Source organism: Armigeres subalbatus, chromosome 2 (genome assembly GCF_024139115.2).
Source record: "Armigeres subalbatus isolate Guangzhou_Male chromosome 2, GZ_Asu_2, whole genome shotgun sequence".
Lineage (NCBI taxonomy): Eukaryota > Metazoa > Arthropoda > Insecta > Diptera > Culicidae > Armigeres > Armigeres subalbatus.
This window is the reverse complement of record NC_085140.1, coordinates 161059225-161131313: the sequence shown is the minus strand read 5'-3', so window position 1 is coordinate 161131313 and position 72089 is coordinate 161059225. Positions and strand designations below refer to the sequence as shown.

The window sequence follows — 72089 nt, the reverse complement described above, 5'->3', positions numbered from 1 at the left end:
AAACGCGATGCGGAAAGCGAGGAAGCAACCAATCCGTCCCAAATTCTGCACAGTTGTTCAGGACCCAGAGTGGCTTCGAAAAACTATTGATTTGAAAAAATGACCATGACGCCCCACTCTAATGTATATGTACTAGTCTACGTTGGTTGACGAAATAAAATAAATAAACTAATGGGGGATCAATTGTCCCCATATTGTGGCAATAACTTCAAATCCAAATTTCCTAAAACTTTGATGAAATTTTGACATTTTCATCAGTACAGATCATTAAGCATATTTATGGCTTTGTGCTGTGAAAAAAAGAAAAACATTTCGTCATTGTTATGAAAAGTTCTTCAAATTTTGCGTGGCCAATAAAAAAATCTTTGGGAAAGTCAAAACATACAAACCGGCCTGCAGAATGATTAAGGTTTGTCAATCCAGAAAACAACTCACCACATAAAGGTCATTTGTCTATAGAGGATCTATACTTAAAAATACGCTAGAAGAAAACTACTTTAGTTCTCGCTAAAACAGGGGGTGATCAAGTCTCCCCACCTTCCCCTATTGATTTCACAATCACTTCTCCGCTATGGATGTTTTCGAAATAAAATGTGGAGCTGTGGGATAAACTTCTGGAATTCATAATTTTAGCGGATGTCCCAAATTTCCCGGAGAACCGGAGCCGTTAACAATGTTAATGTTAATGTCTAAAAAATCGAATGTGATTAACTTTTGGTAGGTCACAGAGGACTTTCACTATTTACTCCACATATAATTCACCGTTACTACGTGAATGCTAACAAAAATGCTCAGGTCTGGGATCAAATTTTAGGATTAACCTATTTTACGGATGTTTCGGGTTTCTTGAGGACCGTATTTTGGTCATTTCGGGCCACAATAGAATCAATATTGAATGATTGCATTATCCTTTCGATGATATAAACAGTTTCGAAATTTGCTTTGAGATGAACTTTTGAATTGGCCACTTTTACGAATGTTTCGGATTTCCCGGAGGGCCATTTGTGGTCATCTCAGAAGACTGAAACAGTTTATTGCGTACACAATTTGCCCGTATGGATGGTTACGAATAAAATAGCAATGCTCTGGAATGATTTTGTGGTATCGGCCCATTTCGGGAGCATTTGCGGGTCGCAGAAGACTTGCACAAATGATTGCACAGGAAATTCAGTTATGAATGAATTGAAAAAAGCTCTGAGATGTATTTTTGAAATTGACCACTTTTATGTATGGTTGGATCTTTCGGATGACCGTTTCGGGAGCTTTTTGGATCACTGAAGACTTTCACTACTGATTGCATCCATTATTCGTCAGGATGGATGATTACGAAATAATGCGAATCTCTTACCTTTTGGAATTGATCATTTTCACGGATGTTCCGAAAAAATCGCAAAGCTCTGGGATTAACTTTTAGAATCGGGATGCTCCCGATGTTCTGGAGGACCGTTTCTGGGACATTTTGGGATCACAGAAGACTTGAGCTGTTTGTTGCACCCAAAATTTGCCAGAATGAATGGTTGTCAAAAAATCGCAAAGCTCTGGGATGAACTTTTGGATTTGGCCCTTTTACGGATGTTCCGGATCTTCCGGAGAACCATTTCTGAGGCATTTGGAGGTCACAGAAGATATTTACTATTGATTGCTCCCACAATTTGCCAGAATGAATGGTTAGGAAAAAAACGCGGAGCTCTGGGATTAACTTTTAGAATTGGCCACTTTTATGGATGTTTCGGATCTTCCAGAGGACCGTTTCTGGGACATTTGTAGGTCACAGAAGACTTTACCTTTTGATTGCACCCACAATTTGCCAAAATGAATGGTTTTGAAAACATCGCGAAGCTCTAGGATGAACTTTTAGAATTGGCCATTTTACGAATGTTCCGGATCTTCCGGAGGACCATTTCTGGGACATTTGTAAGTCACAGAAGGTTTTAACTATTGATTGCCCCCACAATTTGCCAGAATGAATGGTTTTGAAAAAAAGCGAAGTTCTGGGATGAACTTTTAGAATTGGCCACTTTTACGGATATTCCGGATCTTCCGGAGGACCGTTTCTGGAATATTTATAGGTCACAGAAGGCTTTAACTATTGATTGCACCCACAATTTGCTAGAACGAATGGTTACCAAAAAATCGCAGAGCTCTAGGATAAACTTTTAGAATTGGCTGTTTTACGGATGTTCCGGATCTTCCGGAGGATCATTTCTGAGACATTTGTAGGTCACAGAAGGCTTTAACTATTGATTGCCCCCACAATTTGCCCAAATGAATGGTTACGAAAAAATCGCGAAGCTCTGGGATGAACTTTTAGAATTGGCCAATTTTACGGATGTTCCGGATCTTCCAGAGGGCTTTCCGATGACCGCTCGATTTTGCCCAGAAATGGCATATACAATATAGCAAATACAGTTAGAATCATCAGAGCACATATTTGCAAGCAATTTTATGTTTCATAACACGCAACTCGAAAATTTGGTGCCAAATTGAGAAGCTCAAACAGTACCTCTTTAGCACAGGTTCCCCGGGGACTAGAGTGGTCAATTTGAATAAATCACCCCGTGGGCTTGTTATTGGAACCTACAGCTTTCGTTTGGTGCCTAAAGATCGAAAATCGGTTGAAATCTGAGTTTTTGTGATCGTGATGAAATCTTGGGTCCAAATGGACCCCAATGCACAATGTGTAACTTTTTTCTAATGCATTAGGAAGGTTAACGTCCATGTTTCAATGTTTCATGGCCGTATAAAGCCACCGGAAGACTCAGAGTAGTATACAACGCGAATTTTGTCTTCGTTTGCAGACTACGAGACTTATGCTGGTTACGAAGTCCGTAATAAGCCCTATTTGCAGCTGCAATACGCCTTTTCACCTCGCGGGTAACGCACGTCACTACTGTTCCAAGATACACAAATTCTTCTACCACTTCAAATTTTTCACCATCCAGCACCATTTCACTACCACCACCACTAATGAACCCACGTTGATTGCCAGCGACCATATACTTCGTTTTACTGGTATTGATCGTGAGTCCAATCCTCGCTGTCTCCCTCTTAAAAGGCACAAAAGCCTCTTCCACGGCCCGATAATATCGATATCGTCCACAAATCCCAGGAGCATATGCGATTTTGAGATAATGGTACCGCTTCTTTGGACACCAGGTCTCCTAATCGCTCCCTCGAGCGCTATATTTATCAGTAGGTAACAAATGACGTCGATATTTCATTCGCAACCCTTACACTTGATTTCGATCCGTCCAACGTTATACGAATCAGCCGTATCAGTATCATGTACCATGTTCAAGCATAATTTACCATAATTCATTCCGTTTCCCTGAATCGTACTATCGTACTCCGCTTTGAAATCAATAAACAGAGGATGAGTCTGCAAGTTGTACTCCCGGAATTTATCAAGGATTTGTCTCAGGGTAAACATTTGATTCGTCGTTGATCGTCCCTCATGAAAACCTGCTTGATATTCGCCGACGAAGGACTCTTCAAGCGCCGAATTGAGGAGGGTTATTCCTCGATACGTGGCACACTCCAGTACTTCTTCTTTGTACTCTTTTTTCTTCCTGCGGTGGGTTCATGTTTCGGCTGCTCTTGCTTCCTTGTATCGATCTCTATTCGATCGGGCGGAATTTGAGCATGGCCAAATCTGATTTCTTGATTTCGTATCGTTTTGCAAAATTACAAAAAAATTGCTAGAAAAAACTAAATTCTAACGAAATTTGACGGAATTTCAAAACAAATTTAAACTTAAACCATACTTTTTATTAACAAAAATTTTGTCTGCGCCGCTGAACAAAATCATAACGCTGTTTTTAAAACTTAAGGTTATACAAATTTTCCTATTAACGCGTAAGCGTTAATTACTTAACTCCATTCTGAGTCGACAAATACGTATGTGTTAGGGGGGTCCCGTAGCGTAGATGGCTACACGTTCGCCTCACAAGCGGATGGTCATGGGTTCGATTCCAAGCCCCTCCACCAAACCCTCGTCAGTCGCCGGATGCGCAGCCCATGCGGTAGCGTATTGGGGATCGCGTCATACCGTACGGCTGCCTGATGACGACTGACAAATTGATCTTCTCGGAGGCATTCCTCCAACGGACCCGGCTTAATGGCAATCGAACAATGCAACGATCATTGGAAGCACGACATGGACAAACGTACACAATGGACTCACGATGAGATGGATTGGCAACGACAACAATAAAGAGCAATGGAAATCTAAAAATAGATTCTGTGGATTCTTTATGGCAGAAAACCACAGTAGATCTCGGCATAGTAGCGGTTAAGTAACACAGAGTGCCTAACAAATAAAGGAAGGAATAAAAAAAAATACGTATGTAGTTTTCTTCTATAAAACGTCTTCAGTATTTCCAAGATTCAAATTTAAATTGTGATATTTTTTTGACTATTTGCACAATATGAGTACGGAATCGATAGTGTTGCTGCTGGTTATGGGAAAGCAGCTAGTCCGGGAGAACGCATAGTGAAAAAAATATACCCCGCGTAGCAGAAATTTGTTTAACCAGTGTACAATCGACCTTGTTGATGTTGATCACGCCAGCTAGTGTGGGAGAACGTGAAGTGATAAAACTAATGTCTGCATCGAAGAGCACAAAATTATTTAGCGCGGAATCGATAGTGTCGTAGAAACTAAGCATATGCGGTATTTCGAAAAATTTCGTTTCAGGTGGTTCGAAACGAAATTCCGCGGAATTTCTTGTATCGATCTCTATTCGATCGGGTACCCGACCAGGGTTGTAAATTTTCGGCAGCACTGGATGAAGGTGATGTTTTTTTATATCATGTTTTTATTTTCTTCCTACTTTGAAATCAACCTCACATTCCCGGACAGGCAGAAAAGTAAACAACAGAACTCACATCACCCACTGCGCCGCGAACATGAAATTTACCACAGCAAAATGTACACATTCACCCAGCAAATTGAAAAAATTCACCATGCGTTTAAATGGGCCACTCACAGTCATACGGTAAGGCGCGAACTGAGCAGCCTGTCAGAGCGACTTGTAAGTGGCTGAATGTGAAATTGAACTGTCGGTGTTGGAAATGATTTTTCGGCTGCACCCAGTCGCACTCACCACGGCGGAGATGAAGGCGACTGCAGATTATACTGAGATCCATGTTTTTCACTGCATTGACTGTGAAATATTTCTACCCTGTACCCGACACCAACATCCGTCTTCTGGCAACTTTCTTCTCGTCTGTCACTATCTGACACTCCACATCGAACCAACCCTTCCTGGGTCGCCTCTGTGCAGTGCCTACCACTTCTCGTGCTGTTGTGCTCACCGCTCCATGGATCGACTCCCATAGATCGATGATGTTGTCGCTAACGTTGATTGCACTTATCCGTTCGTCGAGCTTCTGGCGGTACTCAGCCGATACTCCTTCCGCCGACAATCGCTGGATATTGTAACGCATCGTTCGCTATGATCTTTCGTTCGATACAGTTGACAACCGTGATCGAATTTTACTGACAACGAGGTATTGATCAGAGTCAATGTTCGGACCTCTGAACATCCGCACATCGATAACAACCGAGAAATGGCGCCCATTCACCAGAACATGGTCTATCTGGTTGCAAGTTTCACCATTTGGTTTCTCCAGGTGTGCTTTCGGTTGTTCTTTCGTGCAAAGTAGGTGCTACTGATGGCCATCCCTCTGGCAGCAGCGCAATTTACTAGCCGTAGGCCGTTGTCATTGGTAGCATTGGAGTGAAGGCTCTCCCTACCGATTATGGCATGGAAAAAGTCCTTTCTACCGACCTGAGCGTTAGCGTCTCCGATAACAATTTACCGGGTCGGTTGCCAAAAATAACGTTCTCTTTTTCTTCTATCTCCATTTTTCGTGGTATTTGAGAGGCTTCAGGTGATTATAGAATGAAGCCAGAAATCGGCCATTTTGTAAACCACGTGCTTTTCCAATATTTTTTTCAAGAGCACTAGATGAAAGAACCATAACGCGTATGGGGCTGAAATAAAGGTAGATCGTTTGCTTAGTTATGCTGAACAATCATAATTTGAGTTTCGGCACTGTACGGAAACTATTACGCCAGATTTGGGGTTTCGGAAATGTATGTAGATAAACGTGTGGTGAATTTGAAATTCACCACGGGCTTTATTCTATAATCACCTTCAGTAAGCTACCTTACTGGGATCGCGTTACCAACATAGTCCTGGTGGGGCTGCTGTTACGAGTCATGCAGAGCAAATATCGCACCAAACGCGAACGTAAACAAGCTTCGTATGAATGATGCCTAAAACACTACTGCATTCCTACACCCCACCATCAGCGTCAAAGAACGCAATCCGCAACGCACTCACAACTGACTCACGGAATGATTTCCGCCACCTGATCGGTGAAGTGGATAGACGATTGTTAGTCTACAGGACAACTCGCACGAGTTCGCACAGTCGCTCGACGACGTTCTGAATTCTCCGGGTGTGCTATTTAGTGAATACCAGCTAAATCTCAGTAGAATTCCAACACTTAGCAAAGTATCTTACACACCCGCGGGAACCGAAAGGCGCTAGAAGATCTCCACACCGCATAGCAAAGCCATCACAGCGAGACCACCCTGCACGCACATACCATACCCTGAAACTGCTGCGCCCAGCCGGATGACACACAGCTATGCTTCTGGCTTCAGCATATAATTCACGTTATTATTTTGCTGTGGGCGTTATTTTCTGATACAATATTGTTACCAAATATTCAAATTTGTTATGCACCGTACTAACCGTGTTGTGTTGAATGACGAATGTATTACAATTAAATTGGAAATCGAACACATTTTTTACAGCACGAAATACGTGATACATAACGATAATAGTAATAAATTCATTCAAATCGCTTAACAACAATAACTCCATCACAGAAAATTAGTCCTGAAATGATGGTTTTGTTTACTAATTTTGAATTGTCAGTGGGGCCCACCACGCGCTAACCCCAGAGATGTTAGCCACCATTTTTCCCCATTGGGGAGATAGGCGATGACAGCAGGGTGGCTGCGCCCACCAACGATTGTAGCAAGCCGTTTTCGTTAGGAAGCAGTCCGGAAGGCACACAGAAACGCTCATCCGCAACATTAGAGCATTGTGTAAGCTACGTCGGCGAAGAGCAACGTGTAAAAAAACACCTGAATACAGACGACACCACACAACGAGGCCTCCAAAGAGAGGCCTCTTTCGCAGGTTTCGATTCGCTTCAAGTGGCCTCCGTGACTGTCCAGGTTGGAAACGAACGGGCATCGATCGCGCCTTCAATAGGCGAGGCAGTCAGGACAAGGACGTATGTGGATGTGCAAAACGTAGGTCGACAAAATAGTGCTAGGAAAGTGAGTGTGTGACATACAGCCAGCAGCGCGACATGCATGTGTCGCATTGAACTCACATTGACCAAGGTGAGAAGTGATCTCTGTGCAACGTCGCATCGAAGTAAAGAGTGCAACATTGAGAATAGTCGCACTGAGTGCATCCAGTGGAGGAGTGCATCTGTGTGCAGTGGCCAGGCAAAATACGTGTGTGAAAGCACATTCCGAAATAGTGCGTTCGAAGCATTATGCATCCCGAGCAAGGCATGGCACCAAGGTGCTACTCGTAGGCTCCCATCCCGTTGGACCCTGAGCAACAACATATCAGCACGGGGCCCCGATCATCGTTCGTGCAGCCGCGGTAGCTTAAGCAACAGTAGTGCGCAGGTACCACTAGTAATAATGTCAGGGAGATTGGGGGAGTTTTAAATCTGTTCAATACAAACATGTAACGTTCACGTTTTGTCTTTATTATTATTTGTGTGCCTCATCGACTGGTCGAAGACCTCAATGACCATTGAAACGCTTTAGCCGGGCAGGACTATAAATGCTACAGGTCTCCGCTCACTCGATGAGTTTCATTGTGCTTTTCTTGTTTTCCCATATTACCCGCCAATGACACAAGCGTCATAGATATTAAGTAAATCTATATGAAATTAGTAATACTGCCACCTTAAGTATAGCTGACGCGATACAGCATTTCGTTAATCAGCCGCTGGGTACCAGGCAGACGCTGTTTGAGCCGCACCTCCTGGTGAACAGACGCTCGAGGCGTACCTTCTCATATTAGCTGATGTCAGAAGGACAACAGTGCCCAGGCTGCACTACTAGTTAAGTACACAACCCTTAGCTGGCGGCCTTTTGTCATCGGGCGACCCGTGGAAGCGTGAGATAGGAACTTGTGGGGACCAGAGCTCTGTTGGGCGCTCCTTCCTTGATGTCAACCCACCATTTTGCAGCCCGATAGGATTATTACAAAACAAATAAAACGCTTGTAAGGACGTGGCCAGGTGTGTGGAGGGTTCGCTTAATTGTAGATTGTGGCAGATTTACAATGACCGTGGATATGTTTATCTTTGCAACTCCATTTACGATACATATTTATTTAGCTTCATCAAATGGCTTGCAACACTCATTTATTTTTTAATTTTTTCCTGATAGGGGGAATGACGGCTTTGGCAAGTTTTTTTCTATTAGTGTCAGGGGTTTTTTTATGACTGATTATACTCAAATTTGGCCTAAACATTCTTTGCATATCAATGAATATTGTGGCCAAGTTTCATAAAATTTGGTCGACAAAAACCCCTGACAATAATAGAACAAAACCTGCCAAAGCCGTCTTTCCCCCTTTTTAATTTATTGTGAAATCAAACATAGGACCAACTATCAAACTCATTAGAATGGTCATTTTTTGTTTTACTCGCATAGTTATTGAATACATTATACATATTGTTATACAATACATATTGTTTTATTGTATTATTATTTAATTTTTTGTTTGTTTTAGTATTGTTTTATATTTCATTTTAGTTACAATACATGTGCTATATTATACAATGTATGTATATATAAAAAATCAAACGATTAACAACTTTGTATGCCCTCAAGGATATTTTTTTCGAAACAGACCTGAGGCTTATTGATAGCGGTATTCTTCAACCGAATCACCACCGTATTACGTTGTGCTTACAGGAAGTAGTTATTTATAACTTGATTGTACGATGAAATTGATATTTCAGACTAAAGTATTGGAGCACAGTAGCTTTCCAGGATTATCTGCTCCTTATTTCCTTTTATAATATTACTGATTTGACTGTAAATATATGAGATGGGGTTGAAAGGGTGCATCAGGGCATCAATAAAGTTACAATTGGACAATGAAGTGGTAGCCAATCGGAGTCAAGGAAGGAAAGTATTAGTCATTCGCGTCTATTACTTTTATCTCCAACAATTGTTAGCCAGTTGACGCGTCCTTTTTCAAACAAACCATCCCGTGGAAAGCTTGACAAGTATTGCACATTTCATTATTGTATTTGTTGGATCATTCTGCTGGAAGGAGATTCTCATTTTCCCGTGGGTTTCGTGTAAGTGTCTCTGCTTACAGATCCACCACCCCCATTTTTGGCCCTTCATACAGCAATTTGTTGAATTCAAAATAATATTAAAATTTAACCTTACTGTTAAGTGGAACCGCATGCAGAGCAAGACTCCAGCCAGGATGGCGGCCAACTACATACATACATACAGACCCATACACGGTGGTGATGGCGTACATTGTAGTTTGTTTTTGCCGTGCTGTGTTAATTAGTATTAATTTCGTGTGAAATTGGTGAAGTGCCGCGGGAAAAGTTGTTTTAACGTGTGCCCATAAGTGGATAATATCAGGATAAGTAGGAGATAAATCATCTCCATAGCTTGTTACTGTTTAATTTGTGTTTTATTTCTCGCCACAGCGGCAATAAACGAAAGCCGAACAGGCTAATTCGTGGACTAGCTGTGGTTGATTTTTTTTATTGTTTTTCGATCGTCTCTCTGTGTGTATTTGCATGCAGCGCGTCCACTGCTGTGTAAAGGCATAAGCAATGGAGTGCTACAAATGCAAAGTGGGGATAGCGATCAACGCGTTTCCCTTGCTCTGCTTCCAATGCGAGCGATATTGCCATGCGCACTGTAGCTCGGTGGATAACAAAGCAGCAGCAAGATTGATCACGGAGAACGTTAATGTGTTTTTCAAGTGTGACGAATGCCTGTCCAGCCTGCATTGCGGCGAGCAGAGTAAGTTGCTTCTGGTAGGAATGGGCGATACCGATACGATATATCGGCAATCGATATTTTCGCTCCGATTAATCGATATTTCGTATCGATTTTTTTAGGTTCGATATTTGACTGTATCGATTTTTTCTTGCGGATATCGGATTTCGATTTTTTGAATTCCAAAAATATAGCACATTAGGCACAATCTGTTAAAAACTGCGAAACAGCGAAACTTTGATGTGCGATTCGATGACCTGAAATGAAAAATCTAAACTAACCCTGTTTTTTTTTTTTTTTTGCTCGTGCTTTTAATTTTTCGGGCGTATCGATATATCGGAATATCGATGTTTTAACGCCGATATTTTTCGGCATCGATTTTTCGACAATAAAAACATCGATTCGGCAGTATCGATATTTTTCCGAAAAACGCCCATTCCTAGCTTCTGGATGCCAACATGATGGAAGAAGGTATGAAGAACATTTCTTCTCTATCTGAATCTATCATTGACATTCGAAATCAACTTACTGCTCAGATTGGCATCGCGTTAAAGAACGGGATGGATGAAATTGTCCAAAATGTAAATGCTTCAATAAAAGGACTTGAATTATTGGTTAATAGTAAAATGGAATCTATGACTAGTTCATTTTTTCAATTTAATGCGGATAAAGGTAAAATAGCTGCAATGAAAAAACGCAGGACTCGTCAAGATTGGTTCAATCGGAATCATCTTCTAGTGCGCGTAAAAACGGAAAATTAGTAATAAGGATGATATTGTAGTTAATTCGAATGACGATGTTTTTGATGACGATGCTCCATTCGTTACGGTTGTCAGAAAAGAAATAAAAAAAGTACTAGTAAAGTGCCTGAAATTGTGAAGCCAAAAGATCGTAAGACTCGTCCTGTCATTGTGGTTAAACCGAAGCAGTCAGATCAGAGTAGTGATGATACTCGAAAGTTTTTGAATAACACCTTAGATCCAAAGGTACACAAAATTAGTAACTTTAGGAACGGGAAAGATGGCTCCATTATTGTTGAGTGTGCAACTGGTTATAATATAGATGAAGTGAAAATGACATGCAAAACGAATTGGGTGAAAACTATACTGCTGTTGTCCCAACATCGGTGCCAAGATTAAAAGTGTTGGGTATGAGCGATAAACATTCCTCCGATGACTTCATTGACTTTCTCAAAAGTCATAATGAAGACATCGCTATTAATGATGTGAGAGTAATTAATGTTTACGAAAATCCTCACTTCAAATACAAGCAGTTCAATGCCGTGATTTAAGTAGATAAGGATACATATAGTTGTTTGTTGACCGCGAGAAAAGTAAATGTAAGGTTGATCGGTGCCTTGTTAAACCCGCGATTAATGTTTTGAGATGCTTCCAATGTGGAGAATTCGGGCACATGAGTACAGAATGTAAAAACCACATTGCGTGCTCTAAGTGCAGCGATAGTCACAAAACTTCTGAGTGCACGTCAACTGTATTGAAATGCGTTAATTGTTTAAAAATGAACCGGGAGCGTAATATGAAGTTGGACGTCAATCATCCAGCATTTAGTACTGAGTGTAAGATCTACAAGAAATTGTTTGATCAAAAGAAAAGCGGCTTGCGTTTCAATGAATAGCAACCAAGTTCCAGTAGTAATGTGAACCAATTAGATGTTTTGTATTAGAATATTGCTGGTTTGTCTACAAACTACGTAGCTCTACGTACGATTGTAGAAGAAAAACGTCCATTTTTGGTATTATTAGCAGAAACACATATTGTAGACTATGAAGCATTCGATCAGTACAGCATTCCGGGATATAAAGTCGCTGCTTGTTTATCACATTCAAGACACACTGGCGGAGTTGCTATTTATGTCAAAGAATCGGTTCACTTCATGCTTCAATTGAACGAGGCTTGTGAAGGAAATTGGTTCTTGGGCATTACAGTTGTACGTGGCATGAAGAATGGTAATTACGGTGTTTTATATCATTCGCCAAGTTCAAGTGACCAGCGTTTTATTGAAATTTTAGAGAACTGGTTTGAAATGTTTGTCGATATAAGTAAACTGAATGTAATAGCTGGTGATTTTAATATCAATTGGTGTGACGACAATTCGAATCATTTGAAGCGTCTGACTGAGTTTTTATAATTTGAAACAGAAGGCTGTCGATTACACGCGAATTTCCCGATACAGTAGAACTATAATTGATCATGTTTATTCTAATGTTGACTCTGTAAACTCAGTTACAGATACTTGTTTGAAAGTAACCGATCATGAAACTTTAGTGATAAATGTAGAAACTATTAATAGACTTGATGATTTTGTTAAATTAAAGTGTTGGAGGAAATATTCGAAACAAGCTGTTTCGAATCTTGTTGCGAGAAACGAGGATTTTCAAGTAATTTCCGGGAACTTAGATCAGAAAGCAGCTGTTCTAACGAACGTTCTGAAATCGAGTACCAATAAGTTAATTGAAGAAAAATTTGTATCTTTGAATAACTCGAACAGCTGGTACAATTTAGACCTGTTGCGTCTCAAACGCAAAAGAGATAAATTGTACAAGAGATTTTTGCGAAGACGTAGTCATAATAATTGGAATAGGTACAAGATCGCGCGGAACACATATTCACAATCGTTGAAAACAACGCGTTGTGAATATATTCAGAGTAAAATTGATCAGCATCAGAATAACAGCAGGGAGTTATGCAAAATTTTAAAATCTTTGTTAAAACCCAATTGTTCCAAGCCGCGATCCATAACTTTCAATGGCACAATAGAACAGTCGGAACAAACAATTGCTTGTAATTTCAATAGATATTTCATCGATAGTGTTTTATCAATCAATCAATCTATTGATTTGGATGATGAACCCGATGAAATTAAACAGCCGGTTAATAGTAGATGTAGGTTCGAGTGTTTTCGCCCAATTATAATTGATGAACTTAAAACATATGCTTTTCATTAGGTAAAACGGCTGGAGTTGATAACGTTAACGCTAGAGTTCTACAAGATTGTTTTCATGTCATTGGACACAAACTGCTGGACCTCATAAATGAATCACTGAGAACCGGGCACGTGCCGCAGGTATGGAAGGAATCTCTTGTGATTCCTATTCAAAAAGTTGCTGGAACGATTAAAGCCGAAGAGTTTCGTCCCATCAACATGTTGCAATATTAGAACTTGTTGTCAAAGGCCAGTTAGTTACATATTTGAATAGTAATAACTTGCTAATACAAGAACAATCGGGATATCGAGAAGGACATTCTTGTGAAACCGCATTGAACTTGGTGTTAGCCAAATGGAAAGAGAACATGGAGCGTAAAGATACTATCATTGCTGTATTTTTGGATCTTAAACGCGCATTTGAGACAATTTCTAGGCCCTTATTGTTGGAAAAAATAAAGCGCTTTGGAATTTCGGGTTCTGCATATGAATGGTTTAGAAGCTATTTGTCTGACAGAACTCAAAAGACTGCTTTTAATGATTGTGTTTCAAATCCTACGGAAAATAATCTTGGTGTTCCACAAGGAAGTGTATTAGGGCCCGTTCTATTTCTATGTCTGAAACTTGATTATGCATATGTACAACATGTGATAGATTTAGTTCGGAAAAGGTATTGGAGGGTAACCGCCCCTTCGGTGGGGTTTGATCCCACGACCCCAGTTCGCATGACAGGTGCTTTCCCTACTAAGCTACGAAGGACCTCAGTCGTCCACCGCAGCTTAGCGGGTACTGATGAAACCAAATTCCCAGCACCAGGTACCAGCCGATCTCTCGCAATACATTTTCAGAACTAACTCTCTCAAATGTATTTTTGTACACATCATGTCAACCAAGTAGGATGAGTATTTAGTATTGTCCGGCTCCTACACAATTGCTTCATCAGCAACGGCGCTCAATGAAGTAGGGTTGTGTGAGGTTGTGCCAGTTTGGTCGTCAGATCCCAACACGACCACACAAGCGAAGAGAGATCGCCACTCGAGATCAGTACATTCAAAGTTAATTGCCTATATGCCGGGTATTAAGCCACCCGGAGTGGAAATTAATTACTATGTCTGAAACTTGATTATGCATATGTACAACATGTGATAGATTTAGTTCGGAAAAGGTATTGGAGGGTAACCGCGCCTTCGGTGGGGTTTGATCCCACGACCCCAGTTCGCATGACAGGTGCTTTCCCTACTAAGCTACGAAGGACCTCCGTCGTCCACCGCAGCTTAGCGGGTACTGATGAAACCAAATTCCCAGCACCAGGTACCAGCCGATCTCTCGCAATACATTTTCAGAACTAACTCTCTCAAATGTATTTTTGTACACATCATGTCAACCAAGTAGGATGAGTATTTAGTATTGTCCGGCTCCTACACACTTGCTTCATCAGCAACGGCGCTCAATGAAGTAGGGTTGTGTGAGGTTGTGCCAGTTTGGTCGTCAGATCCCAACACGTAGGAGCCGGACAATACTAAATACTCATCCTACTTGGTTGACATGATGTGTACAAAAATACATTTGAGAGAGTTAGTTCTGAAAATGTATTGCGAGAGATCGGCTGGTACCTGGTGCTGGGAATTTGGTTTCATCAGTACCCGCTAAGCTGCGGTGGACGACGGAGGTCCTTCGTAGCTTAGTAGGGAAAGCACCTGTCATGCGAACTGGGGTCGTGGGATCAAACCCCACCGAAGGGGCGGTTACCCTCCAATCTTTTCCGAACTAAATCTATCACATGTTGTACATATGCATAATCAAGTTTCAGACATAGTAATTAATTTCCACTCCGGGTGGCTTAATACCCGGCATATAGGCAATTAACTTTGAATGTACCGTTCTATTTATTATGTATAGGGTAAGACGGTATAATGCGCCCCACCTGGCCAAAACGCCCCCCTTTGATTTCTAGAAAACTATAACTAACTAGAGGTCAAATTCAGTTGGTACCTATACATATTTGTAAAACCATCATCCTATGTGAATATGGGAATATTTTTGTATTACTTAATGAAAATATTTGCAAAATACAAAAAGTCACAGTTTTGAAGTAACTTTTAATGTTTGTTTGCTGAACATTCTGGAGCGACTCTGGCATACTGTCCGCAAAACTTGCACTGGAACACTCAGTTGGGCAATAAAATTACTTTTCTCAGTGGTTAATATGATATAAAATTGCTTCCATCTTCAAAAATGTAACGATTTTCGAAAACATATTTTACTGGCCAAAACGCCCCAGTGTAGACAGGACGATATGCCCTTACCAACTGGACACAAGCGCAGCGAGCCTGCAGCAGTTGCTTCCAAATTGTATGGAAAATATTGAAATGTAATTCATACCTGTTTGAATGGGCCTATGTTGGTTTTTTAATGTCAAGCGCATAACGATTTGTAGCCTTTTTATTATAGAATTGATAAAATACTAATGAAGGACTATTAAATGACTTTGGTTGAGGTGGGGCGTATTGCCCAGGCACTTTTTAAAATTCATTTTTTCACGACTTTTTAAAAAAACTTTATTACGTGTTATCTGTAATATTTTTATATGACTACTCACGGCAATGCATTTGCGACTTCCTGGACTACCAAAAAACACAAAGTTTGCATAAATTGCGTTGAAAAGTAAAAAGTTATCAAGGAGTTGCCTTAGGGGGGGCATATTATACCGTCTTACCCTATTAATGACATGGGACGGGTTTTACGATTTTGTAATATTAATCTATTCGCGGATGACACCGTATTATTCATTGCAGCTAGAACTATCGAAGATGCAGTTTCACGCTTGAATACAGATTTGCGTTCTTTAAGTAGATGGTTGAAGTACAAACAGTTGAAATTGAATGTAAGCAAAACTAAATACATGGTAATTTCGCGAAATCGAGTCATTGGTAATGTTTCCGTTCAAATTGATGATGAAACACTTGATCGCGTTCGGGAAATTAAATATCTTGGCGTGATTATTGATGATAAATTGAAATTTGATTCTCATATCAACAATGTCATCAAGAAAATAGCCAAGAAGTATGGAATTTTATGCCGATTAAAAAACGAATTAACTGTTGCGAGTAAAATACAGTTGTACAAGTCAATCATCTCTCCTCACTTGGACTTTTGTGCTTCCATTTTATTTCTAGCTAATGAAACACAAATATCGAGGTTACAGCGTTTGCAGAATAAAGTAATGCGTTTGATTTTAAGATGTAATAGATTCACTTCCTCCTCCTTTTTGTTGGACGCTTTACAATGGTTATCAGTGAAGCAGAGAATTGTTTATTTGACTATGGTGTTCATTTTTTATATAATAAATAGATTGATGCCACGATATTTGTGTAATTGAATTGAAAGAGGAAGTGACATTTATGGATATAATACTAGAAACGCGGAAGAAATAAGAACACCTTATTTTTTGCATGGTGCTTCACAAAATTCATTGTTTTATAAAGAAATAAATGTTTTCAATTCGATGCCTGCACATATCAAGCGAGCAAGTACACTATCACAGTTCAAGAGATTTTGCATTTCACACGTGAAAACTGTTTTTTTAAACAGCTATTTATTTAAGTTTTCATTATTGACTAATTGTGTATCTTGACGAAGTTTGTGATAACGGATATTTTTGTTTGGACGAATGTAAATGATTTGTTATTTCATTAGGGCGCTTATAGACTATATTGTTCGCCTCGAGGATGATGATGGTATTTTATTTGTTGATGTGTTTTAACTTTTATTCTTTATGTGTAGTCTACGAAAGTTTGAGAATCGCGCGCGTAATACAGGTATAAATGACTTTTTGTATTTATCACTACAATTTGAAATATTTGAAACTGTTTGAAAGATACTACAGAAAAGTAGGGAGCTCTCAGATAGAACGCGATTTTCTCGAAACTTTTGGTATCTACGGAGAGGTAACACAAGTTTTGAATGTTGTCGAGCTTTGTACAGTAAATTGATTGGTACTAGCGAGAATGGTTTGAGTACGCGCTTCCTGACGAAACTTTTGGCATCATGCGAGAGGTATCACAAGTTTTGTATTTGTATCGGACTCGCTGTATCACTGATGATGCTTGCGAACATCTGCAGTAGAACTCAACGGTTCTTTTTACTTATTTATATTTTTTGCTGGAAAGCGATGATAATTTGTATTGTTGTTTATATCTGTGAAAATAATCGGATCGTTTATTGTTTTGCAAAATCTGATTAAATTGATCACAATTAAATATCTTAAAGATAAATCGTCTAGCTCAAACCTTTGTAGGGGTATGTGGCGGGACCATCATCATCATCATCATCATCATCATCACCCTCACTTTGCGGAAATTATCGCTCGGTAATGCTTCTTGAACTGAACTGGAATCCGGCAGGACATCGTAGCAGAGGCAGACCCAGAGGCATCGTACGTCTTATGCGGGTGGATCTCTCCTAGTTTGAATGTTTTCACTTTTTCTTTCGAACATTACGATAACTACTCAACAGTTGTGAACACTTGCCAATCATATCATCCATGTGTGATTTTGTATGCTATCAAATATATACCGACACGTTAAATGTATGTTTCAAATATTTATTCAATTAATTTTATAGCCTTTCCGAACATAACAAATCAGAATCAAAATGAAATAAGAACCTAGATTATTAGATTCAACGAAGGCATGCCCACATACATGCATGTATCAACGTAGCTTATCAACAAATCAGCGCCTTCTAGCAGTGTGTTTTGATCATTATTATTCAATGGATGTGCTAAGGATTTTTCCTACGCAAATATGTCTACTGTTATCCCTTCATTTTATAACAGGTAACTTTTGAACTATTGTTTCTTGGTGAAGTGGTATAACTGCTCATAATATCCACCATTAGTATTCCCGTGCGGCGTAATCTGGCACATAGGAGAAAATGGAGCCGAAGTTTTGAGGGAACCCTTCGCTGTCTGGCCGTGGCATGTTGCTGTCCTGAACAACACCAACGGGTATTTAGCCAGTGGAGCACTTATCAGCGAGTGGTTCGTTTTGACAGTGGCCCATGTCACCTTCACTAGTGAGCAAGAACCAAAACTTCCGAATGAGTTTCAAGTCGTTATGGGAATAACGGATCTCGGTATTTTTCAACAGCACACGAAGAAAGCGAACATCTCTACCGTAATTCGGTACGGTGGCTACGACCAGAAGCTTGGAAAAAATGATTTGGCGTTACTTAAGATGACTGACGCTATCAAATTTACCAATTATATCTCACCCGTCTGTCTTTGGCCAAACAATGATTTTGATGACCAGAAAAATCAAGGAATGCAAATGACGATAGTTGGTTGGGGTTTGGCGAAAGGAAATAAGATGCAGGAACTTGCCCTTAGTGAGGTGAATGTAACTGTTGGAAACTTTGAAGGTTGCTTCAAGCATACCGCGTCAAGTAGGGTTAAAAATTATTGTCTTAAAAGCAATGTTCCACTCGAAGTCTGCTTGAAAAATAGTGATGGTGAAATATACATTAAATATAAAGATGTTTGGCATATTAGAGGAATTGTCACCAGATTAGAACCCAATTCAAAATTGGATGATTCGTGTGAGAAACTAAGAAATATACAATTCATGGAATTATCATACTATCAAAAATGGATTGAGAAACATGCTTTTCCTACCAAACACAACCTTCTTGGATTAGAAGATTGCGGAGTTGGATCGTACGTGGAATCTGAAAACTCACTCACATCGCCACCACAACAAACGTGGATTGCGCAGTTGGCATATCTGTTCTGGGGTCGGTTTAACGTTACTGATTGCCATGGCGTATTGATTCATCCGGAATTCGTAATAACGTCTTCAAAATGCACGGAAAACCGAAAATATCGTACACTGTAAATTATATTAGACTTAACAATTACGTTCTGTATGAATTTTTACCTTTAAAAAATTGTTTCAGACTACACGTAATATTGGGCTCGAGATATGTCGGCTGGGATCCTTACAACATGGATAAGAGTGGTGTTCAAGCCATTGAAATTTCAGAGCATTTGTTTTCCGAAATGTCCAGAACTATTCAATTCGGTTTTGACATAAACGTTTTGCGATTGGCCCAAAAAGCCGACATCACAGGTTTGCTGAATTTGATTAACAGATTCAATTTTCACAAGTATTTAAAAATAAACACCATTTCTCTGCAGATAGTGTGAAACCTGTGTGCCTTCCACCAGTCGAAGAACCCGTGGCATACTACAACCTGATAACGTGGAATCATAGAGCTGAGCATCCCAAACAGCTAAAATCATCTACCATGCGAATGGTTCCTTTTGATGAGTGTCGTTCTGAGTACCTTAAACTTGAAATTAATATCACTTCAGATAATTTCTTGGCGTGCTATGAAGCTTGTCAAATAACCAAAACCATAAACAAGTCGCTTACCTGCGAGGTGCCCAAAGTGAAATCCTGCGCGGTTCCAATATCCGGGGGACCCCTTTTCTACACGAAACATGACGGAGTGCATTCCTACACCTATCTGGCTGGTGTAAAATCCTTTGGTCCGGCCAACTGTCAGGACAACTTATACGAGGTCTTCAACGATGTAATCTCGTTCCGTGAGGAGATTGAAGAGTTGATACGTTGGAAAGCGTGGTTCAGTGAAGATGACGATATGGTGTCGCACGATTTCGATGAGATATCCCATACGCTACACTTCGAGCTGGACGACAAAGGAAATGTGGTTGGTGAAGACGGACACATTATGTGGGAAAGTTTTGATGCCGATAGTATGGAGAAGAACGAAAATGAGGACAAACTACCCGTGGAGAGGAAAATCGAGTTTTGATGCAGCTGAAGCACTCATACATAGTTTCATCCTATTATACGTTTTGCATATCATATGTTATATGATTAGTTTAGATTCTAAAATTGATCAATACATTTGTACCAACTTTTACTGATATGAGATATGAAAAATGATCATGAGTAAAATACCCTCTCAATTGTATTCTTATTTTTACTTCATCGAAAGATTGCCTGCCGGGGTGAGTGAATGATCGAGTTTTACAAAAAAAATAGTTTTTACAGAAATTACTCTGCAACAATATTGATTTGTTCAGAGCAATGTCGTATAACCTTCTGGGACTCGCATGGTCCTGAACCACCCCTGCAGTCCAGCCCCTTTTGTGAACGACAAGCGACGAAGTTGTTGTTCTATTTACAATGGTGCGAGTCCCGGAAAGTTAAAATAAAACACTGGAACAAAACTCGCGAAACGTGGACCTCTTGATCTGCAGGCCCTGACACTACCACCTAACCCACTCTAGATCCATATCAGTGGGTCGAGCATACTGGATGACATTGCTCATAAATCATGGTTACCTTTGTTTTAGCATGGGGGAATGGTCTTGCTTGACTACCCTATTCAAATGTTTAGTATTTCTTGAAAACTGCATTATTATATGCCGAAGCTTATTTTTCAGAACAAAGTGATGTATGGACGAAAGTTCCGCACTACTCAAAAGAAATAAACGGAATAATTGAATTGGGCACATATTGAAAATTTATACTACCCCCAGAAGCACCTAAAATTATTTTTCTTGTTTTTAGGCATTTTTTTCAGCTAAATCTACTGAAAAGTCATAGAAGAAGTTCTCTAAACATCCTAGTATCAATGACGAAGTGGTAGATAATAGTTTAAAGAAGCTATCAACGAATAATGCTTTTATTATGTGGAGTTAAATTGATGCATTCAGATGACATTTTTAAGAAAAAGTCTGAAAAATCACAAATCTCGTTTGATGCACCTCTAAATCTCCATGGATTTGGCTGAAAATTGGTCAGAAGACTCCATTTAAGATACTCATTGAAATAGAGGGGTGGCACTTTGAATCTGAAATATTTTTGAAAATGGTGACAGTTACCGCTCAGCTTCTGAGACGAGCAGTATTTTCGATTGCACTCTCCGAAAGTCAAGCGATTAAATCCAGTGGTTTATTTTTCACCCGTCCGTGCCGCGTCGTGCTTTAGTGATCCGCGATGAGGCGTGAAAATACTTTTCGTATAGCTTACTCGCGCTTCCCTGTGAAGCCGTCTTTTGAGAAGGTGCATAGCTTCTGCAACACAGTTTTAGGACTGAAGAAAGAAGATGTTGTGAGATTCCAGTGTCACCGCGGTGAACAATGTGCGTTCGTCAAGGTTAAAGACCTGACGCTCGCACAAAATATCGTGGACGAACACGACGAAAAACATGAAGTGGACATTGCTGGGAAGAAGCACAAGTTGCGAATAACGATGGAAGATGGAAGTGTTGAAGTGAAGGAGCACGATTTGCCGGAAAACGTTTCCGAAGAGAAGATCATCGAGTTTCTCAGTGCGTTCGGTGAAGTGATTTCGCTGCGAGAGTTGACGTGGGGTAATGGCTTTGAGTTTGGTGGGATTCCGCTCGGCATATGGTCGGCGCGTATGCTGGTCCAGCGAAATATTGATTCGTGGGTCACAATCGTTGGTCAGCAGGCATACATCGTCTACAAGGGGCAGATTTCCTCATGCAAACACTGCAAAGAGCAAGCCCACACTGGTATATCTTGTGTGCAGAACAAGAAACTGCTGGTCCAGAAGAGCTACGCCAACGTGACGAAACAAGCTGGGCCACGATCGCAACCGAAGAAGACGAGCGGCGCGAAACCTTCGATCGTCAAACCGGCTGAACAGCGTACTGTCGCTCCACCACCAACATCGCTGGAGACTTTTCCCGAGCTGCCTAAGCCAGCGAGTCAGACCGAACCGTCTGGCTCAACAATAATATCAACCAGCCAACCACCGAGCAACGCACGAATGATGTCCCCAAGCCCGCTACTGCACCTGCAAAGGGCGCGCAGCTCGTCGTCGTCGTCATTGCAAACACAAACATACGGCGCTGACGTAGTCTTGGTCGACTTGTTAAAAAAAACCTGCGACTCGATCCCAAAGCCGAACCGCCGCACATAGGGGTATTTTCGCAATCTAGCCGGAATAAATTATTTTATCCCTCAAACTGCTATATTTCACCTTATTTTAAGATACTGTGATGATAATTTAGCTGAAATATCAGTTTTCTTAATTTTCACTTTTTGACCCATGTGCTTTACCCTTTAAAACTGACTTTCGATGATTTTCCAGTTTGACTAGTGCTATGCCCCCAACATTTTTCCGACTAGAATTACGAAGAGATAGCTTCCGCGGAGTGCGTGAGTGTTGGCTCAGTTTTCCGCGGTTTTGTTCTGGTGTGTGGTGTGCAGCTTTACAAATTTAAATATGGTGCAGTGTAGTGTATGAGTTCAATTTCTTCCCATTAGGAGCTGGTTTTTGAGACCTTGAAACTGTCGGAATGAATCAGCAGAAAATTGGTGAGGATGTTCCTTTTTCTACCTTATACACCATAATACCCTAGTTTCACTTGGTAGGGAACGGAAAGCCTATAGATGCAAATAATAATGATTAGTAACTCAAACCATGCGAAAAACTTCTAAAATATCGCTGCGGAAATTGCATTTTTTTTAGATTTAACTTGTAAACAAAGAACTCCTGACTTGTACATGCAGCGCTCTTATTACATGTTAGAGGGACCGATGCACAGAACTAAATAATGTTTCAATTTATAAGATTTTCTTCTTACCATGTGGAACAGGTGATTTTTTTTATTCCGTTATTTATTTGATGGGAGCTCTGTGTTACTCTAGAACATGTGATTTGTAACATTAAAAATTTGCAGCTTTTATATTTTTCTGTTTTGTTCAAATAGTCAATCGTTCAATACAGATAGTATTTGCATTGCACACACTTACTCTTATCATACTATTATTTTTACTTGCCTACATTATTGATCTTAATATATTTATACAAAAACTATGATATAATCAACTTATACTTCTCGTGCTTTTTGCCTTTTAAAAATTCATTTAATCGTTCATCGTCATGGTTCCAGCGTACGTTTGCATAACTGTTTCGGTAACAATCCTTAAAATATGATCCAGGATTTCGATAAGCGCCGCTTTTTTGTGTGGCTCCATCGTGTCATGGAATGCTCAGTAGATTTTGACACTCTGGAGTTGTAACAACATTAATAATTTGATTCTGGATGGAGGTGCCAGACGCAGTTTTGTCAATGATGTTTTTTACTGCATAGTTTCAAATAAAAGCATTGCTACCTTGACGCCCCTTCTTTGAAGAAATAGAGATGGCGTTGAAGTTTTTTTTTTTCTTCACATTCAAATGATCAATCGCTCACTTTGAGTGATTAATTGTTTATTCTCACGATGGATGAACAATTGAACACCTATTTTAAAAGATCCTAGAACCTATTTTAAAAAGGTGTGTGTGTACAAAAATGTGAGACACGTTTTTGGGTATTTATTTGGATATCCGATATGAATCTCTTTGAAAACTTTGCTAAGATTAACCAACAATCATAATCATAGCGTTTGCAATCATATCATAATTATCATTATTTTTTTATATATATAATAACGTTGTTGAAGAAGGGAATTGAGTTTGCAAGTGTTTATATATCTCGTTTCAGAGAGCGATCAATGGCGCTTGAACCTAGGCTTATTAGCCAGGGCACAGATTAAATACCTTGCCCCATCCCAGGACGACAAAGGATAACGGAATTACAATAACTTTCTTAGCAACGTAACTCCCAACGTATTTACGAAATGCATTCTGTTATCACTTGCTTATAGTGATGATTCCCATACAACATCCCTCCCAACCATCCAACTCCTTGACATCTATGAGGGCGTCGGTGAGTCGCTGGCCTCTTGTTAAGTAGATGTCATATCATCATTTCCTTCCCTTTCCTTGTAACGGAGAAGATGGGCGTGGCCAGCAATGGTAGTTTTCATGCTTTCTCTTCTCGGACCTCCATTTGGATTGCTATTAATTCCCAAATAGTATTCCATAAGCATTTGGAGTAAGGAAGTTAAAGATATACATGACAGCTATAAGTATGCAATCTACGAAATACTCCGTTACCAACGCAACGCAACGCAACGCAACGCAACGCATGTGCTTTACCCTTTAAAACCCTGAAAAACATTGATAATTTTAATTAATTCGTTCTCGTCATCGCTTCTACCGAAATCAGTTCAACTCTATGTATTTGCAAGGGGAAACATAGAGCTAAAAGATGGCGTCATGGAAATTGCTCTATGACTCTTCCTCTTTTCATAGGGATGTTGAATGTATGATATAGGTCATAAATGCCTTGAATACAGTACCAAACTAAAAACATCCGCTTTCAAAATGGCGCAAATTTGCGCAAGATTTTTCTTTGGGATCCTAAAATATAGACATAAATGCGTCCTCTCTATAATGAAATATTACCGAATATCATCGAATAAGTGTTTTATGCTTATTGAAAATATGAGGAACATTAACTAGTTTTAGCTCGAAAATGGACTTCGAATTACTCTTTTGTATTTCTGTTCAGAATAATTTATTCTTGTCAAAAACACGTTTACATGATACTATTTTGTCTACTTTTTCATGGTATGTACTGATCTGTGGATTACTGTGACAAATATTTGACCACAATAAAACATACCGAACGTAATCAAATTCAACAGAAAAACCGGTAATTTTCTCAATGAAAAACCCCTAACTTTCTAGAAGTGTAGTGGTGAAACTTTAAATCTAAATAGAAAACCTAGTACTAGGAGTGGCTCGTCTACTATTCAGAGAAGTTTGAGACATATTTAGACTGCTCTAGGACAATTTTGAAAATTTAACTTTATTCCGGCTAGAATGGCGAAATACCCCTATGTGGCCGGCAACGAAACAGATGAGTCGTCAACTTCCACAAGAAGCGGGCGAAGCCGAGGACGTCCACCCGGAAAAAAAACAACGTTGCGACGACAGTGACGACGAGCAGGGTGTGGATTCTCTTCCATAAATGGCTCTTACGTCGTACAACCTTGGATCCATCAACATCGGCACAATCACGAACCCCACGAAGCTCAACGCGCTCCGAACCTTTATCAGCAATCAAAGCCTCGATATCGTGTGTCTACAAGAAGTTGAGAACGAACAGCTTTCCTTGCCTGGCTTTGTCGTTTTCGCAAATGTAGACCATACGAGGAGAGGCACAGCTGTTGCGGTGAAGGAGCACATCCAGGTCACTCACGTGGAGAAGAGCCTGGATAGCCGATTGATCGCACTGCGAGTGCACGACACGACCATCTGCAACGTTTACGCTCCCTCCGGCACTGCGCAGCGAGCGGCCAGAGAAGATTTTTTCAACGGCACGCTGGCGTACTACCTCCGTCACCACACCACAAACGTCATCTTCGCTGGCGATTTCAACTGCGTACTGCGTGCATGCGACTCGTCCAGCCCGAATATAAGCCCATCCCTAAAAGCTGCCGTCCAACAGCTGCAGCTACACGATGCATGGGAGAAGCTATGCCCACGTGATGCAGGCTACACATACATCAATCGGAATGCGCGATCTCGACTTGATCGTATTTACGTTAGTCGGGGACTACGTGACAAATTGCAGTCTGCTTTTACCCACGTCTGCTGCTTTACAGACCATAAAGCGATAACGGTAAGACTCTGTCTCCCCCCCTCTTGGGCACGAGCCCGGGCGTGGTTTCTGGGCCATTAGACCGCATCTCCTTACCGAAGAAAACGTTGCCGAGTTCCAATATAAGTGGCAATACTGGACTAGACAACGTAGAAACTACGGGTCATGGATGGATTGGTGATGGGAACTACGGGTCATGGATGGATGGATTGGTGGTGGACGTCATTCACCGTGAGCTGAACTTGCTTCTCAATGAAGCACTCACTGGTAATGTTCCCCATGCCTTCGTGGAGGGCATCATCGTACTAGTAAAGAAAAAAGGAGGTGATAACACGGCCCGAGCGTACCGGCCCATATCGCTGCTCAACAGCGATTACAAACTGTTCTCTCGCATCCTAAAAACCCGGATGGAACGCGTTATGCAGATCCACCACATTCCGAGCAACGGACAGAAATGTTCGAATTCAGAACGCAACATCTTTCAGGCCACTCTTGCTCTGAAAGATCGGATTGCCAGTCTCCGTCACCACCGACATGCCGGTAAGCTAATCAGCTTCGATCTGGAGAACGCCTTCGATCGGGTGCGGCATTCGTTTCTGTTCGACACCATGCGGTCGCTCGGTTTCAACGTGGAACTTATCTCTCTGCTCTCGCGCATTGCCAGTCGGTCCACATCCCGGCTGCTAATCAATGGACACCTTTCTCGTTCGTTCGAGATCGCACGGTCGGTGCGACAAGGGGATCCGTTGTCCATGCATCTATTTGTTTTGTATCTACATCCACTGGTATGCAGACTACACTCAAAATAATTTTCACTTAGAAGTTACTGGAAAACATATGTAGATTTTTTCCATCTAGGTTCGATTGTAAAACTTAAATATTTCGTTAGTGATGGTACTCACAGCTCTCAATTCACTTAAAAAATGTAATTAAATTTAAGTGAATTGAAATTTCAACAAACACATAGATTTTAAGTGAATTGGCATTATAGTTTGAGAAATATCCGTGTTAGTGATAAAAATTCCCGTCCACTAGAAGCGGACGGGACCAAAAACAGAGTAATGAAATATTTATTTCATACTCAGATTTATTTTTGTAGATTGATCTTATGACATTTTTGAACAATTTTTCATTAGCGATTGATCGAAAACATACACTTCGGTCTGAGTACCCCACTCATATATTTTTCATACATTCGTGACAAGTAGTATTTACTAGAAAAGAACATAGATATTGTTTTCTACGTTTTCATTTAAATTTCACTACATTTCTTTTTGGTATGCATATGACATGTGAGTAAGTTTTATTAGACACAAGTAAGGTCATCATAAACGTCGATTTTTAAAGCCTACCTGATTTTTATAGTGGAAATTAAGTGACAATTATTTTGAGTGTAGAGCAAGCCTGTGGGGAGGATCTGCTTGTGGCATATGAGGACGACATCAGCGTCGTCGTCACAGCGGAGGCACGGATAGAAATGAAATAAATATAAAAATATTCAACCGATTCTCTGTTGCAGCCGGCGCAAAATTAAATTTGCGCAAAACAATTGCAATAAATGTCGGATACTGCGAAGGTAAGTGGCTGCAAACGGCAAACGTAGTCAAAATTCTGGGTATCACTTTCGCAAATTCGATTCGATTGATGACGACGCTGAACTGAAACGTGCTGGTGGGTAAATTTTCTCAACAAATGTGGTTGCAGTCTCATCGTACGCTGACGCTGCACCAGAAGATAATAATGTTGAACACCTTCGGCACTTCCAAATTGTGGTACCTCTCGTCGGTGCTGCCTCCACTAGGAATACACACGGCGAAGATAACAGCGACGATGGGGACGTTCCTGTGGAAAGCAATAGTCGTTCGCGTGCCGATCATGCAGTTGACCAGGAAAAGGGAGCATGGTGGTTTGAACCTACACATTCCCGCCATTAAAAGTCGTAGTCTGGCCACGAACAGACATCTGAAAGAGATTGATTCCCTTCCGTACTATAGATCCCTCCTCTTCCCCGCTGATCCTCGCCCTGCAATTCCAATAGATCATCCCGACATCAAAATAATCCTTACATGCTTATCCCAAATCCCCCAACAAATTCAACAAAACTCCTCCGCCGTGCAAATCCACCAACATTTCGTTCAACAAACGGAACGGCCTAAGGTGGAACAAAACAGTCCGATGATCGACTGGCCACGCGCATGGCAAAACATCGCCGTCAAACAGCTGTCTTCAGCCCATCGTTCACAAATGTACTTATTTGTAAATGGAAAAATCGAACATCGGAAGCTACTATACACAATGCAGCGAGTAGCAAATGATAACTGCACCCATTGCGGGAACCAACAACAAGTAACGCTCCAACACAAATTTTGCTCTTGTGCTCGTGTCGGCCAGGCGTGGACGGTCCTACAGCAGAGACTAACCGGGCTAATGGATGGATGGAGAAGACTCTCATTCGAAGATTTAGCGAGACCTGCACTGGCAGGTATCAACAAACGAAAACGAGTAGCGATCCTACGAATGTTTATTAATTACATCAATTTTGTTAATTTAAGTAACGATGTTGTAGATGTAAATTCATTGAACTTTCACTTGGACGTTAATTTTTAAATTTGTAAACTCTTTTAACTGTTAATGAACTGACAAATAAACAGAATTTTAAACCACAAAAAAAATGGTGAACAGATCTAATGTACACCAGTGTGGAAATTTGTACACAGATAAGCTCGGTTTCCACATAAAATAATCAGGTTTGGAGATCAAAATCGCAATTGGGTCCTGAAATGAACTCTTTATCGGGACCCGATAAAGGTAATCATCCTGAACGCGTCAGAATTTTTTACAACTCATTGTTTTATTTGAGATTTAAAACTAGATGGAAAATGCTCCCCAACATTTTCGGTCTTGTTTGACGTACATAATAAAGTGGTATAATATAGTTTCAAAAGAAGTAGCAAAACACCGCAGGGCACTTGCCTAAACTTTTGACAGTTAATATATGGGCCAGACGTTTTGGGCTGATGGTCCAATGTTGACTTTTCAGCACGGAAGTAACTCAACCCAATGTCGTGACCGATCCAATCACCGCTCCTAATCGGAGCGATTGCCGCTACCTCCGAACGACAATCAAAGTAGAGAGCAGTTCTACCCGCTCTCTGACTTGATTGTCATCGGGAACTGCTTCCTCCGGCGGCATTTCGACCAGCAGGAGGCGGTGCCACCCGCTTACCCGCTGCCTACTACTGCCACCGGGAACACGGACCTATTCCTATAGGTCCACCGCTGCTCGGACCTACTCTTGTAGGTCCTGGTCCAGGAATGGGCACTACGCTACGGTAGTCTCCGCCCAGGTGCAGGTTTCACCGTTGATGCGCCTAAACACATCGGCCAAAAATTCAAACTGTTTCTACCATTTTACTCATATCTATAGACATATGAGACATGGTCCGGTAGTGATGGGTTAACACTCCATTCGTTCCATTCATACCTTGTTGCCATATTTTACCATGAATGCCTTCACGTTCATTAGGTGCAATATAATTGCCTACTTTTTGGCGAATTGCCAGCAATATGCACTGAGCTTTCAAAGCTTGCTTACATCACATGTTAAAGAATTTGTGATATGCAAAGATTTATAATAAGTGCCTTGTACTTCTTTTTTTCAGCTTTTCAGTACATTTAAATACTTGTTCGACTTTAATTTATTTTATTTTTTTTAACCTAATCGCTATCACCACACCCAAAATATGTCTATAAATGTCTCTAACCCAAAAACATTATTTTTACTGACTTAAAGTGAAATCAGTTATTCAGTAGTGATTCAGTCTCATTCCAAATTTTCGACCACTATTCTAGTTTGAATATAAAGCAAAATAAACCAAATTTTCTGGTTTCTCCAGCAGTGTTTCATTCATGTTTTTAAATTTTCAAATAAATGAAATAAAATAATATATTGCTGCCAAGAAAGTAATTGCAAAGTGGATTGAACCGTAGCTAAAATGACGCACTCATGGTGGTTGAATTCGTGGTTCAAATCTGCAGAATACACACGGCTAGATCGAACAACATAAAATTGGGTTCGAGTCACCTAATTTAGACCGTTGGTGGGGGAAGCCAATTTTGAATTAAACGGGTTAAGTTCAATTGGTTGAACCTCGAATTAGGTAGTTTTTTTACCGCCGGTGTTTGGTGAAAATTACCTAATATCAAGTTTGACTTTATTTGAAAATTTGAGAACAAAAACAAGAAAAGAATTGCAGAAAAATAATGAAAGGATCCCGATAAAATACATATTTTTTATTCAATAATAGTAAAACATCGTGGAAAACTACTTTATGAAAAAATCGGGATGGTTATCATCAGCATAGTTATGTTCGTCCGAGAGAATTAGTTTAGTTCAGACTTTACTAATAATTGGAGTGATGCACGCCGGGCTCTTTCTCAAGTGTGACCTTCATTCCACAGTTGTAAATGTTTCCTTTTGTGGCCATTGAGTCCAGTTTCGGGGTCCCGGGTTGGTTCACTTACGAGAGTAGCCATACCGAATAATTTCCGAGAGATCAGGGGTCAAAAGATTTAAATAATTAAAACAAAAAATTACAATGTTACTTACTGCAGCGGTTCTCAACCTGGGGTACATCTACCTCTGAGGGTACTTTCGCTGGCCTCAGGGGTACCTCGGACAAAAAATCGTAATGGCGGATGTATTACACGTCCAATAAACACTTATTGACAATTGTGTAGTTTTTTATTCCAAAACTTTGTATTGTACATAACATGCTTGGTGATTAGTGAATCATAACCTATTGAATCCTGCCACTACAACCAGCACAGTGTATTAAGGGCTGTGGGACAAAACGTAGAGTGATTAAAATCTAGAACCTAAAGGCTCGAAGGCCTATATTTGAGAGGCATGATGGCGTTTTCCGAAAAGCTAAAAAGCTCCGTCGCAAGAGGGTTGGAAGTCTCCTTCCAAGCAGCTCGTAAGCTTCCTTTCTAGAGGCTCCGAAAGACTCGGAAGCCTCCTTTCAAAAAGCTCGAAAGCCTCCTTTCAAGAGGCTCGGAAGCCTCCTTTCAAGAGGCTCGGAAGCCTCCTTTCAAGAGGCTCGGAAGCCTCCTTTCAAGAGGCTCGGAAGCCTCCTTTCAAGAGGCTCGGAAGCCTCCTTTCAAGAGGCTCGGAAGCCTCCTTTCAAGAGGCTCGAGAGCCTCCTTTCAAGAGGCTCGGAAGCCTCCTTTCAAGAGGCTCGGAAGCCTCCTTTCAAGAGGCTCGGAAGCCTCCTTTCAAGAGGCTCAGGCCTCCTTCAAGAGGCTCAGAGCCTCCTTTCAAGAGGCTCAGAAGCCTCCTTTCAAGAGGCTCAGAAGCCTCCTTTCAAGAGGCCTGGAAGCCTCCTTTCAAGAGGCTCAGAAGCCTCCTTTCAAGAGGCCTGGAAGCCTCCTTTCAAGAGGCTCAGAGCCTCCTTTCAAGAGGCTCAAGCCTCCTTTCAAGAGGCTCAGAAGCCTCCTTTCAAGAGGCTCAAGTCTCCTTTCAAGAGGCCTGGAAGCCTCCTTTCAAGAGGCTCAGAAGCCTCCTTTCAAGAGGCTCAGGCCTCCTTTCAAGAGGCCTGGAAGCCTCCTTTCAAGAGGCTCAGAAGCCTCCTTCAAGAGGCCTGGAAGCCTCCTTTCAAGAGGCTCAGAAGCCTCCTTTCAAGAGGCTCAAGCCTCCTTTCAAGAGGCTCAGAGCCTCCTTTCAAGAGGCTCAGAAGCCTCCTTCAAGAGGCCTGGAAGCCTCATTTAAAGAGGCTCAGAAGCCTCCTTTCAAGAGGCTCAGGCCTCCTTTCAAGAGGCCTGGAAGCCTCCTTTAAGAGGCCTCAAGCCTCCTTTCAAGAGGCTCGAAGCCTCCTTTCAAGAGGCTCAGAAGCCTCCTTTCAAGAGGCTCAGAAGCCTCCTTTCAAGAGGCCTGGAAGCCTCCTTCAAGAGGCTCAGAAGCCTCCTTTCAAGAGGCTCAGAAGCCTCCTTTCAAGAGGCTCAGAAGCCTCCTTTCAAGAGGCTCAGAAGCCTCCTTTCAAGAGGCTCAGAAGCCTCCTTTCAAGAGGCTCAAGCCTCCTTTCAAGAGGCCTGGAAGCCTCCTTTCAAGAGGCTCCAGAAGCCTCCTTTCAAGAGGCTCCAAGCCTCCTTTCAAGAGGCTCAGAGCCTCCTTTCAAGAGGCCTGGAAGCCTCCTTTCAAGAGGCTCAGAGCCTCCTTTCAAGAGGCCTGGAAGCCTCCTTTCAAGAGGCTCAGAAGCCTCCTTTCAAGAGGCCCGGAAGCCTCCTTTCAAGAGGCTCAGCCTCCTTTCAAGAGGCCCGGAAGCCTCCTTTCAAGAGGCTCGGAAGCCTCCTTTCAAGAGGCTCGGAAGCCTCCTTTCAAGAGGCTCGGAAGCCTCCTTTCAAGAGGCTCGGAAGCCTCCTTTCAAGAGGCTCGGAAGCCTCGTTTCAAGAGGCTCGGAAGCCTCCTTTCAAGAGGCTCGGAAGCCTCCTTTCAAGAGGCTCGGAAGCCTCCTTTCAAGGGGCTTGGAAGACTGCTTTCAAGAGACTCAGATGCAAAATGCTCAGAAGTCTCCTGCTACGAGCCTCGGAAACCTCGGAAGCAATTATTTTAGATAACTTTTCATACTTATGGGTTATGCTTATTTTCATTTACAGCGAAAAAAAAAGGTTGAGAACCGCTGACTTACTGTAACAATTCATCCGGATGTCCATCTCTCGGGTCTGTTCCATCAAATCCATTCCTGGTTACGTTCCGGGTCGGATTTGCCGGAACCGAAAGAGATTGATGTTAGATTGTCTTTTTCTTCTTCTATGGCTCTATGTTCCAACTGGAACTTGGCCAGCATTTTTTCAGTTATTAATTGAAAGCTTTCTATGCCCGCCATTGCATGAGAATGCCCAACAAACAACGACATATTACAAATAAGCATCTAAGTTGAATTATTGTTTATTTGTAATCTTCATAACTGAATAAAATGGATGCTGAATAATTCGCTAGACAGATTTCATTTCAGCATTTTATCCAACTAATATTCGACTTCTTCTTCTTCTTATTGGCATTACATCCCCACACTGGGAAAGAGCCGCCTCGCAGCTTAGTGTTCATTAAGCACTTCCACAGTTATTAACTGCGAGGTTTCTAAGCCAGGTTACCATTTTTGCATTCGTATATCATGAGGCTAGCACAATGATATTTTTATGCCCAAGGAAGTCGAGACAATTTCCAATCCGGAAATTGTCTAGACCGGCACCGGGAATCGAACCCAGCCACCCTCAGCATGGTCTTGCTTTGTAGCCGCGCGTCTTACCGCACGGCTAAGGAGGGCCCCTTAGCCCCTTCGACTTGGCCTATTTATTTGTTTACCATTTTTATTTGAGGTCGAACTAACGTTTTAGTTTTATCACATTTCAGCACATTGGGGAAGTGTAATTTTTAAAGTTTTTAAAGTTCTCTGTTCGACAATGATGTGATGCTCTAAAAGGGTGGTCGAATTGAGTTTGAATAGTAAATTAATAAGCAAGCATTAGACATCCTACTTAACCGTTGTCCTTCTTAACCATTGAATTTCACCTTTACCGGATCTATCGCACAGTGGAAGAAAACATTATAATAGGGTTTCTTACCCCATTCCCGGCCTAACATGCATACGACTGCATTAGTTAATTGATATTTATGACAGGAAGCATTTTTTCCTCAATTTCGTGGGCCGTGCAATACTGCAATGGGGTTCACTTCTGCTTAAAAATAGCTTTTCTTGGTAAACATCGTTTGAAAAGGCTTTTATTTGATTTAAATAAACGATGTCCAGCACTAATTTCAGTCATAGCGATTTCAAATCCGGCCCACTTCCAAACTAGTTCCCGGCCTAAGCAAAATTTCGCTCAATCTCTCAACATCTTACTCTCATTCTCTCTCGGGACGGTAGAAAATGCGACGTAAACAAAAATATGCACGTTCAACGTCGACATGATGCCAGATGTTATTATTTATAATAATTTTTATTTGGTTGAAAAGAATATATTCGCTCATTCAAATTACTTCCAAACGCTTAAAAACTATATTTTTTTCACTTTTTGTAATCGAGAGAATTATAAATAACACGATAGCGTCAACGTATTAGATAGTTTTACTATGAACGATGAAGGATTTTTTTCATACTAAAAAAAATCCTGGCTTTTTGGCAGCACGGTGCGGCTAGAAGTTCTTATGCCGAGGTGAATTTTTGTTTGGTTTGAGGATACATTTTCAAATGTATTCTAATATGTTTATATTAGTTCTTGTGAAACGAACAACTAGAAAAGATGAAAGTGCGTGAGTTTAGAATTATTGTGTGGTGATTAACAGCTTCAACCATTGATTGTATCGAGTACTGTGCCGATTTCCAGGTAGGTGTTTATATGAAAATATCGTTTTGTAAAAGTGGAAAGATTCACTTCGGCTCAGTTGTGCAGCAACGGAGAGCGAATGTTCGAAATCTACATTTTTGTTTTCTATAATTGGACCAATTAGGAGTGAAATAAATAATTTAAAAATATTGAGTATTGTGCGAAATAAACGGGAGACTTTTTTAAAATTATCAATCATAAGCCTACGGCTTCCAAAAAGTATAAATCTTTAGTTTTCTGTGCAGTGAGCCGGGAATCGGGTCCATAGGCCCAAGTAGTGATTTACCCTAGTTTATGCTTTTTCCGTTTGATAGAAAATCGCGAAGGCTTGAATTGATGATATTTGGATAGGAAAATAATAATTTATTTTCAAGACATTGTTGGAATCATTGTCAAGAACTTGTATATTCGTGGGGCAATACATAATTGTTTCGTTATAAATAATTGATTCCTGATCTATAACGCTGTTGGAGACTACAACGAACAAAATTGCTGGATCAATGAAGAAAATTCATGCAGTTATTGTAAAGTTGTGCAGAAACGAACACAAACAAATTCATGAAAAATCGACAACATTGGATGTCTGTTACAGATTTCCTATGTACTAGTTGTTTTTGTCGGCCGAACATTTGCAAAGGTGGCAGAACTGTACACCCGCCTGAAACGTGAAGCAGCAAAAGTTGGACTGGTGGTGAATGCGTCAAAGACAAAGTACATGCTTGTGGGCGGAACCGAGCGCGACAGGGCCCGCCTGGGAAGCAGTGTTACGATAGACGGGGATACCTTCGAGGTGGTCGAGGAATTCGTCTACTAACGGCTAACGGCTGATAACAATGTCAGTCGTGAAATACGAAGGCGCATCATCTGTGGAAGTCGGGCCTACTACGGGCTCCAGAAGAAACTGCGGTCAAAAAAGATTCGCCACCGCACCAAATGTGTCATGTACAAGACGTTAATAAGACCGGTAGTTCTCTATGGACATGAAACATGGACAATGCTCGAGGAGGACTTGCAAGCACTCGGAGTATTCGAGAGACGGGTGCTTAGGACCATCTTTGGCGGTGTGCAAGAAGACGGTGTGTGGCGGCGAAGAATGAACCATGAGCTCGCCCAACTCTACGGCGAACCCAGTATCCAGAAGGTAGCTAAAGCCGGAAGGGTACGATGGGCAGGACATGTTGCCAGAATGCCGGACAGCAACCCTGCAAAGATGGTGTTCGCTTCCGATCCGACAGGTACGAGACGGCGTGGAGCGCAGCGAGCGAGATGGGCAGACCAGGTGCAAAACGACTTGGCGAGCGTGGGGCGTATCCGAGGATGGAGAGATGCGGCCTCGAACCGTGTATTGTGGCGCCAAATTGTTGATTCAGTGTTATCTGTTTAGATGTAGACTACATAAATAAAAAAATGAAAAAATGAATAGTTGTTTTTCTACATGTTTTTTTTTTGTCTTTGTTATCGAGACTTTCAGCCCGAGGCTGCCGCGTCTCGATTTTTTTATATGTAAATAGGGGGAATGACGGCTTTGGCAGGTTTTGTTCTATTATTGTCAGGGGGGGTTTTTTATTACTGATTATGCTCTAATTTGGCCTAAACATTTTTTGAATATCAAAGAATATTGTGGCCAAATTTCATAAAATTCGGTCGACAAAAACCCCCGGCCAGTAATAGAACAAAACCTGCCAAAGCCGTCTTTTCCCCTAAATGTTGATATGTGTAGTTATATACTCGCTGCATGTGTGATATTGATGGTACAATCATTTCGCAACCGGTTATTCAGAGATTCCAAGCAAGGTCGAACATAAATTCATTAAATTTTCATAAACCCCATCATTGGAGACAAATTTTATTTTATCGTTTTGACATTATTGTCTTATATTTTTTCCCCAATGTTGAATGGTTATGACTGGCTGAACAATGGTTGAAATAAAAATCTTGTACAGTTATTAACAAACTGTAGTTTGACAGATTGACTTGTTGATTAAGAGTCCAATTATGATTCATATTCAGCCATACGATTATTTATGTTCTGCATTGAGTAAGCCATAACTTACAAATGAAGGATGGCGTGGATGGCAACGAAAATTTGAAAATGATTATATGAAAATAACAATTGCAATACGTTCAATGGAGATCTTGATGATGTTACTCTCAATGCGTTATTATTTTCGAAGAATGTACATGTAGCTGAATTATGGCTAAGTAAAATGAGTATTAGAGGTTTAACGAATCAGGTAATAAAATTGTTTTTTAAAATGAGATGTTGTTGCTGTATAACTTCTCCAAAATTGTGTGAACAAAGCCTGAACAGAAGTTGCGATAAGAAATAGTAAGGACATAATTTAACACAGTGCTGAGCTGCATCATCACACTGATGTTAGTTAAACTAGTGAATGTTTGTTGGGTGTATATTATTTGTGGGGCAAGTACAATGGATACACTCTGCCCAAGGAGTCGAGAATGTTTCCAACCCGAAAACATCCTAGACCGGACCAAGAATCGAACTCAACAACTACGGATTGGCAATCCTACGCCTTTGCTCGCAAGTCTACTAGAGACCCCTATTGATGTTCGATCTGTCTGGTAAATGGCAATAAATAAAACAGTTCAATGCAGGCAAATGTAAAAATCCTTAGGTATCTTGAAGTTTATTAAACATTCTTGGAAATGCAGTAATTAATTTAAATTATAGAAGCGGATGAAAACAATCAGCGCTTTATAAATTTCCTCTTTAGAGACTGACGCGACACGAGCATGATTTTTTTCACCCAAAACAAAGTTCGAATTACCCAAAAGACAGTTCAACTTCACTTGGGGTAGGGGAACGGTTCGCCACTTCATCTCTTAGCTCCTATTTCCATCCCATCGAAAACAAAGCAATAGAAAGGAATTTGGTTTGTTTATTATTTTTGTGATTTTTTTCAGCAGTGAGCACGCATGTTAACAAAAAGGAGCGACGAATTTGGTGCCGTATTTCTTTGTTTAGCGATGAGATGGATATATGTACATTGAATTGTTTATTGTGTGTTAAGTTTCAAACAACTCAAAATTATATTTCATGGAATTAACTGAAACTTTATGTTTAAGGTACCCAACTACAAGTTCATATTTTCACCTAATCTTAAGTTCGAGGCTTGAATTTAAATTTTGAGTGAATTCGAACTTGTGTTTGAGTTGTTTTTGTCAGTTGACTGGTATAAAAAATTGAATCTAGAACAGATGCTGGGGAACATAAATGTTTCAAATTCATATTCGAAATGACAGCTCCGAACAATTTGAATCATTGCTGGTTTTGTTCTTAGACTATTACCAGGATTTTTTTTAACATCGGTTTATGTATCGTTTGCAACAATAAGCGAGGTAAATCTTAAAGAGAATATTTCTCACTGGAAGTGCTCCAAAATTGTACAAAAACGAAAAGAATAGGAGGTTTTATGCCTTTGGAAGAAGTGCTTCAGTATGAATACTACTCCCTGGGGCTTTTCCCTGCTCCAAAATAAAAATAATATTAACAAAAAAAATCTTCCGTACCCAATTCTGAGCGAATCGATTGGCGTTTTTTTGCCAGAAGGCTTAAAATGACTTGGATTTTAAATCATTGATAGTTCTTTCTATTTTAAATAATTGAAAATAATTATATAAAATAATTATAAAGATATACCTCTTTTATGGAGCCCCATGGTGGTGTCTTCATAATTATTATCAGATTCAGAGGTAAAATTAAGACAGATGCACACAGTTCGCTCAAGGAAGGAAAGTACCAATTGAATTCGGCTGCCTAGTAATATGTTATTTTTTTTACCTAACTGTCAATCGATTTTAATTCGAGCTTGATAGTTTAAAAGATACAGACTATCGAATTCTCGGTGTAGTTGAGCGAAAAATACTGCGCTCAATACTTGGCGACGTAGTGGAAAATTGTGGATGGCGCAGACGCATGAACCACGAGTTGTATCAAATGTACAAAAATGTAGCCATCGACAGGCTGATAAAATACGGCAGATTACAGTGGCCTGGATATGTAGTGCGTATGCCGAAAGAAAGATCAGCAAAAGTCATGTTTAGCAGAGAGCCTGCAAGAGGGCGTCGGCTCCGGGGTAGACCCGCACTCGCTGGCTGTGTGCAATCGAGGAAGATGGGCGTGAGACTGGCGTGCAGGAAGACTGGCGACTGGCGGCCCAAGAACGAGCAACCTGTAACAAGACTTTACATTCGGTTTTGTTCCGGACAACATCGAGTGTACGACCAGGTTTGGGCACGTACGATCTTGCGTTGACTAGGATCGTGTACAAGCTACTAATGAACTAATGGGATCGGATTTTAAATAGAATTAAGAGACAACCTCATCAATCCGATTGAACGGTGAAAGAAGGAGGTATCACGTTATGAAACATCAACCTTAAGCAAATAGTCAGCTAGCTAATACGTAATTGCGAGATTCAGAAATCATTCCATCAATTCCGCGGAAGAACCAAAGTAAATTGCAATAAATCGAAAAAAAAATGGAACGTTTCTAAATAAAATCTTGATGAAAAAACCCTAAATAACATTATGGAAAAATAGATATTCCCCAGAATATAACCATTCTACTAAAAAATTTCAAAATCATCCTAGCCAAGATATATATAGAATGTTGCTGAGTAGGAGCCTTACAATCAATCAAAAACACAAGGGTCTCCAGTAGCCCTGCGTACAAAGGCGTAGGATTGCCAATCCGGAGATGGCGAGTTCGATTATCGGTCCGGTCTTGGATGTTTTCGGGTTGGAAACATTCTCGACTCCCTGGGCATAGACCATTGTACTTGCCACACAAGACACATACTCATGCAATGGCGGGCATAGAAAAGCTTTCAATTAATAACTGAGGAAATCCTTATAGAATAATAAGTTGAAAAGCAGGCAAAGTTTACAGTTCTGGAGCACATGTGTTTGCAAATTCGTTTGGATCCCGGTAACTTGTTCATGGAATTTCATCTCACTATAGAAGTAGCGTCAACTGGTGCTCATAATATAATAACAAAAACATTTCGCTCAGAGTAATGCTTCTGCAGTGGAGAGAAGTTTCATTCTCTCGACATTTGATTAACGGCATTCAGGTCGATGCGCTTTGGGAATCCCACCATGCAGAAATGGGATGCCCACTCTTGCTGTGCTCTACTCTAAAAATCAGCAGTCAGTTGTTTGGGGTCACTTAAATTTGTTCAATTGAAATCTTTTGCTTCCGCGGCCTATAATGTATGCAACTTCGATGGCAAAATATTTTCCAGTGTTTTTGTTGTTGTTTCCTTTTCCTGACATTTGTAATTGTATGTATGTGCGAAACATATTATGTTCAATTATTAAAAACTATTATTTCCATCTTTTTTCAGCTCATGAATGTGGCCGTCGAACGTACACTCAGTTGCCCCTGATCTATGGAGGCAAGACTTCCAGTCCGGGAGAGTGGCCCTGGCATGCAGCAATTTACCATTTGGGTACCATTCGATCTACTTCCAGCTATCAGTGCGGGGGTACCTTGATTAGTTCTGAGTTCGTTCTGACAGCCGCTCATTGTACCTTTAGGAATGGCATTCCACTTCCAGCCAACCATTTCATTGTGAAACTGGGATCTTACAATTTGAACACTGAGGAAGATCACCGGAGCGAATATGGGGTAGGGTTGGTAGAACGGCACTTCAAGTACAATCCATGGGCCCATCAGTACGACGTGGCTTTACTACAAATGGAAAACAAGGTGGAGTTTAGCAACTTCATTCAGCCTGTGTGTTTGCCTGCTGATGCAAATGCTCATCAGTTCTCGCATGGAAACGTAGTTGGATGGGGCTTTGGTGACCGAAACCAAATGGAGACAGTTCTACAGAAAGCTAATTTACACGTGGTGGACTATGCCACTTGCTTGCGGAGTAATGCAATTCTATTCAGTGTTTTGCTATCAAAAGACTACAGCAATTTCTGTGCTGGTAATGATAACATGACTAATGTTTGCGACGGCGATAGCGGCGGTGGATTGTTTAGTTTTAATAAAATAGACGGGGCCTGGTATATAAGAGGAGTCACCAATGCAGGAGTGCGTGTGGATCCGGCATTGAACATGCGTTGCAATCCAAGACAGTTTACGGTATTTTCCAATGTAACCTATTATATGAATTGGATTAGGTCAGTGCAAAATCGGAGGGAGGCGAACCTGCTCGATTTGAAGGATTGTGGAGAAGATGACCACGATCCGAGCGTTCCCGAAAGTGATAAGCCCATGTTCCAGCAATATCCATGGATGGCGCTTCTTGAGCATGGAAACAGCAATTCCACAAAAATCGAAACAGTGTGCAGCGGAGTACTTATTCACTCGCAGTTTGTGCTCACAACCGGACATTGCACGTGTGCAACATGTAATGGAATAAAACCGTAATTCTGAATTGAAGCAGAAATATTGTTATGACTGATTTAATATTTGATTGTTAATTTTATAGGAAAGCAGTTCGGATTGGTGATTATGACCTTCTCAAAAATCCCGAAACAGATTTGGATGGAATAGAAGTTGAAGCGGAATCGATTCCAATTTTGAAAATCATTCACCACCCGGAAATGGACCTATCCGTTTATAGACACAACATAGCCGTGATCAAGCTCGCACGAGAACCTAATTTTCGGTTGCCACAGCCGATCAAGCCGATATGTCTTCCCACCACTCGATCATTCAGTGGAAATAACTATGTAGTAGGTTGGAGACGAGCTGGGAAATCAAACGTTCTCGAGCGAGAATCAGTCATTCTGGAACACATCAAGCAATGCAATAATATTTATAGTGCCATCAAAGTGAATCTTGATCCTGAAGAAAGTATTATATGTGTAGATAATAAAATTAATAATAAAAACTGTATTAGTTATAAGGCTGGAAGCGCATTGCTATACCAAGCTCAACTCGATGGTAACAACCGATACTACCTCAAAGGACTGCATGTGCTTGGCTTACCGAGATGTGGACCAAAATCGAAAGACGTGTTCATTGATGTCAGTCATTATTTGGAATGGATTAAGCAAACCGTAGATTTGGAAATCGCCCGTAAATAATAAATCTATTTATCTATCTATCTATCTTTATCTTTATATATATATATATATATATATATATATATATATATATATATATATATATATATATATATATTAGGGTGGCTCAAATTAGTATGGGAAAAACTTTTTTCAATTTTTTGATGGGCCGCCCTCTTATTCGGTTCTATTTGATGCCCTGATGCTCTGGACAAAATTTCAGCAAAATCGGTCAACGTTTGAGCGGTGCTAAACTCGTTGGAAGTTTATATGCAAAAATGTATGCAGAAACTATATGCAGTATGCAGATTGAGACCGCTTGAAGAGTCCTTCGTCGGCGAATACCAAGCAGGTTTTCGTGAGGGCCGATCAACGACGGATCAAATGTTTACCCTGAGACAAATCCTTGATAAATTCCGGGAGTACAACTTGCAGACACATCATCTGTTTATTGATTTCAAGGCGGCGTACGATTCAGTGAAACGGAATGAATTATGGCAAATTATGCTTGAACATGGTTTTCCGGCGAAACTGATACGTCTGATTCGTATAACGTTGGACGGATCGAAATCAAGTGTAAGGGTTGCGGATGAAATATCGACGTCATTTGTTACCTTAGATGGATTAAAGCAGGGTGATGCACTCTCAAACCTACTGTTCAATATAGCGCTCGAGGGAGCGATTAGGAGAGCTGGTGTGCAAAGAAGCGGTACCATTATCACAAAATCGCATATGCTCCTGGGATTTGCGGACGATATCGATATTATCGGAATTGATCGCCGCGCCGTGGAAGAGGCTTTTGCGCCTTTTAAGAGGGAGACAGCGAGGATTGGACTCACGATCAATACCAGCAAAACGAAGTACATGGTCGCTGGCAATCAACGTGGGTTCATTAGTGGTGGTGGTAGCGAAATAGTGCTGGATGGTGAAAAATTTGAAGTGGTAGAAGAATTTGTGTATCTTGGAACATTAGTGACGTGCGATAACGATGTTACCCGCGAGGTGAAAAGGCGTATTGCAGCTGCAAATAGGGCTTATTACGGACTTCGTAACCAGCTTAAGTCCCGTAGTCTGCAAACGAAAACAAAACTCGCGCTGTATACTACTCTGATTCTTCCGGTGGCTTTATACGGCCATGAGACATGGACGTTAAAGGAGGCTGATCGGAGAGCTCTCGGAGTGTTTGAGCGTAAGGTGCTGCGGACAATACTCGGCGGTAAACAGGAGAACGGTATCTGGCGGCGTCACATGAATCACGAATTGTACCAGGTGTATAAAGGGCTGGATATTATTAAGCTTATGCAACACGGCAGACTACGGTGGGCTGGTCACGTTGTTCGTATGCCGGAAGAACGACAAGCGAAGATAATATTTAGTAGAGAACCCGGAAGAGGCCGCAGGCTTCGTGGAAGGCCGCGTACACGATGGCTTTTTGCAGTTGAAGAGGACCTGAGGGCGCTCAATGTTCAGGGCGACTGGAAGCGATTGGCCCAGGATCGAGTCCAGTGGAGAAGGATACTCCATTCGGCGTAGGTTCATCGAAGAGCTGTAGCCCATCAAGTAAGTATGCAGAAACATCCAAAAACAGTGAATTGCAGTTGTACGGCACAACTTACGATGAAGAACTATGATACTCATTCAGATCTTGAAGAATTTAATACAGAATGTTATGCAGAAAATCGCGAGAAGATTAGAGTTTGCCCGGCTAAGTTATTAGCATTTCTCTGAAGTGGGGTTTGAGCAAATTCCGTTTCTTTTACCTTTGAAAAGAAATAAATTCACCCCTACAACACTCCAGTAAAATGCTAATATCTTTGCGTAATAAACTCTAATTTTCTCGCGGTTTTCAGCATAACATTCTGTATTCAATTCTTCAAGATCTGAATGAGTATCATAGTTCTTCATCGTAAGTTGTGCCGTACAACTGCAATTCACTGTTTTTGGATGTTTCTGCATACATTTTTGCATATAAACTTCCAACGAGTTTAGCACCGCTCAAACGTTGACCGATTTGGCTGAAATTTTGTCCAGAGCATCAGGGCATCAAATAGAACCGAATAAGAGGGCGGCCCATCAAAAAATTTTAAAAAGTGTTTTTTGAGCCACCCTAATATATATATATATATATATATATATATATATATATATATATATATATATATATATATATATATATATATATATATATATATATAACTCAATGTTTGTATGTTTGTATATATGTTTGTATGTATGTTCCAGCATAACTTCTGAACCGATTGACCAATTTCAACCAAATTTGGAACACACATTCTTTATCTTAAGGAGACGACGATAGGGGGTTAGGCATGCTCTTTGGAAAAGGGGGAGGGGTATTGCTTAGTTTGTCGATCAACTCAGTGTAACTTCTGAACCCCTTGGCCGATTTCAACCAAATTTGGAACACAAATTCGTTATCTTAAGGAAACGACTATATGGGGATTAGGGATGCTCTTTGGAAAAGAGGGAGGATGTGGGGGGGAGGGGTATTGATTAGTTATCTATCAACACAGTGTAAGTCTTGAACCCCTTGGCCGATTTCAACCAAATTTGGAACACACATTCTTTATCTTAAGGCGACGACGATAGGGGGTTAGGCATGCTCTTTGGAAAAAGGGGAGGGTGTGGGGGGAGGGGTATTGCTTAGTTATCGATCAACTCAATGTAACTTCTGAACCCCTTGGCCGATTTCAACCAAATTTGGAACACACATTCTTTATGTTAAGGAGACGACGATAGAGGTGTTAGGGCTAACCTTTTAAAAGGGGGATGGTGAGGGGGGAGGGGTATTGCTCAGTTATCAATCATCTCAGTGTAACTTCTGACCCCTTGGCCGATTTCAACCAAATTTGGAACACAAATTTGTTATCTTAAGGAAACGACTATATGGGAATTAAGGATGCTCTTTGGAAAAGAGGGAGGATGTGGGGGGAGGGGTATTGCTTAGTTATCGATCAACTCAATGTAACTTCTGAACCCCTTGGCCGATTTCAACCAAATTTGGAACACACATTCTTTATGTTAAGGAGACGACGATAGAGGTGTTAGGGCTAACCTTTTAAAAGGGGGAGGGTGAGGGGGGAGGGGTATTGCTCAGTTATCAATCAACTCAGTGTAACTTCTGAACCCCTTGGCCGATTTCAACCAAATTTGGAACGCAAATTCGTTATCTTAAGGAGACGACTATATGAGGATAAGGGATGCTCTTTGGAAAAGAGGAAGAGTGGGGGGAGGGGTATTGCTTAGTTATCGATCAACTCAGTGTAAGTCTTGAATCCCTTGCCCGATTTCAACTAAATTTGGAGCAAACATTCTTTATCTTAAGGAGACGACGATAGAGGTGTTAGGGATAATCTTTGGAAATGGGAGAGGTGTTATTGCTTGATTATCTATCAACTTAGTGTAACTTCTGAACCTCTTGGCCGATTTCAACCAAATTTGGAACACAAATTCGTTATCTTAAGGAGACGACTATATGGGGGTTAGGGATGCTCTTTGGAAAAGGGAGAGGGTGTGGGGGAGGGGTATTGCTTAGTTATCGATCAATTCAGTGTAAGTCTTGAACCCTATGACCGATTTGAACCAAATTTGTATCAAATATTTTCTGTCCTAAGGAAGCGATTTTAGTGGATGTGGGTAGATCATTTTAAAAGAGGGAGGGTGTGAGAGAGGGGTATTGTTTAGTTATCGTCTAATTCAGCATAACATCTGAACCCATATTCTCTGTCTAAAGAAGACTATATCAGACCGGGTAGGAGTGTCATAGCTGAATGAGAGAGAGGATATATTTATTAAACTAACAGTTTAGCATACCTTTTTATCGCATGGGTCAATTCAAACCAAATTTGTAAGCACGTAATCTCTACCCAAAGGAAGCTATCAAAGAGAGGCTAGGAGGAATGCAGGAGGTTATTGCGGTTTGGTATTGTTTAGAAAACGAATTAATTTAAAATCCCTCTTATTTAGTTCATCCGATGTTCTTTGACATTGTACAAGGCTCCGAAAACAAATTGCCCGAACTCCTTAAAATTGGAAAATCCTCGACAATAACATTTTCCCAAAAATGACTTTAACGAAAATGATATTTCCCGTAAATAATACTTCCCGATATACATATCACAGAATATGAAATTTCGCTGAAAATGACATATTCCTGAATGAGGTCATTAATATAACACTATTCGGCCAAATATCATTCGACATGAAGGGCATTTGAGATAATTATGAACACCATCAGAAAAATCATGCATAGAAAGCAAGCATTTGCTGGGTATAAAACAATGATTATTGTTACCCTTCATCGGAATAATGGTGTGTCCAGTGAAAAGCAATGATTAATGTGTTTTCTTCTGGATAGTAGATGTGAATGCTTCTTCAAAAGTAGGAATTTTCCCGGGATAAGGCAATGGAGGGTGTGATCCCTTCTTTAAAAATATGCTTTCGCCCGGAATAAGGCATCGGTGGATGTTTTTCCTTCTTTAGAAATAAACGTTTGCCCGGAATAAGGCTATTCAAACTCACGATCCCTTCTTTAAAATCAGAAAATGTTTCCAAAAGCCTTCTTTCAATCAAATGATGAAGTATCAATAAGTAAACACAATTACCCTGTTGACCAATTGGTTTTATCATTTTCCGATTATAAAAAAAATCTGCGAACCAAACTGGCAATTCCGAGCAAGGCCGGGTACATAAAGCTAGTTCATAAATAAAAGCTGTCAAAAGAAATAAATACCAAAGTATAAAAATAAAATTATTACAAACAATACAAACAAATCAAGAATAAAAACCCAATGCAATTTTAACCCCATCAAACAATTTTAGCCGAATAAGCTAGTTTTTTAGCTGAAGAGACTATTTGCAGTTATACAAACGCTTTACCCACCTCCAATGTTCGTTGGAACGATTCTGATAACTGATGATTACTGATTTCCAAATCATTAAAAACATTACATTTTCAATAATTGATTCCAACCTGATTTATTTAATTTATTCATTAGAGTAGCAACCAAGTTTTTTGTATGGAAATAGGCTTCTTATTTTCTATTCAGTCTATTTATTTTAGTCGCATTGAATGGTATATGAATCATGCTAATGAAAGTACAACTTGTTCATGCGAAATATAAGGCAGTCTGTAACATATCTCAAACGAGAAGGTTCAAATCTTTTATGAAGAAATGTTATAATTTAACATAAGGGATTCCCCATACTAGAAAAGCAGAGGTGTCTTGAGAATCGCCACTTCTTCATAAGCAATTCATTCACTCAATTTCTCTCGTTTCGTGAATCATTCTAAACTCTCAATGGCGCTCAAGATCGATCCAGCATCCGCATCGAACGTAATAGCATTGTCAGTACAGCCGCGTCTGGACATGAGGACGGTTCCAATTGGCAAAGCATCGTCAGGGTAGTGAACGCGATCGAATACCTAAAACTAAACGATGGGATCAAAAGTTATCAGTGCGGTGTTTCCCCTAGTTTGGATTACATTGTTAGAGTTATTGTTTTTATTGTCGGATAACCGCTGCTTAGCCTCAGATGGAGGTACGTAACGTCGGATAAAGATCATGCGAAACATATCTTGATGTTTTGATTTGTTCTAGTTAGTTGTGGACAACGGCAGCTGACTCATCTTGGGTTGATCGTTTCGGGAGATGCAGCCCACGAAGGTGACTGGCCTTGGCATGCTGCTATTTTCATAAGAAATTCCAAAAAGCAAACGTACATTTGCGGAGGAACTATCATCAGCGAAAATTTCATATTGACCGGTGAGCAAAATTCATTGTTTCTGTCATGCTACTACTTTATCATAAGAACGCTTTTGCGACAACTGGCCAAGCACTGCAGGCGGTTCAAAATATAATGATCGATACAAACCAATAGTAGGTAAATAGGCAAATGGAATGCTAATTAGGTTTGACTTTGTTGGGTTCATAAGCCATTTGAATTCATAGTGAATTTTATAACTGGTAGGTAATTACAAAAATTTAAAACTCTGACGAAACCTTACAAGAATTTCTCACAGTAAATAAATTGTAGTTCCTGTTGAAAACCGAAGTGAGCTCGAGCGACAGTCGTATTTTCGCCCCCAGTATCAAGATTATTCACGAAATCTCAAAATACGGTTTGAAGTGTTTTTCATTCAATAGTTAAATAACATCTTTCGGATCTCAATGAATCTTTCAAAAATCCTTCAAATATTTCCAGAATTGTAGAACAAACAAATTTACAAAAATCGTACAACATCTCAAAAATTAAAGCAAGTAATTTGAAAAGAGTTTTTGGGGATTTTCAGGAGGAACTCTGATAGAATTTCTGAGAGACCATATCTAAAAAAAATCCGGGAAAATTTTCGGAAGAATCCACGCTTGAACTTTTGAAACAACTTCTATTGCGGGAGTTACTTTCGGAGGAATTCCGGTAGGAACATCCGGAGGAATTCCGGTGAAACTCCCGGAGGAGTTCCGGAGAAACTTTCGGAGGAATTTCAGGAGGAACTTCCGGAGGAATTCCGGGAGAAACTTCCGATGGAATTCTGGAAGGAACTTTTGGAGGAATTCCGGGAGGAGCCTCCGGATGAACTTTCGGAAGGATCTTCCGGAGGAATTCCGGAAGAATCTTCCGGAGGAATCCCAAAAGAAACTTCCGGTGAAGGCATTCCTGGAGGATTTTCCGGAGGAATTCCCGGAGGAACTTTCGGAGGTATTACTGGAGGAACTTCCTGATGGAACTTCCGGACAAAACTTCCGGAGAAATTCCGGCAGGAGCTTCTAGAGGATTTCCAGAATGCACTTCTGAGGAACTCCGGGAGAATCTTCCGAAGGAATTCCGGGAGGAATTTTGAGACAATCTTCTGGAAGAACTTCCTTAGAAATTCCAGGAGGAACTTCCAGAGAAATTTCGGGAGGAGCATCCGGAGGAATTCCTGTATGGACTGTGAAAATCTGATTCCAATACAATTAAAAGACAGTAACACCGTCTTCGACCAGAGGTCGTACAGGCTGAACACTTTACACCTAAACAACGGACCGGACACATAACACCCAGTGGACCGGAGGAGAATTTTTCGATCACGAAAAGTTTTCTCCTTACCGGGGCGGGAATCGAACCCACGCTCCATAACCCATGCTCTAGACTCTAGACGATTGACGTCGCAAACCGCTCCATCATCACTAAAATTCCAATACCATGCCATTCACGAGCCAATAAAATTCAATTCAATCCACAACCAATCTAATTTTAATCCCATTCCAATTCAAATCCAATCTAATTGCACTCCAATCCTATTTCATTCCAATCCAATTCATCCGATTCAGTATTCGTGAAAAAGCACCAAACACATCAGCATATACACAAAGAAAATGACGAAATATTACGTTTGTTGGGGTTTTTGTTGTACCAACTGTTCGTTGTACCAACTGGTCGCACAAACTTGGGGGCGGAGTCAAAGTTGTACAACATGTCGGAGCGTGTGTGGGAATAAATTACGGCCCCTTTATTTAAACGTTTTTGAAGCTTTCCGCATATCTCACATTTATCTACAATTAGTACAATGAATGTAAAAAATAGACACGTACTGACTAAACCTCACCATTGCTAAAAATTTATTTAATTTTCGCATATTAAGTGATATTAACGAGAAGAAAAATGAGCGGCAGATAGTCTTCATGATCTAGGTCATAGTGTCCACCAGAAGGATGGTCCTTGCGGAGTGCTGTCCTCGGTATCCGAGGCCAGCAATGACGCTGGCAGCGGTGTTTTCTAGAAATCCGTAGGGCCCTGAGATCGAGGCAAACGTCGTATACTGGCGCTGAACAGCTTAGGATGATCGCTCTGTAGTATGGAGATAACGCTGAGCGAGTCAATAAGGATCAAGATCGGCTTCCTCGATAGATAGCAGCAGTAAACACAATATGTAGTAGCTACGGCGGAAAAAAAAATCTGCACATGTCCGGCAAGCTGTCCGAAATCATTAAGTTTGTCCTGGTGACTTCGTCTCTACGATCTAAATCCGATCCATCCGTATACCTATATTCTTGCTTCTGAGTGTCTCTGAGTTGTCACCTCTTGCAGAAGTGTAGAGGAATTCCAGCTTCTCGCTTCATACCAGTGCGCACACAGTTAAAAATATGTTGTGATCTTAAATATATTTCCATGCACATATTTGGAGCATGCAAATAAACGCAACATCCAATCGATCTTACTTTTCTCTCAAATAGAAATAAATTTAAACTGTGCTTGCTTGTAAAATTCAATCCATATAATTGAAAATCGAATGTTAACTCGTTTGTTGGAAGTCGGTCTCTTTGAACAAGAAGAGCGATGCTATGGTCTCGGGGGTAATTGTGATGAATTGTAAATGACTTTGCGGCAGATGGCCGCCTACACATGATAGGGAGCAGGTAGGATGTCTGACTCAGCATATGCTGACTTGGCTGGTGTGGATGACAGCATCCCAAAAGCAACTCTGGTGTACCGGTTGAAGGTCGGTGTCAGAGTATCGATAATGTTACGGCCAGATAAACGGTGAGCCCCAGACCGCAGAGAAGGTGGATTTCAATGATAGCATGACCAATCCTTAACCAGACCACTCGGTTGTTGGCTCTGTGAGGTTTAGACAGGGTTCGAACTGGATTCACTCTAGTTTTGCAACTGATTTTTACTCCGGAAAGCCCCGTTCATGGGAACGTAAAATAGCCTAATTGTTGGGGTACAAACGGTAGGTTCTTGAGACTTGATTTCCGATGAGCACTTGGATGGAACGCCCCATGAGAAACTTCCGGACAAAAGACAGAATGCTGCGGGAGAGTCAATCACTAAGCTGTTGGTTAACAAAAAGCGTCCATGTGCAGTTAAACGTCTTCGAGATGTTAAGCGATACAACTTCTTCTTCTTCTAATTGGCATTACATCTTCTCACTGGGACAGAGCCGCCTCGCAGCTTAGTGTTCATTAAGCACCTTCACAGTTATTAACTGCGAGGTTTCTAAGCCAGGTTACCATTTTTGCATTCGTGTATCATGAGGCTAACACGATGATACTTTTATGTCCAGGGAAGTCGAGACAATTTCCAATCCGAAACTTGTCTAGACCGGCACCAGGAATCGAACCCAGCCACCCTCAACATGGTCTTGCTTTGTAGCCGCGCGTCTAACCGCACGGCTAAGGAGGGCCCCGATACAAGGTTTGTGTATTAATTTGGACTAACAAAGAAGTGATCCGTTCCATAATCAGGTCGGAAGGCGGAATGTCGTAAACCGTCTGTTCCATGGTTCTCCCGTAGACGGCGGTAGGCCAACTTTCCAACGACCCTAAAGAAGGTAAAAGGTGTTAGACGAATGGTTGATACACATCATTTTTTCATCATAAGTTATTTTTCGTCCGATGCTTCTGGTTTTGTCAAAAGTGGGATTATTTTAAGCAAAGTTATGCTAATTTGAATTACGTCAAAATTTTGCCTATCTCAAACGTAGGGAACGTATTCGAAGAAAGATTTCCGTTTCCTCTTGGTCTCTTGAATGACTAACGTCATAAGGCATTCATAGTGTTTCTCTTTGTATGTCTGCAACGAAGGGGTAGGGTCGTTTGGCCGAAACCCATTTGACCGAATGCCACTAGGCCGAAACTCATCTGGCTGAAAGTCATTTGGCCGAAAGGGTCGTTTGGCCGAAGGCGTCGTTTGGCTGAAAGGATCATTTAGCCGAAAATGTCAATTGGCCGAAAGGGTCAATTGGTCGAGTAGGTCGTTTGGCCTAAAGGGTCGATTGTCTGAAAAGGTCATAAGGCCGAAAGGGTCTTTTGGTCTAAAAAGTCATTTGGCCGAAAGGGTCGTTTGGCCGAATAGGTCATTTGAAAACTGAGAAATTAGCCCATTTGGCCGAATGCCACTAGGCCGAAGAAACCATTAGGCCGAAACCCATCTGGCCGAAAGTCACTTGGACGAAAGGGTGATTTGGCAGGAAGGGTCGTTTGGCCGAAAGGGACAATTGGCTGAAAGGGTCATTTTGCACAAAGAGTAATTTAGCCGAAAGGGTCGTTTAGCCGAAAGCGTCATTTGGCCGAAAGAGTCATCTGGCCAGTGGAGATATATCAGCTTCCACACTGATATTCTTCCCTCCCCCTTCATACGGGAGCTTGGCAGAAGGAAGGTCGTGTGATATGTGCCATTACAAATATTGCCCTCCGCTCGCTTTCAAATCGACTTCTATAAAAAAACATTCTTCATGCCTGCCGTATCCTAACGGAACTATCAATTCTATACTTTCACCTTTAATTCTATCATGAACATGTACGTCCAAGTTTGGAAGATGATATTAGCATTTCCATATCACCAAAAATCATATTTCTTCTATGACAGCTACAATTTAAAATCGATTGCGGCTAACTATTTCTACATTTTCTGAAGTAAATTTAGTAGAAAATACGAGTATAGCTAATTCTATGTTTTCTGAAGCTAAAGGTTCCTTCCAGTCATCATTCAAGGGCGGAATACATACTATTTGTACTACAAAATAAGCTCAGAAAACATAGAAATAATTAGCCGCAATCGATATTAAGTTGTAGCTGTCATAGAAGAAATATGTTTTTTGGGGGTAAATGGGGCAAAACGGCCAGTTCCCATAATTTCCGGCGAATGAAAAAATCACCATTCGATTTGTTGGGATTTTGTCTCTAGGAAAGGTTTTTTTTACCAGCGCAGCAAGTAGCCGCAATAAATAGGTACCTTTTTGAGTCGGATTTTCCCCACTGTGGCGTTGGTTCGAAAATTAGATTGTGAGTACATCCACCATATGTTCGGTTCATAAATTTTAGGCTCATCGGTAACCACTGAGCTGCGGGGGCCGACGAGATCCTAGCTTAATTGACAAAAAGAACCAATCCAGTGTACTGAAGGGTCATGGGTTCGAATCCCATCAAAGGAAAATGGATACCTCCAATAGATTCTTCGACTTATTCGAATTAATGCAATTCTACTCTGCTGCTCGATTTACTCAACATTGACATCGTTATAATAATTGCAATTATTATAATCATACTCCCTAATGATATTTTCTATAAAATTCCAGCTGCACACTGTACGAGTCAGTTTCGATCGCTCTTTGCCCCGGAGCGTCTTCTTGTGAAACTTGGCCTACACAATAAAAGTGCTCCCTACGACCATACCAAGAGTCACGAAATCGTTGAGATTATTCGGCATGTTAATTACAACACCGAAAACATGAAAAACGATATCGCCCTACTACGAACGGAAGAGGACATCATTTACTCTGACTACATCCAACCGATTTGTCTATGGCCTCAGAAAAAGTCCGATTTGAACGAGGTCATATCATCCAGCGGGTATGTCGTTGGCTGGGGACTGGGAGATGATAGCAAACCCATGGATATCCTCCAAGAAGCCACCCTGTCAGTGGTAGATCATGCAACTTGTCTGAAAAGCAAACCGCAACATTTCGACAAGCTGCTTTCCGAAGACAACAGCAACTATTGCGCCGGAAATCGTAACAAGACAAATGTGTGCGACGGAGACAGCGGAGGTGGGATGTTTTTCCGTTTCGATAACGCTTGGTACATACGTGGGCTGGTCAGTACCGGGGCTCGTTCCGAGTCCAGCAATCATTGCGATCCTCAACAGTTCGTCGTTTTCACCGACATCCCATACTATCTGAAATGGATCTATGATCACCAAGCGACGGCAAAGAAAAGAAATTTGTTGGATTTAGGAGATTGTGGACTTGACGAACATGACATCACAACGTACGAGCTGGACAAACCGGTCTTCTTACAATATCCGTGGACAGCCATGTTGGAGTTCAAAGGCGATTTGTCAATGACCGTCCAAACTTTCTGCAACGGAGCCCTCATACATCCTCTTTTCGTGGTCACCGTTGGTCATTGCGTAGATAGCAGTTTAAAAAAATATAAGCTGTAAATCTGCTGGCCACTTCTCAATTCAAGGTTTAATTTAGTTTTATTTTTCATTTTCAGAAAATCGGTTCGTCTTGGAGAGTACAACCAGAAGACGAACCCTGACGTTGGTAAACGGTTGAAAGGGAATGAGGTCGTTACCAGTATCCAATCAATCGATGTGCAAAAGGTGTTTAAGCATCCTGCGTTTAATAAACCTCGTTACGACAACAATATAGCGATATTGAAGTTGATGTTCCCAGCGGACATAAGCCGTGCCAATGTGAAACCGATTTGCATTCCAACGTCGGAGGATCATAGCGAGGAGTACATCGTTAGTGGGTGGAAGCGTGTTGGCAAAGACGCTCACGTTCTCACTAGAGACAAGGTTTTGCTAGAAGACCCCGACACGTGCAAAGCGGTTTATGGAAAGTTCAAGATTCAAACCACGGGAAATCATATCTGTGGAACGTACTATCAGGAAGAAATACGAAATTGTTTCCACTTTATGAGTGGGGCTCCAATGCAGTATGTGAAGCGAGTTGACAGAAAAAGTCGGTATTTCATGAAAGGGATATTTTCGTTTGGATTTCCGGGATGCAAGCATAACTATACGGACGTCTTTACCAGTATCAACAGATATACTGAGTGGATTTCGAGGATCGTGGACCAGGAAAAATAGTTGATGGCAGCTTCGTATCAAAGAGATATTATTTTCAATTTCGTCAATGAAATTATACAATTTATGTTTTCCTTGGGTATCATTTAATACAGACGTTCTGAAGAGGTAACAGATTTTGTGGCAATCGCAATCATTTTGATTTGAATGTTTAGAAGTTCAATTTTGATATTTGTACCCATTTTCATTTTATTTTCCATATCATTTATTCAAACTTAGGCCAGACTGGCCTAAGTTGTTCACAAAAAAATTTATCCATTCTTTGTCCACCTGACCATCGGATCGCTATTTAGAGCCATTTTTTACCGGTTTTTTTTTCGACATTGTCGATACATGCCCGGGTCAGTGCAGACGTCTGGTTTCCATGGCGTCAAAATTCTCTTAACAGTATGCTACGCGGTACGCAGCACTTTAGCTTAGCTTAGCTTTGATTGACTGTACATATCAATGGTTGCTACTCCGTGTTTGACAAGAATCAGTGAAATTGCACAATGAATCAATTGAACGGCTGACTGGATAATTAAAAAAATCCAAAGATTAATTACGGCGCCGGTAATGTACTTAAAGTCAGTTCGAAACAAGGAAGGATCATTAGACGGTGATTTTTGCTATTAAGAGACCGTGTCCACCTCTGCGTGTCCACAAAAATCACAGGAAGGAACATATGTAAATAGGTAGGTATTGTTGAGCATGGATTCACACTGATAAGTGATGCGACCATCAGAGCAATAACACGAGCACGCAATAATTAACCGATTAATCGACCGCATCTACGCATGGGAGAAATGGAAGGATAAAGTTTGCGTAAATTGCGTATGGAAGTATGGAAGTATGGAAATCTAAATGATTCTCAAAAAATTGCTAAATATAAATAAAAACTTGTTTCAGTTGAATTCTTCGGTAGCAACATTTACATTACTTTGTATTCAAGTACAAATCAATTGGGTTAATTTTTGTTCGGGACATAAGGTTTAAAAGCGACAACATTTCCCAATGTTACTATAATGCGGTCACTTTTCTCAATGTTACAAAACAACTTGGTAGTTTTTTTTCTGATTTCATCAAACCTATCGAAAGAACCAACAATTTCAAGACGATTAATAACTCGAAATTCGAAAAAAAGCAAATGTTACAAATATGTAATCATGAGCAGTCTAGCAGAACCAAACATAACGATGATCGCGCGATCGTTCTTCGTCTATTATCAAACGAGAGAAAACGGACACTGAAGGTTTTATTTTCTAATTGATTTATTCACCCGTACAAAACAGAACCAAACACTTAACTATGATCGGCGATCGCGTGATCGTTCTGCGCCCAATATGAACAATAAAAGCACGTTTTATCGCGTAAATAAATTACGTTCCGACCGCACAAAACAGCACTAAGCACATGAAATCGTGTCCGATATGAAAAACGTTCAATCGAAGCGACTTCCAATTCATTTTGTGCACTTGAACGCAAAAATTATTATTTTCACTTGGCGTTCTCCCGGAATAGCTGGCGTAACCCTGGTACGTGGTACGCAGAACTTTTCGTGCAACGACTGAAAGTATGCGTTGATCCTCCACGAGCATTGTCTAGTTCTCGTGTGCTTGGTAGGTTAACGATCTAATGAGCGTTTGTAGATAGTCAGAAAAGGAATTCAAAGTATGATCAAAAAAATGCTGAGATCTGTATGCCGAAAGTTTTTTATACACATTTATGCCTTTTTCGAAAACCGTCAAATGGGGTAACTTGTAAAACTTTTATGCATTTTTCAAGGCTGTCCGTTATTACTTCAATCTGGACATCAAGGCTATCAAAATTTATTATGTGATAGCAAATTAGGCCGTTACAAATATTTAATTATCTTTTTGTCCTACTGGTCTCCGAAAGGTCAAGGGGGGGAGGGATAATAAAAAATAAATATTAAAATGAAAAAAAAAATAAAAAAAAATTAAAGAATGTTTTGAAAATCCTCGAAATTATCCGAATTTTATTTTGTTGCCCCTCAAAATATTTTTTTTGGAAAAAAAATCCGAGGGGAGGATTTTAAATATTTGTATCGGCCTTATAACGTTCAGAATAGAATATAATTCGGTGTCGTTTTTCGAACCTTTTTTTTATTCATATATTTATTTGCACTTTGTGTTCCTAATAGCTACTGTGCCGTGATCTACTGTGGTATTCTGCTATACAGAATCCGCACAGAATCTATTTTTAGATATCTATAATTCGTTATTGTTGTCGTTGCCAGTTTATCTCATCGTGAGTCCATTTTGTCCATTTGTCCATGTGGCGAAATCCAATGACCGCATGTAGGAGAAACGCCTTCGAGAAGAACAGGTTTGTCAGTCGTCAGCAGGCAGCCGTGTCAGTCGAGGCGCGTTTCCGCAAAACGTCACCGTACGCACTGCGCTTCCGGCGACTGACGAGGGTTTAGTGGAGGGGTTTGGAATCGAACTCATGGCCATTCGCTTATAAGGCGAAAGTATAGCCAACTACGCTACGGAACCCTCCGAGCAAAAAAATTAAGGCTGAAAATCGTGCCTCGCCTTACTCAGACGGGAAGTACTTAAAATTAAGACTTCCACATTTCGAAAGAATGAGTATTAATAAACAAATTTGCACATTGGATAATATTTCAATATTTACGAAACTGATCACTATTGACTATTATGAGATTCGTTACCTTTTTACTACTCCAAATCAGTATATTATCATATCTGCAATTGCTGACCTAAACTATATTCCGTGACACGTTTTATGCCATACTGGTGTTCGTACGAATTTGATTTGAATGATATGAGCGCACCCTATCTGTGAAATGGCAGAAGCAATTAAAGCTCATTCGAACTTGCTCGCGCAAAAGCTTCGTTGCATAGCAAAACCACTCCTCTGGTAGCTATAGGTAGAACAGTTTGCACCTACAAAAAGTTCTCCACCGCAAGCTCTTGTCCTACGTGCGATGCTTCTTTATATCAACTACGCCCAATTATCAAAATCTTAGATATTTTTAAGCTCAATATATACCAAATTATCCGATGTATAAAGCTATATGTTAATTCGAATATTGCTAGCATTTAAAGACTGTAGGTTTCGTAAACGATTACAAACACCATTGTTAATGGCCTGCACTCAATAACCACCCCCAGTTACATGATTTTCAGTGCACATAGCTTAGGTCGTTATAGATTTTTAGGGCCCACGCGATAGCAACGAAACGGTAAATATTATTGCAATTACTGTTACTGTTTTTAACCAACTAAGTTGTTTACAGCATTACTCGACGAATACAACAGGAATACAATAAGTTAGCATAGCTCAGATAGTATCAAAGATTAAACCAATCATTGCAATCTTATTTCTGAAAAAGGCCTTTATGAAATATAATAACAACTTTTGTACCGTGGATTTTTAGCTTAGGGTTTGAAGCATTGTAATAATTTGTTCAGACTACGAGCATTACTAATTGCAGTTACACATGAAAAGTTCTACGCTCCACTTGTTGATCCGTAGCTTTATACTTCATGCAGTTAGACATGATCACAAGTCAGTCAACGTGTTTCCATAGATCAACTTATAGGGTATTCCACTCGAAGCTTCACCCAAGAAGTTAATCGTTAGGTTGGCTGATCGGTAGAACGATTTCTAGGGTTATCTACTTGCTCACAAAAAATCATGAAATCGTGAAAAATGTGTAACATTTATGTCTAAAGTACAGGTGTTTACTTCGATTTTAAACACATTGCCATTTCAAATATGGTTCTTAAATTGAAACAAGATTATTCCTTGTTTCTTTTTTATTTCAATTTTATGAATAACATAATTGATTTTCCTATCGTAATTTAACGTAAATACCGTTAATGTTTCCAAAAAATTGATAAAGATACATGCAGTGCAGCTGCTTTTCTGTTCCAGCTTGCTTTGTAAAACGGAACTCTATGCTCAACGGAGCTAGCTAGAACTCGGAAGAAATTAGGTAATTACTTCTTAAAATGCTTCTCCTTACTTCGGAATCCCTGCGGGCAGCAGGGACTATGTCCAAGGGCTTGACGATCCCTCCCCAGGCCATCTGCGAGTTGTGGGGCTTGCCTAGGATGTGGTGGGGTTTGACAGTGGGCCCTGTTAAACCTCTATAAAAAGCTGCATGTATCCGCAAGTAGGCCCCACCAAAGCGACCGTGTGCCGCTCAAAGCGCACAAGCCCAAGTCCTGGTGTTAGGTGGGACGCTAAACAGCCCTGACACGACGGCCCTCCGACGAGACAGGAGGTTTGCGCAGGCCCAATAAGCCGCCTAGAAAACCAATCATTACGAACAATATAAGAGATAATGCGACTCGATATAGGAAAGTGCTGCGTACCATCTATGGTGGGGTGCAGATGGCGGACGGTACGTGGAGGAGGCGAATGAACCACGAATTGCATCAGCTGTTGGGAGAACCATCCATCGTTCACACCGCGAAAATCGGACGACTGCGATGGGCCGGGCACGTAGCCAGAATGTCGGACAGTAACCCGGTGAAAATGGTTCTCGACAACGATCCGACGGGCACAAGAAGGCGAGGTGCGCAGCGGGCAAGGTGGATCGATCAGGTGGAAGATGACTTGCGGACCCTCCGTAGACTGCGTGGTTGGCGACGTGTAGCCATGGACCGAGCCGAATGGAGGAGACTCTTATATACCGCACAGGCCACTTCGGCCTTAGTCTGAATAAATAATAATACTTCGGAAACAATGGTGTCTATCCCTGCAACATGTATCTAGTAGTTCGTGATAGGCAGGGCATTCAGCGGATGTCGTGCAGCCAAACCTATACAAGTAATACCTAAAGCAGCCGGGCATGACAGGAACTGTGGTAACAAAAAATCATTTCCTCGTCTGTCGATCTAGATTAAGTCACTCAGTATAAGACGATGAGTCCACTTTCCCTTTGTTTAGCTATTCCATTCTCATTGCCATCTGGATAAAGATGTGCCCTATAGGTCCTAGTCGTGTTTCTTGCTCGTCCGCATCTGCTTTACCGATCGGTTAATGTCCGCGATTGCGCATGCTGCATCATGCAATAAGATGCGGTAAACACTGACTACTCAAAGGCACATTAGTTTGTGCACCATGCTGTTTTCATCTTTTGAAATCACCTGCTATGCTCAGTGAAGCTGATTAAGCGAAAAACGAACTCTTAAAGGTACCTCTGGTTACTTGGGTAGAATTCCTATACCATCCGAGTGAGCTAGTATATTGATGAGCTGCAGTAGCACACGCCGTTGACTTGTGTTTCCTCCGAGTTAAGTCATTGGTGTTCTCAGCTAGCAACAATAACTACAAACTAGTATTTTCTTCCTTTCTCAACTGATTGTTAGGATTGGCCTGCGCCAATATTGATCAAGCCTTAAGAGTTACTGAAACATGCTTTTCGGGGATGGATTTTAAATTCTAACTCTTATTCATTGTATCACAAAGTTCACATCAGCTCTAATAAATTATGGCATGTACACATCCGTCGGAGTGAAAGACTTTGCTAGAGTTCAGTAAGAAGGCGGAACACAAGATCCGCATTCTTACTGAGGAGAAGGAGTCGGCGGAGGGCCAGGCAATTAAGGCCAGGAGGGATGCCGAATCAAGGATTCGTCTCCTAACTGAGGGGAAGCGGCTAGTGGAAAGCCAAACTGCCGAACTCCAAAAGCGGATGGACATCAGCGGTGCAACTCCGAAGCTAAGTAAGGTCACGCAGATGGCGGACCTGAATGTAGCTAAAAGAGTTACAGTGCCGCATAAGAGGAGATATGCGGAAACTCGCCTGGAGAGCATTGAGCGGATAGTTGGCCCTAACTTAGCGCCCCTAAGGATCAACGTAAAACAGTGCCTACACCAAACAGAGTAACTGAGGATCGCCGGGAGGAGGACCTGCTGTGGACGGTGGAAGTGAATCTCAAAAAGGCGAAGCAGAATCGTTAACAAGCCGCAAGGAGTGCGGCAAATGGAGCGGAGCAGGCCACTGCTAAGAAAAGTAGCGTCCGTGAGAAAAAGGGTGCGCCTTTAAATGACAGTGGCAAGCAAAAAGACAGAGGCGAGACGATTATCGTCAAGACTGACGATAAAAGCTACGCCGACGTCTTGAAGACTATGAGATGCAACGGAAAGCTCTTTAGCCTAGGAGGAGATGTGAACTGCATTCGTCGAACGCGGAAAGGCGAGATGATTCTTTTCTTGAAGCGAGATACTGCTCGGAAGAGTTCCGAGTATAACAAGTTGACAGAGGAGGTCCTGGGTGATGAGGTTCAAATTAGAGCCCTGTGCCCAGTTTTGAACATCCAGTGCAAGGGCATGGATGAGATAAACGAAGCCGGAGACCTGGTAGACGCACTGAGAGATCAGTACAATGTTGAAATCCAGGAATCCGTGATTCGGTTACGCCAGGGCCGAATTTCCGGGGGGGCGTGGCCCCGGTCCCCCACAAATCTTGTGTACCAAAACCAACCTTTTTTGTATATTTTGGGGCCCCCACAAGCTGTCGGCCCCGGGGCCCCCTTCCGGCTAAATCCGGCCCTGGGTTACGCAATGGCTATGCGGGAATGCAGATTGCCTCATACCAAGTACTTGTGACTGAGTCCAAGAAGATGCTGGATAAGGCAAAATTGGAAGTGGGCTAGTCGGTTTGCTCGTTGAGCACAAGTCAACCAGTTCAGGCGTGTAACAGATGCCTTGGCCATAAATCCTATGACTGCAAGAGGCCTGACCGCAGTAATCTATGCCGTAGGTGTGGAGCAGAAAACGCACTTGTCAGGCTGCACTGAAATGTCTGATCTTTCCCCCGGGCGCAGACAACAGGCATCTTACCGGTAGGCCTGTCAGGCATCTAGAAGGTTCCAGACATGAAAGTAACACAGCTAAACTGAAACCACTGTAAGGCAGCTCAACTGCTGCTACATCAGTCGGTTATCGAGTGCATAACTGATGTTGCCTTGCTGTCCGACCAAAACCGCATCCCTGCTGGAAACAGCAGCTGAATAGCGGACAAGTCCGGTATGGTGCGAATCTGGACTTGTAGGCGATACCCCATCCAGGAGATGATTTCATCTCCGTAGGATGAGGGTTTTGTCATAGCAAAGGTAAACGGAGTTTACTTTTGTAGCTGCTACTGTCCTCCTAGATGGAGTATAGAGCAGTACTCTAGGGTAGTCGATATTCTTGCGGAAAAACTAAGTGGTTTAAAACCAGTAGTTGTAGCATTCAATGCGTGGGCAGTGGACTTGAGTTCTGCAGCGTGGGATGGTCGATAGAGACATACTGGAAGATTCATGAGGGGCATACTTCCAGTGACTATCAGGAAGTACGTTTTATGGTCAGTTATACCCCCAAAGGAATCACAAGGCGGGTCGGTGCTACTGATCCTGGATGACGCACCTCACAGTTTAACCCGAAGCTGTTAGAGAAGGCACTACGATGGGAAAGTCGGACTTCAGGACTAAGCGACATAACGATGCCAAGAAGGAGCAAATCTCCCGGTAATCGAAAACCAGTGTACTGGTGGTCGAACACGATCTTAGATCTCCGTAGAACCTGTCTTAGAGCTAAAAGAAGATAGCGACGCGACGTGCTAGAACAGACGCTGAAAGGGTCGATAGACGCCGGGTATTCCAGTCAGCGAGCAGAGCTCTGAACTATGAGATAAAATGTAGCAAGAGAGCCTGCTTTGAGCAGCTGTGCAGAATGGCCAATGACACCCCATGGGGGAATACATCCCTAGCAGCACAATCCAGACCAATTTGGTTGCAGCAACTCAATGGGAACTAAATTCGGATGTATAGGGGTCACAGTAACCTTTGTGCAACATGTGTGTTGCTCGGGATACAGGATAGTGATGGCTAGGACCAACAGCACGCCTCCTGAGAGATCCCCAGAGATGTTAGTCATAATAGTAGAAGGATTGTTTCCGAAACTTGAATCATCGAACTGGCCCGCTACACCGTACGAGTCAGTCAACGTGGTACCGCTAGTGACTAACAAGAAGCTTACCATAGCTGCAAGAAAACTTAGGCTCAATAAGGCCCCAGGCCCGGATGGTATTCCAAACCTGGTTCAAAACACGCCATTCTTGCTTATCCAGATATGTTTAGGAGCTGCCTCCAACGATGCCTGGATGGAGGAAACTTCCCGGACCGTTGGAAACGACAGAAATTGGTGCTATTGCTGAAGCCCGGCAAACCGCCGGGAGATCCTTCGGCATACCGACAAATTAGCTTACTCGACACAGCTGGGAGTTGCAAGAGAGGGTGACCCTGAATAGACTGTCGGTTTATGCAGAGTGCGCTGATGGCTTATCTAGCAACCAGTATGATTTCCGTAAAGGCCGTTCTACCATCGAAGCAATTCGGTCGGTAACGGATACGGCAAAGGTAACGCGTGGTTTGAATAGGCGAGGTATTAGGTACTGCGCATTGATTACACTTGATGTAAAGAATGGAAGTTCAACATGTCGGTGGAGTGTGCAATATAAGTCTGCGCAATTATATCGAAAAGCTGCTGAAGGTTTTCGGAATGGAAAAATGCAAAGTATCGAAGTCGCCGATGAACCCCAGCTTCTTAAAAATAATTGAGGCTGAAGAAGTGATCGCAGATCCAGCGTCCTACCGTAGTCTCGTAGGCGGGCTGCTGTACCTATCCATTGTTGGCTGGCTAGACATCGCTGCGACTGCTGCGATCTTAGGACGGATGTTCAACGAACCCAGGGAGCAGCGGCATAATTAGTTCCTCGCTATCTTATGGTGACGAATCGTTATCAACTGCAGCTGGGAGGAGACATGAAACAAAACCTCTTCGGATTCTCCCGACTGGGCTGGGTTCCAATTCGCAGGCGGCACAATTTTGTGGCACAACTGGCACCAATCAAGCGTCACAGTTTCCTCGATAGAAGCCAAGTATCTCGCACTCAGCGAGACGTGCCGGGCCGGGAAGTAATATGACTGAGGCAGGCGTTTCGTGCAGAAGTTGTGCGTACAAAAGGAAGTACGATTGGTCTCCTGCCCTACCGATCGTATGTTGGCCGACATCTTGACAAAGCCATTTGGACCAGTCAAACATTGGAAAGGTATCATTGAGGAGGAGTGTGGAACGGGACAACGACTACCTCTCTTCATTTAACACACTTTGTTCCATCTCAAAACTCGCTTATCCTCTAATTATTTCGTATTTCGCGCATTAGATTCCTCCGTCGGCATTCCGAAATCCCGTGTGCCATTCCACTGCTGTACCTCGACTTTGCCGTCATACTCCGGCCTTAATCCAAACAAATAATAATCATGCTTGAGTTTATCATGCAAAATTACACCTTTCTCCCATAAGCCTAAGAATCGGTCCACTTCCACAAACCTTTAAAATTATTCGAGGCACAATGTATTGTCTGCAAATGTGAAAATATACACTGCTTTTTGTTAAGTATTCATTCTTATTCAGAATACAGAATATCTTGCAATGATGATTCGAATAAGGAATGGTTTTATTGGTAGTAGAATTCGTTATGTAATTCGCGCTTAATTTGAATCATCCATTAGTTTGGAGATTTTGAGTTTTCTTAAAAATTGCTATTCACTTAACATTCTTATCACGATTCTTATAAATGATGTACAATGAATTGTAATTATACATACGTTGATGTTTTGAACAAAATTGCAAGCATTTAACAAATCGGCATCCCGGTCCAGTCAAACATATCCTTATGCAGGATGCTGCACTCAACCGGCTTTTGGAGGAAAATTTCATAAATAAACAAATCCTTGTGATCGGCAGACACGTGCACCAGAGCAAGACAACCGTATCTCCCCATCGAACCAGACTGGTGGATAGACGCTATGGCGACGAGTGGAAAACGAGCGAAGCTTTCGCTCCAGCCGGAGTTTCCCCCCACACTTTACCGGTCAGACTCGGGCAGGATTTCGCGCATTGCAGAGAGAACGCGGGAGAGCACCACCCGACGAGTCCTGAGCTTTTGCCGAACGGAGGACAACCGGGAGCCGACGCCACCGTCGTGGTTGGTGTTCTTTCTCGGCTAGTCAGCTTAGCTTTGGCTGGTTGGCGATTTTTTAAACAACTCTTAACTCAGACACGAGTAGACTTTTGAAGCCGGCAGATCAAATTTGCACGCGTTTCGATTCTTCACGTGTGTGTTGTTTGTGTGTGAGGTGGTAGTTTTTATTGCCAAACCATTTCCTGCTCCATGTGAACCGTGTGTGCGAGAGGAAGTGAAGTGTCGGTGGAAGACGTGTTTTTATCGGCAAGTGAACCGACAGGCGGAGAAGGAAAACCACGCGACGTGGGGTTTACGGCTGAGGGAAACCGGATATCCTAGTGTCGGAAAATAGCCAGCGCTTATTTTTTGCCCCGACCACCGCCGATACAGAAGCGTTCGGGTGTGAAGAGTGAGATTTATGGGCAGGTTTTTGCGGAAACCAGTGGCCATCCAGTAAATTAGTGGAGATCTGTGAATGAAAAGTTATAAATTTTAAAGTTTTGAGCCCGGTTTCGGTTAGACGTGGGATAAGGCCATCTCCCGGTCACGTCATCGCAAACAAACTGGAGAAAAGTCCATAATCAACGCCAAAAACAGAAACTTCCATTCCGCATCCAGGGAGAGCATCGAACGTGAAGAAAGTACAGTTTCGAGAGGAAAATACGTGCGAATTAAGTTTTATAGGTCCCGACCGAACATGAGTGCTGTATTGTTCGTCGGTCTGGGGTGTATTATTTAGAGCAGAAGAAACGAGAGCTCAAGTTATTCTAAGGCTAATCTAATATTAAATAAGCACAAAAGCCAGCATCAAGCAAACGGAAGGCTGAATTTTGGGGAAGGGCGCATTTTGCACGAAAAAGCCACCAAAGCAGTGCCGGGCTGTAGTGATTGGGAGTGTGGTTCCGAAGTTCGAGTCGTACTGGCTGGGAAAGACTTCCAAGCGGCAGGCATAGAACGAAGCTACAAAGTGTGTGACATACACATGTTTGTGTCTGGTTGTTTTCGAGAAGAGTTTGCTCATGAAAAGTTGTTCTTAAGTTCGACAGATAGCAAGAAAAGTAATTTAAGCAACTATTATTCCGCTGGGAATTGCCGATATTCAGACGATGATTAGAGAAGTGATGAAGTTTGTTTGCCGCATGGCACCGGCTGTAAATATCTAATAACCGAAAGGGAAACCACGGTCCGGCCCTCAGCAGAAGCTGTGCGGAAGCCAAAGTGCTAAACGATAAGTGGAAACAGTGCACGGTCTTCGACAGCGACAACTCAGCGAACAAGGAGATTAAAGCCGTCGCCGGGGGAATTTGGACGGACGAGACTTTAAAGTAAGTTTTGATTCTGACGACATCGGAAGCAACTCCGGGGGACCATTTGTTGTCACGTAAACAAGTGATTCATTATCCGATGGTTCGGCTTTTGTGGAAAGTTTTCGTTGTAATATGATAAAGGACTGCCGAAACTTGTGCCAACGCTGGTGATTTCAAATTAATGCTCGTCCCCTGTGCTCCAGTGAATTCGAATTTAATGGGTTTTTATGGATGCTGCGTGGAGTTTTACTTCATGTTTCAGTGGTGTAAAATGTATAGAAGTTGTTGTACATTGGATCCTGAACAAGATATCATTATTGTGTTGTCTTTCTGGCATAACAAAAGTAGTACTGAAAGGTTATTTGTTCATTCAAAAATGATTTGAAATCAATAACTTGAGCTTCGGAAAACTCTAATGTTTGTTACTGATTCTGATTACATTCTACATGTGAGCAAAAAAGAGCGTAACCTCTACTGAGAATTTGGTCAACAATATTTTTGCTAAAGCTGGGCGAAGAAGAAACGTGAAAAGCTAATATATCATAAAGTTTTGAGACGCATAAGTATTCGATAATATTGATATGTAAGGATAAAAGTTAGTATTCCGGCCCCTATGCATTCATGTTACTTAAGGCAAATGAATTAATCGCAAATGAGAATATTTCTTAATTCAGTAAAAAAAAGTCAGCACATATTTTCAAGAAGATCCCATGAAATTGGTGATTTTTATGGTATTCCGTGATCAGTTGAATCTAATACAGTGATATGTTGAATAAATCAGTTCACCTATTTGCTCTTCATATGACGAGCTTTCAGTAGTAGTAGTTTTTTTATGTCATTAGTACACTTGTTTTTGTTTTGAAATTAAAAAAAAAAATCCGCTTCTTTTAAACCAGATGGAAAACATGATTTTCAGATGCGCTGATCACTTATTTATTCATACTTGTGTCATAGAAAACGTTAGGTCACGACTAGGACGGCCATTTTGGTAGCCGTTTTTGGACTCTGTCGAGATTATCCTCCTTAAGTGAAAGAACAACTTTCAACATATTGCAAATTCTACATGAGCTATTGTTACAATTATTGACAAAAAAACATTACAAAAGTGAAGTACAGGGAATGAATTGATCTTTTAACTGGTTTTGTTATTCTCGTGGTATTTTAAATATTTTACAATAATATTTCTCTCCCTATTCCGATTAAACAGAGTGTGTCTCAAGCTAAAACTTAATTTCGCTCATGCTGCGAATAGTTATAAACTGTCTTTGATCATGAACTGATGTTTCTCTAAAGATGGATGTTGTAGGAATGTAAAGCTTGATTCACTTAGAATTTGGCCGCACGAAATTAGACATTTCTTTGCCGAAAAAGTTCATAAAAAGGTGGGTCAGGTTTTATTATACAGGGAATTTAATAAACTTAGAACGAAAAATATCGAAAAATGATTCATTGGCATTTCAGATGAAATCTCGGCCTTTTCTCTCAATACCACTCGTTATTTTTTGCACAGTAGAACGGTCAACTTAATCTGTCATTTTTTCACACCACTTCTCCATATAAGATGGTTTTCTGATTGTTTTGCACCAAGGATGTTATCGATCATTTAGTAATTTGCGTTTGATCATTTAGTAGTTTGTCAATAAATCATTCCAGAAGCTGAATTTCAAAATGTGTTGTATGGTGGACTTCTAGTGCGAAGGATTTTCTACAACTCTGCCGAATGGTTCGTTGTTAGAACTCAACTAATAACGGAGTTATAGCACTAGTTGCAGTAACTTTAACTAAATGATTGGAATTTTGTTATCATTTAGTCTAAGTTACTGAAACTATAGCTACAACTCCGTTACTAGTGGAATTCAAACAACGAACCATTAGGCAGAGTTGTAGAAAAACTTTCGCACTAGAAGTCCACCATACAACACATTTTGAAATTCAGCTTCTGGAATGAGTTATTGACAAACTACTAAATGATCGAACGCAAATTACTTTATGATCGATAACATCCTTGTTTTGCACCATTTCTCAAGTTTCCCTATGATAATTGCCTAATATTTTTCGTTGGGACGAAAATTTGGGCATTTAGTAGGTTGATAGTTTTTTCAATAACGTCATTATCATTCGGTTCATACCATTCCATCACATCCCGTCTGTAATGGCAGCTTGTTAAGTCAGGCCAAAGTAACACCGGACAGTAGTGTGAATGAATGGGTGGCAACAATCGCTTCTGAAGACACTCCTCCTTGTATATTTGCCCATTTATGGTCGCTCCAGTGATGAAAACTTTAGTTTTCTTTCCACATCTGCAGATGCTTTGATATTCCATCAATTTGTGGGCAATCTTGCCTGCATATACATATTTGAATGGGGCATTACTCTTTCGTTTGGCAAGGTAAAACTTGTGTCCCATGAATTGAAAGTCAATTTTAATATTAATTTCATTGCTCATCAAAATACACCAATTATTGTATTTCGTCAGAACTTGCTCGACCAGCATTGTTTGGCAACCAGGTTCTGTTTCAGGGTCCTGTTGGGACGCTTACTGACATCATACGACTTGAAACCTTCACGCCAACAGATTATTTAAGCTGTGCTGTACGGCGCAGTGAACTTTTTCGCTAAATCATGCAAGGAAATCCCAAAATGGTTCCGAACTGCTCTGCAGACATTCACTTGTTGTTTCTGGTCGTATGTTCCACTTCTACGATTGTTTTGTGCTACGCGATCCAGAAATAGTGTTTCCCGATAACGTTTGACAGTTTGTACAGTCAATTTCGCTAATTTTAGATAAGGTACACTGAGGGAAGTGGAAAAAGAGGGTAAGTGTAAAAATCGACTCGAAAAATTTCTATTATACAGACTCTACAGTTTTTACCACACCATAACATTGTGCAAAAATATACTTTAATGCTCACACTAATACTATGCTAAAATATGTGTTATACATACACTAACACAGTTTACGCTGGAGCTGTCATTTTAGGTTTCACGAGAAGTTAATTTTTGCATCCATTAAATCAATTCTTACTTGCATAAATTGTTCCTTTTTCCGGTGATTTTAAACCATAGGTGACCGTTATAATACAGTTGAACTAATCACATTCAATTTGTAGTGGTTTGTACCATGAGAGCAAATAATTTAAAGATTTTACACTTACCCCAGGTATCAAACACTGCGGGGGAAGTGGATAATGTTCTAATTACGCAATTTTTTTTCTTCCATCCAGGGTTTATTTCGATAGCTGTAAAACTTAATATGTTCCTTTTTTGTTATCATTGTGATTTCAGTGGTGTTTGAACAAATATACATAAGAAAACGCCTGAATAATCCACCTATCGGTAGTTATGCCTTTCACATGTTTTACATATGAAAAACATGTATGAGAAAGATAAAAATAGCTTTGATATATTCACCTATCAAATCCATAATACATATTCATTTATATTCATAACAAGCTTTGCCGTTGAATGCAATTTGTTGCGAACAAATCGGTTAGGGACAAGTGCATGAAAATAGGTGATAATTTTGTACGTGTATCGCGCACACACATACATGCAAACACGCACACACAGACATCATCTCAATTCCGTTAAACTGAGTCGATAAGTTTATAACACTGTAACTCTCATTCTTCTTCAAAAAGTTCATGTTTAGGGCGAAATACAGATTTTACGTGTTCGTGTTTGTGTTCGAAAAGGCGAAACCAGCCCTCCCCTAGCTATTACAAGAATTCCTTGGGGACCAATTCCTTTCATCCAATGAAATTATTTAACAAAAGATACTCAAAGCAATTACCGTCTTGATTACAATCATATATCACTACTCATCACAATTGAAGGTCAAGATAACTTGGGTTTTCCACTTACCCCAATTCACTAGGGTAAGTGGAAAAATAACTCCTCAATTTCAAATCTATTTTTATAAATTTCAAGCGACTAAAATGGTATGAATTATCGCACAGTTGGTGCAAAATGGACTGCTTTTGAGAGCCCATAATGATTGAATACATTTAGATCATTTAAACTGCTTTTACAATAATTTGAACATGAACTATCAGTTTTTCCTTTTCCACTTCCCCCAGTGTACCTTACTTTGAAATCATTCCTCCTGACCATTTTGGATTTCCAACGTGAGTGTGCAAAATTTGTTCCCATCTCTCGCGTTCCATTTTCGATAACTTTTGAACGTGAGCATCAATACTGATGAAACTTTCACCACAAATTAAACAAACCTTCCGCAACGATGTGATGTATTTTACTTCTCGGTACGGCCACCAGAGGCGCTGCAGTAATTGGAAAGAAACGGCCAAATACTAAGTGGATCGAGCTTTATTAGCGAGTAATCTATAGAAAACCACCGTTTCCCCCAGATGAAAGTGTTTCTTTTCCAGTTTACGTACCTTTTAGTATTAGCATTATCACTAGCACTAAGCAATTCACATTAACGGGCAATAAAACAATTCGTGCCAGGTTTTGGTATTGTTAGTCAAAGAAGGTTAGTGTGAAAGGTTCAACATCAGAAATCGTTTTGAACGTAAAACACAGACAGAACTAATAGAAATACAAAGTAGAAAAGGGATCAGTGTTGGCCCTCCCGCCCAAGCCAACTCGTTTGCGAATTTTAAGGAATGTATCACGTCTGAATTTTTTATGCCGAATCGCATAATTTCACTTATTAGCTAAAAAATAATTCCGCCCCAGAATGCGTTTAAAATCAATTAGGGGCAATTTTTGGTTTATACATGCAAGAAATTAGACTGACGAGCTTGGTAGTCATATGTCTATCGCTTCTGCCTCATACGCAGGAAGTCATGGGTTCAATCCCAGGCTCGTCTCATTCCTCCTACTTTGTATCTTTCTCTATATTTCTCATGTTCCAGCAATCGCTAGAACAGGAAATGGACTTCCATACCGTTTCCATTTCTATCATATAGCTTTAAATTGACTATTCTAGTAGTAACTGCTAGAATTGGAAATGAACGGAAAGCTCGTTACCTATATCCAAATAGAATTCTATCAATTGTTATCTCAAGACAAAATTTTCAAAACGACTAAACTGCTTTTATGAACAAAGATTCAAACGACGATTTGACGAATCTGATAGCTCTCCCACGCAAACCAACACCATCATACACCATTGATGGTGTTGGTTTGCGTGGGAAAGCTATCAAATTCGTCAAATCGTCGTTTGAAACTTTGTTTACAAAAGCAGATAAGTCGTTTTGAAAATTTTGACTTGATCTCTCCTATCACATTAGCTGGGCAGCTCGTTAACCAAGACGAACCTCTGCCTGTCGTCAAACAGAAAAGAAATATAAAATTTACACAAACAATCAAGAAGTGTTCACAAAACAAAAATAAATTAACACTTTTAATATCAAAAACTGCAATAACAAAAAAAAAATCATCGATAAATCAAAATTTTCCACGGAAAAAATACAAAATTTCCATAAATAAATCAATATTCAATAAACAATTACAAAGTATTCCACAAAATAAATTGATTTTTTTCCACAAAAAATTAAAAAAACTTCCAATTAAAAACATTGAACAAAAAATTAAAAGCGTCTGAAGTTTATGTAAAATTTGATAATTTTTTGCTTTTTTGTTGGGAACGGTTCGGGACTTCATCCCATAGCTCCTATTTCCATCCCATCAATAACAAAGCAATGAAAAGAAATTTGGTTTGTTTCTTATTTTTGTGATTTTTTTACCAGTAAAAAGCTGTTACCAAAAAGAAGCGACAAGATTGATGTTGTATTTCTTTGTTTTGCGATGAGATAAATATATGTTCAGTGAGATGGAAAACGGCACAGTTCCCCTATTTTATAATGATTTTTTCAATGAAAAATTTGTAATTCCTCATGAAAATTTTATTTCGCTTTCTTTTTTTAAAAGAAAAAAATGTTTTTCTACAAAATTGTTCGGAATAGCAAGGCCATAAGCTAACTCTTTTCAAACCAAAATTGATTGGAATAAGCTGCATTACAACTTTCTACACGCAAAAAATCGTTTGTGAATTGAAAAAATAGAAAAAAAAATATCGGGAACGCTATTGTTTTGCGTGTAGACAATTCACGTGAATGTTTCGCGAAAAACGATTTTTTTTTATTTTTCTGCATAATTTACAACCCATTTTTTGATAGTACCATATATGGAGGTTTTCCTATTTGGCTAATGTCATAATTTTTCAAATCAATTGATATAACGCGATAACGAAAAAAGATGCACATGTGCTTATAGTACAACAGCACCACAACATGTCTTGAAAAGCCCAAAAGGTCTTCAGAAGAAAACATTCATAAAAAAGTAGAAGGTCGTATCCAGACACGACCGCCAATGACCATAGGATTACTTAAAGTGAAAGATATAAAACTTTGAAATTCTGAATATATTTACTGACGCTGCTGTGACCGCTATCGAATTCATGGTTGCGATGCTGTGCCGCTAGATCTCGTCCATGACATGTTTTCAGCGCCTTACAATCACTCGATGATTTTCGGTGAAACTTGGTAGACATCATACATGCGAAACTATTTGTGCAGCGTTTCCTTCCGACGAACGTTTGTGATTCTGCTGCCGCCGGCAACTTTCAGCCGTCGCCAAGCAATTATGATTTGCACTTTGAGCTAAACCTTCTCTCGCGTAAAATGATGATTCTGAAAAGAATTGATTTGTTTTCTGACATCTGGCATCGAACGAACGAAAGGCGAAGCCTGCGGACGCCAATAATGGTATCAGCAGCCGAAGAGGCGGGGCATCGGTCTTAATTTCAATGGGATACTGGCAAGGCGAGGTCCAGCTTTCGCGACAAAACGACCGGAACAAAACACCGAACAAGCAAACATCATGGCACCGAAAGCCAGCAGCGAAAAAGGTGGCAGTGACGATGGCTGCTACAATAAGGCTCAGAAAAACATCGTGAAGGAAGACATGCAACTGAAGTGGATGCCACGGAAACTGACATCGCGTCGAAGGCGATGAGTATCGCGCATCGCGGCTGAGGCCTCTCGCATGGCGCACTACAACAAATGAGATTCAGACCGCCGTTCACCCTCTGCTGCCGTCTCGGAGGGAACCAAAACCATCGCCAAAGTATACCAGCTCTAAGTGAACGAGAACGTGAACATAGCTTCACCCAAAACGGCTTTCTCAGAGCCCCAGGCGCGCT

The 72089-nt window shown here is 40.9% G+C and overlaps 3 protein-coding genes across 3 annotated transcripts; all 3 read left to right on the top strand.

Moving 5' to 3' along the window:
* Positions 1-17668: 17668 nt before the first annotated feature.
* LOC134215388 (uncharacterized) lies at positions 17669-20025 on the top strand. The gene is made up of 4 exons (XM_062694591.1): positions 17669-17870; positions 17933-18923; positions 18989-19161; positions 19230-20025. Exons 1-4 carry the CDS (start codon positions 17741-17743, stop codon positions 19868-19870), a joined length of 1935 nt encoding a protein of 644 aa, XP_062550575.1. The 5' UTR covers positions 17669-17740; the 3' UTR covers positions 19871-20025.
* Positions 20026-39142: 19117 nt separating this feature from the next.
* On the top strand, positions 39143-41044 carry LOC134215387 (serine protease 40-like). Its single transcript, XM_062694590.1, has 3 exons — positions 39143-39282; positions 39346-40378; positions 40444-41044. The coding sequence occupies exons 1-3, from the start codon at positions 39210-39212 to the stop codon at positions 41042-41044; spliced, it is 1707 nt and encodes a 568-aa protein (XP_062550574.1). The 5' UTR covers positions 39143-39209.
* A 5350-nt stretch (positions 41045-46394) lies between these two features.
* On the top strand, positions 46395-54965 carry LOC134215386 (polyserase-2). Its single transcript, XM_062694589.1, has 4 exons — positions 46395-46582; positions 46642-46806; positions 52104-52965; positions 53026-54965. Exons 1-4 carry the CDS (start codon positions 46480-46482, stop codon positions 53624-53626), a joined length of 1731 nt encoding a protein of 576 aa, XP_062550573.1. The 5' UTR covers positions 46395-46479; the 3' UTR covers positions 53627-54965.
* Positions 54966-72089: the final 17124 nt, after the last annotated feature.

Bases quoted from the DNA above. Each gene is read 5' to 3' on its own strand.
- LOC134215388 (XM_062694591.1), top strand. From the start codon at position 17,741: ATGTATCAACGTAGCTTATCAACAAATCAGCGCCTTCTAGCAGTGTGT. The intron at 17,871-17,932 runs GTAACTTTTGAA...ATCCACCATTAG, and splicing joins ATCCCTTCATTTTATAACAG to TATTCCCGTGCGGCGTAATC. The intron at 19,162-19,229 runs GTTTGCTGAATT...ATTTCTCTGCAG, and splicing joins CCAAAAAGCCGACATCACAG to ATAGTGTGAAACCTGTGTGC.
- LOC134215387 (XM_062694590.1), top strand. From the start codon at position 39,210: ATGTATGCAACTTCGATGGCAAAATATTTTCCAGTGTTTTTGTTGTTG. The intron at 39,283-39,345 runs GTATGTATGTGC...ATCTTTTTTCAG, and splicing joins TTTTCCTGACATTTGTAATT to CTCATGAATGTGGCCGTCGA. The intron at 40,379-40,443 runs GTAATTCTGAAT...TTAATTTTATAG, and splicing joins ACATGTAATGGAATAAAACC to GAAAGCAGTTCGGATTGGTG.
- LOC134215386 (XM_062694589.1), top strand. From the start codon at position 46,480: ATGGGATCAAAAGTTATCAGTGCGGTGTTTCCCCTAGTTTGGATTACA. The intron at 46,583-46,641 runs GTACGTAACGTC...GATTTGTTCTAG, and splicing joins CTGCTTAGCCTCAGATGGAG to TTAGTTGTGGACAACGGCAG. The intron at 52,966-53,025 runs GTAAATCTGCTG...TTTCATTTTCAG, and splicing joins AGTTTAAAAAAATATAAGCT to AAAATCGGTTCGTCTTGGAG.